At 43.5% G+C, this 67,338-nt stretch overlaps 4 protein-coding genes across 8 annotated transcripts; 2 read left to right on the top strand and 2 right to left on the bottom strand.

The window, feature by feature from the left end:
* Nucleotides 1-11,299: 11,299 nt before the first annotated feature.
* Nucleotides 11,300-28,817, top strand: DOK4 (docking protein 4). Of its 2 annotated transcripts, none has more exons than XM_036750352.1 (9): nt 11,300-11,721; nt 20,262-20,582; nt 24,628-24,735; nt 24,972-25,086; nt 25,579-25,698; nt 25,808-25,997; nt 26,341-26,479; nt 26,922-27,045; nt 27,238-28,817. In XM_036750352.1, exons 2-9 carry the CDS (start codon nt 20,517-20,519, stop codon nt 27,354-27,356), a joined length of 981 nt encoding a protein of 326 aa, XP_036606247.1. In that variant the 5' UTR covers nt 11,300-11,721; nt 20,262-20,516; the 3' UTR covers nt 27,357-28,817. The 2 variants fall into 2 exon arrangements, with proteins under 2 accessions (XP_036606247.1, XP_036606246.1); XM_036750351.1 differs by having other exon boundaries at nt 11,535-11,721; nt 26,341-26,491.
* On the bottom strand, nt 28,463-36,190 carry POLR2C (RNA polymerase II subunit C). Its single transcript, XM_036750353.1, has 9 exons — nt 36,024-36,190; nt 35,795-35,844; nt 33,360-33,428; nt 33,178-33,230; nt 31,832-31,960; nt 31,385-31,436; nt 31,022-31,190; nt 30,283-30,357; nt 28,463-29,686 (listed from the first exon to the last, which is right to left on the bottom strand). Exons 1-9 carry the CDS (start codon nt 36,107-36,109, stop codon nt 29,542-29,544), a joined length of 828 nt encoding a protein of 275 aa, XP_036606248.1. The 5' UTR covers nt 36,110-36,190; the 3' UTR covers nt 28,463-29,541.
* A 6,501-nt stretch (nt 36,191-42,691) lies between these two features.
* COQ9 (coenzyme Q9) lies at nt 42,692-54,902 on the bottom strand. The gene is made up of 9 exons (XM_036749279.1): nt 54,696-54,902; nt 48,534-48,702; nt 48,040-48,175; nt 47,456-47,598; nt 47,070-47,154; nt 45,766-45,870; nt 44,477-44,632; nt 43,860-43,913; nt 42,692-43,487 (listed from the first exon to the last, which is right to left on the bottom strand). Exons 1-9 carry the CDS (start codon nt 54,763-54,765, stop codon nt 43,452-43,454), a joined length of 954 nt encoding a protein of 317 aa, XP_036605174.1. The 5' UTR covers nt 54,766-54,902; the 3' UTR covers nt 42,692-43,451.
* CIAPIN1 (cytokine induced apoptosis inhibitor 1) lies at nt 54,901-67,105 on the top strand. 4 transcript variants are annotated; one of them, XM_036749281.1, is made up of 9 exons: nt 54,901-55,163; nt 60,813-60,994; nt 61,729-61,881; nt 62,144-62,220; nt 62,866-63,034; nt 63,814-63,887; nt 64,734-64,849; nt 65,195-65,276; nt 65,789-67,105. In XM_036749281.1, the coding sequence occupies exons 2-9, from the start codon at nt 60,838-60,840 to the stop codon at nt 65,897-65,899; spliced, it is 939 nt and encodes a 312-aa protein (XP_036605176.1). In that variant the 5' UTR covers nt 54,901-55,163; nt 60,813-60,837; the 3' UTR covers nt 65,900-67,105. The 4 variants fall into 4 exon arrangements, with proteins under 4 accessions (XP_036605176.1, XP_036605178.1, XP_036605175.1 ...); XM_036749283.1 differs by having other exon boundaries at nt 61,707-61,881; XM_036749280.1 differs by having other exon boundaries at nt 55,074-55,262.
* Nucleotides 67,106-67,338: the final 233 nt, after the last annotated feature.

Genomic DNA, 67,338 nt, shown 5'->3' with positions numbered 1-67,338 from the left:
CAGGAAGCAATGAAGCATAATGGAAAGAGCCCTGGATTTGTAATCAGAGGAATTGCATTCAAATCCTCCTTCTGGCCATTAACCACCTAATTTGGAATGACCTTGAACAAATAACTTCAATTTAACAAATACCTATTATGTACCTAGGTATGTCTGGTCATTGTTCTAGACACTAGGGATACAAAAACAAAAGAGGTCTCTATCCTCAGGGAACTTATATTATGCAGAAGAGAGAGGGATACAATGTGTATACAAATAACTGTGCCATAGTTACTCATTTAAGGTGGGAAACAAGGCTCCTCCATCAATAACAACTTATTAAGCACCTACTGTGTGCTAGGCATTATACTCACCCCTGGTAATACAAAGAAAGGCAAAAAAACAGTCCATGCTCTCAAAGGACCCACAATTTAGTGGGAGAAACAACATAGTGGGAGAAATAACTGTACAGACAGGTGTACAGGATGGACTGGAGCAATCTCAGAAAGAAGGCGTTAAGATTAAGGAGAACTGGGAAAGCCTTCTTCCAAAGCACTATCCACTGGGGGATGGGTAAATCTCTGAGGGAGGAGGTGGCACCTGAACTGAGCTTTGAAGAAAAAAACCACCGTGAAGATGACTGATGCTTTTGAGAGGCAGCGATGACAAGGGCATTCATTCCAGGTGCGGGCAGTGGCTCGTATAAGCCCACAGAAGCAGGGGATGCAGTGCTGAGGTCAGGATATAGCTGCTAGTCTAATTTGGCTAAATGGGCAGGTTCAAGAAGGGAAGCAGTATGAAATAAGACCGGAAAGGTAAGCAGGAGCCAGATGACAATGGACCTTTAATGCCAGGCTGAGGAGTCTGTAGTCAAATCTTTCAGCAACAAGTGAACTAGAAATATTTGAGTAGGGTGGAGACAGGCCTTGGCTTTTAGGAAGAGCATTTTGGCAGCTGAGTGGACTACAAATTGGAGAGGAAAGAATAGAAAACAAAGCTTTAGATTTTCTGAAGATCCTTTGAGCTCTAAATTCTATGATAATTTGATTAATCTTCCATAATATATCTAGGGATATGCTGGTAAATATTTAACAACCAACTTTCTAAAAAATACAACACAATTTTAAGTTTAATTTGCCTTGTTGACATTTTTTCTGTAATTTTCTTAAGTCTACAATCAACAAACCAATATATCAAGTCCTGATTTACAGTATTCATTCATTTTTTTTCCAGTATAAATGCTCAAATTGAAAATTGAACAACTCAAGAGCTGGCTCCCGCACACCCCTGACACCTTACCCCAAACAGAGTTATTTCTCAATGTCAGGCAGGAGGTCACAGGCCATAGAAGCATTGATTTAGAGCTAAAGGAAATCTTAAAAATTAGCTAGTCCAATGGCCTTTTTCCAGATGAGAAAACTGAGTCCCATAGAGGTTGAGTGACTTGCTGAAGGAATGTGTAGGATTTCAACCCAGATTCTCTGACTACAAATCCATTGATCCTTCCCCTACAAAACGCTTTTTCCAATTCTCTAACCGACAGCCCAACAAAATCATCAAAAATGTAAAAAATACATAACTACATACACACAATCACCAACAATGCTGGAAGTACAGGTTAGCCCATGGCTCTCTGGGCAAATGCTCTGTTATTCTGACTTTGAACCCTGGAGAAAAAGTAGCTATTTGGTTTTGCCTGAAGGAGCCAAGAACGATGAGGATTACTGAGAAATTTAATGAGAGTGGAAAAGTTTGGGGATTCCCAGCTCTCTCCTCTCTGAGGCATCTTCCCCAGGGAGATGAGTCTAAGGCCAAGGACAGCAGGAGCAGGTGGAGGTTGGAGGGAAAAATAAGGGAGACCCTTTGGGGATATCCCACAGCCATCAGATCCAGGGACCTGACCTCTCAGCCTCCGAAGCCTAGTCTGTCCTGCTTAAAGAAAAGCCTGTGAGGCGAAAGGTCAAAGGAAAAGAGTAGGAACAGGCTGAAATGTGAATTCCTTGCTGGTGGGTGAGGGGGCATTGGCCATTTTTGACTCCTAAGTGTTGGTCTGCCTCTCTTGGTCACTTGCATATCAGAGATGTTATCCTTGTGTTATATACAACACCCAGTGAGACAGGCTATGCTAGGTAGAAGTTAAGAGAGGAAAATGACACACAGGCATGGGCTATAAGCCAGTGAGAACGTAATCCCAGGGCCCTCATCCAAAGTGAGAAGAGAGTGAGCCAGAGACCCCTCTAAACTTTGCTTTTCTCCTTTCATATTCTTCCAAAATCAAAGAGTTTGTGTCATAGTCTAAAATGAAGGAGGGAAGGAAGGTAGAATATTTTGGGTAGTGTGGTGGAAAGGGCTGTGTGGCCATAGGAAAGAGATTTCTCTTCCCTGTGTCTCAGTTTCCTTCTTTATTTGAAAAAGAGGAATAACAATACATATAATACAGACATATGTGTACCTTGCCCCTGCCCCCTTACTTGGTGACTAGAGAAAGGTCCCTGTGATTTTACTCTGGCTGGTATTTTATTTTATTTTTCAATCAACAAGTATTTATTAAGAACTATTATGTGCCTGGTACAGTGCTAGGATCTGTTGGCAATTGTAGGAAGAGGGAAACAACTCCTATTCGAAATAAGTATAAGCACAGTTTTAAAATAAGACACACAATACATTAACAACTCTTACTAATCTGTGGGCTTCAGTTCCATCAGGCAACAACTCTGGGCAAATCCATGTGGCACCAGATTTTATCTCGTCTTGCTGTCAGGGCATTTCACTCATGATAGAATGTCCTCCCCTCCCTCCATGACTGTGGATGTGAATGAATGGGAAAGTAGGAAGTTATTATGTTTGAAAAGTCTCTGTCAGCTCTTTTCCCTTTTAAAAAACTATTAATCTACTGAGTGTGGAGAATGTTCTGAGGGACTAAGTCTGTTTCTAAGTCTGAATCTCCAGGGAGCTATAGTGTGAATGCTAGCTGTTACTTCATTCATAGCCTCAGTTTACCCAGCTATACCGGGTGTCCCAAAAGTCTTAGTGCATGTTAAGCTTTCTTTCTTGGGCATTGGCCAGCAATGCTGAGTTCCTGAGAAAAGGTCATTTCTAGCCCTAGTGGCTACCCTGTGAACTCATGAGGTCAAGGGCTTTTTGAGTTGGGGGCCAACTGCCCAGATGGAAGATATCTGCAACAGTAGCACTTCTTGGAAGAGAAGTAGCACCACTATTAAGAGGATGTAGCAGCTAAATGAACTAAGAAAGCCCGTGGGTGACTCTGGGGACATTGGTAAAATGATACATTTGACCCAGTGAAGAGATCATCACTCCTTCCTCAAGTTTTCTTAGAGCATTTTGGATCTCTCTCCCTTTATCCTTTCCACTTTGTATCAAATATGTAACAGGAAAGACCTTGTAGTATAACATTTGCTCTGGCTCTTTGCTGAGCAACATGTGCCTTGGTGAGATGATATAGAATCTCATGATTTGTCACCAGCGATGGGGGCTGTGTCAGAGGTGTTTGGCCATAATAGGGTCAGGAGGAGCTCTTCAGTGAGATGAAATGGAAGTGGAGGAAAGCTGGTTCTACCTCTTTTAAGACTAGTCTTTCTTTGACTTCCAGCAAGAGTGAATGGTAGTGGATTTCTTTTCCCTCCCTTCCCCACTGCTCTCCCTTGTGGAAATGAAGACTTCAAACACAGCAGTGAGAATAAGTACTTCCCTAAATGGAGTCCTTGGCCGCCTTCTTTCTGTTTTCTTTCTTGAACATTGGATGGCAATGCTGAATTCCTGAGAAATGGTCGTTTCTAGCCCTGGTGGCTACCCTGTGAGTTCATGAGGTCAAGGGATTTTTGAGTTGGGGGCCAACTGCCCAGAAGGAAGAGATATCTGCAACAGTAGCATTTCTTGGAAAAGAAGTAGCACCACTATCAGGAGGATACTGCAGCTAAAAGAACTAAGACAGTTCACAGGTGACTCCCAAGTTGGAGCCCTATGGGAGAGAAAGGATCCCTGATAGCCTAATGATAAGTGGATTAGCTCGAAAAGAAATAGAACTCAGATCAATCCCAAAGATGAGTGGCACTTCAAGAAAAGGATTAAGAACTCAGTGTTGTTGGCAATCAACTCCTCAGGTCCTGGTAAATCCCTTAAGATATGATCCAAGGTCCAGGGGACCCCCTTCTACAAAGAGCCTTGCCTGTAGGTTCATATGGACCAGGTTCATGGGAGGAGGGTAGGGAAAGAGTTTTGCTCTCAAAGGAGTAGGATAAGACTTCTTTGTCTCTAGTTCATTGTCCCCATCTCCAGATTCTACCCCCAAGGAAATCTCTTAGCTCATGTGTGGCTCATGTCCAGGGTCTACCCAATAAGTGGTTAATAGAACCACTTCTAGAAAAGGTACTCAGTATACAGTATGGATATCAGTTATAGGAGGGTATTTTATTTCTTCCATCACAGAAAATGCTTAAAAAACAAAGGACTCATAAGCACTCATTAAAAATTCAGAAACATAGAACAATAACCCATCATGCACATTATACTCCACTAAAAGGTAAAGAGATCTTTGTGAAACTGCTGAAGAGTTATTTAGGATACTTTACTTTCACCTCAGACCTCCATTGTCTAAGTAATTCACAGGGTTCAGAACTTCTGGACAGCCAGGGTATGGCACGAGTTTTCTGAGTCTTTTCTACCTTATTTTTCCCTCTAATTCTTTCAAGAGTAGTAACATCCTTCTGGGCATGCTTCTGTAACAACAATTCTACTTGCTGCTATGGTGGTTGTGTAAGGCCAACAACACACTAGCACACCTGCTAGCACAGGTTTTTTCATCTGCTTTTCTAAGGAAAGCAACTTTAAGGGCTTAACAATCTCACTTTAATCAAATGTACATATATCATTCACTTAATTCAGTGGGGAAAGGCAGCACCCCGAACTTCAGAGCGAATACAAACAGAAATTACAAACAGAGAAAATATAAACAGAGCAAAAAACACAAGCTTTGTCTGATCAAGACATTATATACATAGTTACCTAAAAGAGAAGCACCAACATCTGGGATTTCAAGGGGGGGGGGGCATGAGTGGGAGGCCTCTTAACAAGGGCTACCCAAAGTCTTGTCTGATCAAATTGGTCAAATCACACAAAACTCTTCCAGTGAGTGAGAGCTCTGAAGCAAAATGCTAACCTCCAGGTATATATACCCTTATTAGGGCCTGGAAGGTTTCACACCTAATCAGCAAAAGGGTGTGGGCTTGGGGCTTCTTACCTAGTTAGTAAAAGGGTGTGGGCCTGGGGCTTTGCCACTAGCAACACTTAATCAAAGGCACTTGGTTGCCTTAGCATTCCAAAAGAGAAAACAGTAAAAAAAAAAAAAAAAAAGTCCCACCTTAATTACCATAATAGCTTCTCTTCTAAGTCCTGGTACTGTTTCAGAAATCCTCTCTTACTGAGAAGCCTGCACCCAACTTCCATCTCTCAAACTCATGAGGTTGCTAGCAGGACTGGAAATTTCCATTTCTGAGTACTACTGGTTGCTGGCATATGCTGAGGGAAGAAAGCAGAAAGAAAACAAAGATGGCCAAGGATTCAGGCTCATTGCTACGTAGTTGCAGCCTCGATTTATGGTGGTAGGGAGGGAGAGAGGGAGGAAAAAGAAATTCCCTTTTCTTGCTAGAAGTTCAAAGGAGACAACATGCCAGAAAGTCCCTAAAGAGATGGGTAGAACTGGATTTCTTCAACTTCTCTTATTGACTGTTGAGTGGGTGACTTCTCTTGACTCTGTGGCCAAACATCTCTGGCACAGCCTCTGTCATTGGTGACCAATCAGGAACTGCTACTTCATTTCAACAAGACTCCCATCACTAGGTAATATTTGGGGGTTACCATTTTAAGTCTGAGTCCACTCTTCCTAAAGACCAAGATGGTAGAGGAGAATGGGTGCCCAACTTCAGGAGTTTTTTTGTACTTCAGATCTTGGTATTTCTCAGTAAATATTCCTTTGTAAAAATTAATATTAACTGGTTTTCAGTGATATTAAAGAGATAATTGATTGATTGCTATTGGGGATAGTAATCACAAGCTGAATGATATTGGGGAAATGGTAACTGGCAATTGATATTGAGAGGAACACATTGGTTGTGTACCCATGAACTATATAGTACTGGAGAGAGAACCCTTCAAACACCTAGAGTTACCTCCAGAATCCTGAGAGGGAGGGGAGAAGTAGCTTGGTTCTGGGGACCTGATCTGACAGTGATGGGGCCAGGGAAAGAAGGGAAGACTAGAAGTGAAAGTCCAGAGTATATACGTGCTACTCTCCTGCGTTTGGTACATGGTATATTCTTCACCTTCCTGTCATATTGTAAGGTCCTGGAGAGCAGGATGTTGGTCATTTTTTACCTTTGCATGTCTTTTTCACCTAGTGCAATGCCTTGGACTTCAATGAATATGCTAGAAAATCAATGATTAAGTCAGTGGTATGTGAACTCTGCAAAGCATTTCCCAGTCTCAGAATCACAGAATTTAGAGTTGGAAGGGATGTCAAGTGGCCACCCAATCCAACCCATGCCCTAAAAACACCCCTCTTGTAATATATATGATAACCTCTGCTTTAAGACTTCCGATGAGAGAAATCCCACTGCCTTCAGAAGCAATCCATTCTATACCCTAACTGCAAGGAAGTGTATGCTGACATCACAGTACCTCTTTAAAACTTTGACTCCTTATTCCTGGTTCTGTCCTTTGGGGCCAAATAAAAGAAGTCTCATTTCTCTTCTACATATCAGCTCTTTGAATATTTGAAGACAGTTATCACGGCTACTCGGAGTCTCCTCTAAGCTAAACGTACCTGTTCCTTCAAAGGTTGCTTTTTTTTTTTAAATAGTATTTTCCCCAGTTACACATAAAAATGATTTTTAACATTCATTTTAAAAAAATTTTGAGTTCTCAATTTTCTCTCTCCTTCCCTCACCTCGCCTCTCCCTGAGACAATAAGCAATATTTTGTAGGTTATACATGTTCAATCATGCAAAACATATTACCATATTAGTCATGTTGTGAAAGAAGACATAGACTCAAAGAGAAAAAAACCATGAAAAAATACAGAAAATTAAAAATAGCATGCTTCAATCTACATTCAGACTCCATCAGTTCTTTCTCTGGAGGTGGATAGCATTTTTCACCATAAGTCCTTTGGAATTGTCTTAGATCATTGTATTGCTGAGTTCCTAAGAAATGGTCATTCACAGTTGATCATTGTGCCATATTGCTCTTACAGTGTACAGTGTTCTTCTGGTTCTGCTCACTTCACTTTACATCAGTTCATATAAGCCTTTCCAGGTTTTTCTGAAATCTGCCTGCCCATCATTTCATATAGCACAATAATATTCCATTATAATCATATACCACAACTTGTTCATCCAGTCCCCAGTGGATGGGCATCCCGTCAATTTCCAGTTCTTTGTCAAAAGGTTCCTTATATGACAGACTCAAGGCCCTTCACAATCCTGATTGCCCTTTTTTTGGTTACTTTCTTGCTTATCAATATCTTTCTTAAACTATGGTACCCAGAACTGAACATAATACTCTACACATGATCTAAGACAGAGTGCACAAAGATTATCACCCACCAATAATTTAGATAAGTCCTATGGAATCATCCAGGGTGCAGGAGTGTTGACACTTGTCCAGGGTCACACAGTAAGTGTCAGAAGTGAGATCTGAACACAAGCTTTCCTTATTTCAAGTTCTGCAAGATATCTGCTATGCCAAGGGGCTTCCTTTTTAAGTGTTTATTGAATGGAATTACCGTGTCTAAAATGCTTTGAGTTCCCTGGAACAAAAACTTTGGCTAAACTTCTAAAGCTATTATTAGTTTTTACTACTAGTTAGTATTTGTTAATTGCTTATGCCAGGTTCTTACTTCAACCAATCAATCCACGTGAATTTATTAAGTGCCTACTATGTGGGAGACACTATACTTGGAGCTGCATATAAAAAGACAAAATAAAACAGTCCCTGTCCTTGAGGAGCTTACATTCTATGGGGGAGACACACTCCTTCCTCCCTTACACTTTTTCCTTCTCCAACCCTGCCCCTAATCGATGCATCTAAAACTCTTTCCTGCCCCTGGTTAGTTCAGGACTGTGCCATAGCATCCCACTCAGATCATTTGGGGAAGAGGTTGTTTACATCAATAGACACAAATATGCAAAGGAGCCATGGGACCCATTTACTGAGCAGTTTTCTCCATCCAATCAATTCCAAAGAAATCACTACCAGCCACCCCTTAATAATTGCATATTATTATCTGCACAGCAATTTCAACTTCTCAAAACACTTCTTTATCCATTATCTCTTTCCCTTCAAAGGTTGTATGGCTGATATGTTTCCAGATGAGAAAACTGAGATCTAGAGTGGAGCAGTGAAAAGGATGTAACTAGTTAGTGGTAGAAGCAGGTCGGTCTCAAAAGCTTTTTTTTTTTTTATCAGACCATACCATTTCTCCGGTGGATCTCTCAGTTGCCATAGGAATTGTCAAGACTGGGAGTAACACCAGATATCGTGTTCCCTTCTGTAAAATGGGATGGAACAATTTACCAGGCAGATGATGTCTGTCGTTCTGGATAAAAGGTTGCATGAAAATATAAGGAGACACCATCAGATTTAGTTCCCTCCCTGTGTATTGATTATGAAAGTACTGAGGTTCCATCAGCCATCCTTTTTTAGTGCCCAGATCCACCACCACCCATCACTCACTATTGCTGCAGGATTTCATTTCCCTTGCAATGAAATTAAGCTGTTTGCTGGTTAACGAAGCACAGCCGAAAGCCCCCAAACTATTCAGGAGAGAAAAACAAAACAGCATCCCCTGACCCAGAAAGAGCAATAAACCAACGAACCAAATTTAATAAAATTCAACCAAAATGACCTGCGGAGCAGAAAGGCTCCAGTGGGATGATTCTAGCCCAGGGGCAGTTTCCCTGGCTGAGTAGTACTCTGCTTTTTTCCAGTGAAGTGCCCCTCCCCCCAGTGGGACAGCAGCCTTCTTAACTAAAACAAGCTTGGATCCTTAAAGGATTTAATAAAGTACATACAGATGGGGAGCCAGGATGCCAGAGCTGGGCTGCTGTCAGGGTGGTGTGGTGTTGATGGCCTGGTTCTTTCTCCCCCAAATTCCCTCTGGGTACAGGCAGATCAGAGCTGAATGGTGGCTGAGGTCTTCAGCGTTGGTAATAAATAGCTTGAAAAGCTGAGCCAGGCCTGTTTTGGACCATGAATTGGAAGCCAATTAAGGATTGCCTGGATTTAACCTTTCTTTACAGACGATTGTGGGATAAGCTCCGAGGGAGGGGGGGAAGATAAGAAGGAAAGGAAGATCAGGAGTGGGGCTAGAAGACTGATTATTCATTCATAAATATTAGAGCCAGAATAGACCTTAGAGATCACCTAGTATAAACTCCACCTAATACATGATGGGGAAACCAGGGCTCAAGAGGTGAAATGATTTACAAAAGTCACACCCCTAATTAGAAATAGAAGTGAGAGTACAATGCTAAAGCACTAATCCAGTGCTTTAGAAATAAAAATGATTCCAAGTTGTGTGCCCCTTTTATCCAATATTTCTTATAGCCCATCTAATATGTGTCTAGCCCTGAGTGAAGCACTATGGAGATGATTCTCAAACTTTTTGGTCTCAGGACCCATTTACACTCTTAAAAATGATTAAGAATCACAAAGAACTTGGGTTTTTGTGCTCTCTTGTGTCTATTGAGATTTACTATATTAGACAGTACTGCTACTTAGTATTATTAGGAAAATAGTTTTGACTTTTAGGATCCCTTGAAAGGGTCTGGGGTGTCAAGACCCTACTTTGAGAACTTCTGTACTCAGGAATGGCAAAACTGAACCAGAAAAGGAGAGAGGAGATTTCCTTTCCCCTTAATTTTCCTGGAGCCACTTCAGATCTCTTTTTTTGCCTTTATTATTCTTCACCTTGTATCGTGCAAGTCGTATGTTCCTAGCAGATTGTAAGCTTCTTGAAAGTAGGGAATGTATGGCTTTTTTAATTGTCACACTCTCAGGGCCTAGCACAGTCCTGGTCAGAGTACAGTACATGATTACTGGATTGGTTAGGTAGCATTTTCCACAGAAGATGCTTTTTAAAAAAAATTTTTCTGAAAGCTCATTTTTTTTTTATTGTTGGTCAAAATGTGCTTTCTGGTTTGCTTAAACACTTTCCCAAAATAGACCAAATCTGTGGGAGCTCTGCTGATTGGTCATTGATGTCTGAAGAAGAGCAGGTGGGTTCAAGTTTAGATGGAAGATTATATGGGGAAAGTGAAAAGGCTGAGACCGAGTTCAGATCTGGGGCCTGTGTATGGGGCTTTCAAACTAACCGGGTGGATGAGAAGACAAAGTAACCTATTACAATCCAGCCCTTATCAAACTTGGCTGCCGGTTTCTGACTGGTTAGCTCTGTTAGGAAAGTCCAATGCTGAAAGACTAAAGTTCCTGGTTGGATCCCCTGGTGCTTATCCTGCCTCTTTCCTAGTGGGAATGACCATCACAAAATACTCTGTAACTTGGGGAAGGTTAAGGCTGCAGAAATCTAAGAGCTCCTCACTCAGTCGTGCAGATACGACAAGGTAGGTGAAAATGCCTAAAACTAAAGAAAGTTGGATTTTTGAAGTCCTTCAATGGAGTCCTAACAATATTTGAAAATTCGTATCGAATTTCACGTGGTTTGGGGGTTGTGCGTTGTATGGGTTGTGTCTATGATGGGCCATGCAAATCAGAACATATTTGAAATTCAAATAAACGAGGAATCTTCTCACCTCTGGGAACTGGATGGGTGAGAAGTTGGACCAAGAAAAGTGGCTTTTTTGTGGTGAATCTGAGCATTAGGGGCAGAGGTTACAATGTGAGAGGCTGAATTAGGCTGGCTGCTCTGAAGATCCTGGACTGGGGAGTGTTGACCGTGAAAGAATGAGGTCGAAGTACGTGTATATTCAGTGGCAATGAATGAAATGAGGGAAGTTTGAGGAGCAGTGAAACAATGGAGAGCGGCTGAGGGCTCGATTTGAGAAGTCGGCGTGAAAAACTAGGTGCTTAATTGAAGGTAGATGTGTATTGGGGTGTGGATTATTGGGAGCGCCTCGGAGGACGTTGGAGGAGGTGGGGAGGGAGTTGCCTGAAGAGGTGATGGAAGACCTGGGTGGGGGGTGAAGGTGATAGAGCAGCAAAGGGGCCAGGAGGCGGGCGTTTTGCTGGGGAGGGAGTGCACGGCTGAAATTTGCAGGGGAAGCTGAGGGAGCCGGGGGCGGACTGAGGAAACCGTTGGGTAAGGAGCAGGGGAGCAGAGTGGGAGGCTGGGGCGGCGGCAAGGCGGGGACCTGGGGGCGCTGAGGAGGCGATACGTAGGGGAATTGGGGAGGAGGAAGGAAGGAGCCAGCGCCAGCGGGGAAAGTGGCGGCCCGTCAGCTCGGAGGAATACGGCGTCCAGGCCGGGGCGGGCCGGTTCCTAGGGAGCCGCGGCGGCGGCGACGTCTGGGAAAGGAGGGAGCCGGGGCAGGCAGGGAGGCTGGGAGGCAGACGGGCTGACGGACAAGCGGCCGCCTCCCAGTCCCAGCCCGGCGCCGCCACCCCCGCCGCTGCCCAGATGGGCCCGCGGGCAGCGCCATGAAGCGGGCATGTGCCTGGACTGCGGCCCCAACGAGCCGGGGCGGGAGCCGGGGCGGGAGCAGCGCGGAGGTGAGTGGGGAAGGAAGGGGGGAGGGAGAGAGGGAGAACCCCTGGGACAGGGTGGAGAGCAGGGGGCACCCTGCCAGCTGCCGGCAGCGAGCCCCCTCCTCGGAGTCCGCTCTCTCCCCTGAGTCCCCTCCCTTGAACCTCCTCGAGAACCCTTTCCGATCCTTTCCTGGAGAATCCCTTTTTCCGGGTCGCCTCTCTGTGCCCTTCCTCTTCTGAGCCCCCTCCCTTGAGATGCCTCCACTGGATCTCCTCCCTGTGCGCCCCCGCCCCTGAACCCCCTCCTCTAAACCCCCTCTCTGTGTGCATCCTCTTCTGAGCCCCCTCCCTTGAGATGCCTCCACTGAATCTCCTCTCTGTGCACCCCTGCGCACCCCCTCCTCGGAGCCCCTTCTCGATCTCCCTATTTTGAACCCCCTCCCTTGAGACCACTCTCCTGAATCTTCTCTCTGTGCGTCCCCTCCCTCGAGCCTCGAGAATCCCCCTCCCTTGAGTCCCCTCTGTGTGAGCTTCCTCTCCTGAGCCCCTCCCTCTGCACCTCTCCCCGAGCCCTTTTCCCGAGAGTCCCCTCCCCTGAGCCCCATCTCTGTGCTCTCACCCTCCTAAGCCCACTCCCCTGAGTTCTCCATTGAACCTTCTCAAGAACTCCCTCTTCTGAATCCCCTCCCTATGCGCACTGTTCCCTGATCATCCGCACGAACCCCCACCCCTAAAACCTCTCCCCTGAATCTCCTCCCTGTGCGCCCTCTCCCCACTAGCCTCCTTCTCAGGCTCTCTACCCCCACCCTCCCAACGAACCCCAATCCCTTGACAACTCTCCCTTTGAGCTCCTCGCTTCGAGCTCTCTTGAGCCCCTTCCCATATGCCCCGTTTCTCCACACCTCCTCCCCCTAAGCCCTCTTCCCGGTTCTCCCTTCCTAGAGTGTCCCTCTCCTGAACCCCTTCTCTCCATTCCTTTCCCTAGTCCCATTCTTCCCTAGTGCCCCCTCCGTTCCTCTGGGGAGCTGTTGCTATGGCCCCCGCCTCCGACCTTGGCTCAAGTGGCCACCATCAGATTGTACCCTCTCTACAGGATTGGAACGCAGGCGACCCTGCCATCAAGCCCTCTTCCAACCCCCATTCCCTACGCACTTTGATGTTTCCTCTTATCTTTACCCTATTTATTGCCTCTCATACCCAAAGGGGCAGGAGTTTAACCTGACCGCTACTCTCAGCCCCGGTGCTATGACCACTTCAACCCTGCTTGGCTTGGGCCTTGGGGACCCCCACAATCCTTGGCAGCAATCCACTGCCTTTTACTTGCTGGACAGGAGTACAGCGGACCCCACTATTTCTCTCCTCTGCAGATTCGTTGTGGTATTGTGGGAGGAGTCAGAAGACCCGAGTTCAAATACTACCTCTGCTACTTGCCACTAATTTACTTTAGAAAATTCATGTAACCTTCCTGGGACTCAATTTCCTCCTCTGTAAAATAAGGTTAGACTAGTAGATGGTATCTGAGGCTCCTTCCAGGTCTAAATCCATGAATCACCCAAACTTAACTTTTTTTTTGCCGCTCCCCACTCCGGTCAGACCTCCTAGGAGCACTTGAACTAACTTGTTAGCTGCCTCCCCTCTTCCCTCCCTCCATTATAACTGTGTCTTCTCTTCTGGACTAAGGCTTTGAGGATGCTGCCATCTCTCCCATCCTCCAACCCCCACCCTTTACTTGCTATTTTCTTTGACCCTGACACCCCAATTAGTGCCCCACCCTAAAGGAGCAAGAGCTAACCTGCCAGCTCTAGGTTCTCCTGCTCCCAGCTCTTTGCTTGTTGGTCATCCCTAGCAGCTCCCTCCCCCCTCCCCATAAAGTAAGTTTATATCTTTGTGCTTCTTTTCTTTGCCCCAACACCCCAATTAACATTGTTCCCAATGGCTAACTTTTACTCCTGGACCCCCTCTTCCCAAAAAATAGCTCTAAAAGTGAAGGTGTTTTCTGACTCAGACTCTCCCTTCCAAATTTGTTTCCCCCTCCTCAAAGGAGCATCAATTAACTTGTCAGTTCCCCTGTAGTATGATTCCCTCCCTTTTTCCTCCTCAATTTTTCTCTATTTACCTTCTAACCCCTGATTTTTAGTGATTCCTGTTGTGAAGCAATCCCAGAAGACATTTGATGGGTCCAGGTCTACAGTCCCAGGCACTTGGGGGATCAGAGACCCAATCCTTTTCTGGATTTTTAGTATCCTTCCTCAGCCTTAAGTGAGGTGCTTGGAGATTACAGTTGCATAGGCTTTTTTGCAGAAATCCGGGTCATGACAGAAATATCAAATTTCTGTTCGAATTTGGGGGCCCTGAGGAATGATGACTTTTCCATGTGTTGGAAGGTTCATTTATAGACCTGTGCTTGATAGAATGTTCATCTGACAATGAGATTCGGGGTGTTTGGATCTAACAGACCCTGTAGAAAAATTCAGTGAACTGGCTGAATTCCCTGGTTCCAAAGTGGAGTGGGCTGGGAGAATCAGAGCCCTTTGAGCCCCTCAGACTGGGGCTCCTTGCAGTGATTAAGAAGAGTGAGGCTCCCTTCAGAGAGGGCGACAGGAATCATCAGGTCTGGGAGTAAAGACCAAAGGTTAAATTTAGCTCCCCCTTCAAAACAAACCCCGGCCATGGCCAACAGCACCCTCCCTCTTTCCTCAGCCCCTCCATATAATTTGTTTCTCTTTTCTTGCCTGAGAATGCAACACCAATGGGATCTTCTGGGGTTAAAAATCTTCCATACTGAGTCAAAGGCAGTATACATAGCCTACTCTATCCCCCTGCTGCTCCCAGCACTTTGTAAGAGCCTACCTTCCTCCTTCACCCTCACCCTCCATTGGCAGAAGATCTGGCCTCAAATCAGTTTTTCCTTTTGTAGTAGCTGGTCCCAGACTTTCTAGCCCCAGCAAACTGGATTGGGTATGACTTCACCGAAACAGACCCCAGGCTGAGGTGCGGCTGGGAGCAGGACAAGGCCCGGACTTTGCTTAGGCAGAGATCTTGCCAGGTGGAGGGCACCAGAGGTAGCTTTGAACCCATGATTACTGGGACTGAGTGGTATTTGAGTCACAAGTTTGCCAATTTTAGTGCAGGATGGAATTTATGGCCTGCCAGGAAATCTAAGAGCTCTACATAAGGCAATGAACTAGGTACAAATCCAGGTAACAAAACCAGGTACGCTTAGAGAGATGGGGGCAGAAAAGGGCTAAAGAGATTCGAGGCTCCAGTCTCTACTTAACATATATACAGCACTTTAAGTTTTGCAAAGCGCTTTGCTTTAAGATCTGCATTATCTTTGAGATGTGTGTTGTCATTTGATCCTCAGAACAACCCTGTGAGGTAGGTGCTATTATTATCCCCATTTTGCAGAAAAGGAAAAGGAGCTGGCAGAGGTTACCTGACTTGCCCAGGGTCAAAGGTCTAGTATCTGAGGCAGCATCTGAACTCAGGCCTTGTCTGACTCCAGGTTTAGTACACTACTAAGATACCCAATGGCCTGGCCAGGATCTCTGAAAGGCAAAGAAATATGTGAAGAAAATAAGTTAGGAAAGGGTAGAATTAGTGTCAGGGAACTATTAGGAGGAGGAAGGCTTGTCCAGCCCCAAAGCATTGCTGGCTTGTGCAGACTGGCAACCTGGGTGATTTGTGTTGATTGCTGTAGTTTCCTCATTCTCCAGATCCTTTCCGGGTTCTGCTCTCCTATTGATTGGCACTCCCATGGGCATTTGATCTTTGCCACCTTTGTTAAGTCTCCCATTATTTTAAGGTTGCGGCTCCCCAAAGGAGAGTATAGGTTGCTCAGACTTAGTTGCAGACCCTGATAAAAATCACACTCCCAGAGAGGACCAGACTAGCAGATAACCGGATAGGTGACTTAACTTTCCTGATGCTGGAGAAAATATGCTGATAAGATCTCTGGTCTGGGGTGGGGACCTGCTGGGGAGAGCTAGGTGGTGCTTTCCATAAAGTCCTGATAAGATCGGATCTGTCCAGCAGGTGGGGGTGGGGAGAGAGGCCTGGGTCTCAGCTTGCTTTGTTATTGGCTGCTAACATGCTGGGCTCCTGAGCCAGTGGCGTTTGTTCAGGAGACAAAGCTTCAGAGTTTCCAGGCAGAATCCAGGTGCAGGGGAAGGGGAGGGGGGGTGCCCTACTGGAGCTGAGCTTATGTGTGGCAGGTGGGGCTGAGAGGTCTCCTCCCACCCTCTTCAGGGTTGCTCAGCTTGGTAGCAGGTGAGTTCTTCCTACTCTCCCAGCTAGGGCACCTGCTCTTCCCTGGAGAATGAGAATTTTAGCTTCACAGTCCTTTGGTACATCAGCAGAGGGAAAGGGGAGGGGGCAGCTGTGACCCAATGCAGCAGGTGTCTTCATTTTTTGCTGCTTTTGGAGCTTCCTACTTTGACTTTCTAGTTGGGATCACCAGAGGTCCTGGGCTCTTCACTCTGGAGTTGGGTCCCTATGTGGCTTTGGATAAATTACTGAGCTGGTTTGATCACTGGTTACTTCCTGTGTGACATGGTGGCTCTGTACACATACATACCGAGCCATCTTGGTGTTCAAACTAGAAATCACAACTGCTTAGTTTGGATGGTGGTTAAAGGTGTTTTAAGACAAGATGTTACCACAAAATAAAAACAGGACATGGGAAGTATGAAGAATGAAAGTATGAAGAATGAAAAATTTGGTAATATCTAATATGTTTTCTCCAAAGTGTTTAAAGCACTTTGTAGTTGTGATCTATGCCATTTGTGGGGCACTGTGGTCCACTGGAAAGAATACTGGATCTAGAATAGTTCAGATCTTGGCTTTGCCACTTTCTACTTGTGTAGAGGCTTTGGGCCTCCATTTCCTCATCCCATTTCCTCATCTTTAAAATGAGGGGATTGAATTAGATGACCCCTTTCAGCTCTTCCAGCTCTAAATCTATGATCCTATGATCTCTGTACACCTATGAGAGGGCAGGGGGGATTCAATAAGTGTTTAATTGGTAAGTTGTCATTTAATAGATGGGGAAACCATGTTTAAGAAAGGAAAAGTGACCACTCAAGTTCACACAGCACATCAATGCTGGTTTTCCTCCTAGATTTCTGATGCTTGAGGATCTGAACCTTCTGCTTTTTTTGCATTATTCTCTACTGCATTAGTCTCTTGACCTGTTTCTTTCTCCTTTTTTATGCACATTTCAGGACTTCTCTTTTCCTTCCTTCATTTTGAGGTTTTTCCTAAGAATTTTCTTCTCACCACCCCTCTCTCTTTTCTTCCTGTTGTTGTTGGAATTTTTTCTTTCATTCTTTTGTTCAGTGATAATTGCCAGCTCCTCTATCTTCATTTCCTTCCCCTTCTGTTCTGTGTTTCCATCTTTATCTGTGCTCTCTTTCCTTTCCCTTCAGTCCTCAGGGTTCCAGATTCTCAGATTAATTCTCACTGGACCTGGATGGGGATGGGACAAGAATTATGTTGTACCCCAGGATAAAACTAGTACTGTATGTTCGCTTGTTATTGTAGGGTTTCTCCTGGAGTCAGGGCTGTTCACACTAGTTTATTATTGTAGAACTGCTTATAAGGGCCGGGCTGTGTATAGGGATGGTATAGGGTTGCTCCTGAGAGTTGGTCTGCTGACACTTATTTGATTTTCTGTGGAAATATCATTGATACATTTGTAGGAGGTAAAGGAGAAGAGGGAAGGAGAATGTCTGCATTAGGCTGGCAGAAGGAATTATGGTGGTCTTACAAACACCTAAGAGGGCAAATTGTAGTCTGGACAGGAGCTCTTAAAACACTCAGACCTACTGCCCAGCCAATCTTTTTTTTTTTAAAGGGATCAGTCTCTGTATTTAGGCTCTGAACAGAATGTTGTATGTTTGAAAAGCCCAACAAATATCTGATCTTGCTATTCCCTCAGTGGGTGGATAAGTTTCAGGACTTTGGTCTTTTTTGTCAGGTGGATACTGTCCTAATGTCTGGACCCACCATGATAAGAGTATTTCACAGGCATCTGCTTACTGCTCCTGTAAGAGTCAGAATATAGAAATGGTGGGGTGGAAATTGGGTTGAACCAACCCTCCCTACATAGGATAAAGCAGCCCTGACAGGGTCATAGCAAAGGAGGATATAGGATCTATACCTATAAAAGACCAGGAGGAAAGAAAGTGGCTTAGGTGTGGGTGATTCCCAAAAGATGGGAAATGCTAGGAGCAGTGAGAGGCTAAGAAGGTGGGTGGTGAAGGAAGGAACTGGGAAAAGGAAGGTGAAGGCCATGGGGGCCCTACAGAGAGAGAGGCCTGGATGGAAGGTGAAGGGGGAGAGACAGTCGCTTTCACTGGCTCTGCTCCTATTGTTTCAGTTTGCCCAATGGGGCCTCACCATCTGTTCCTTGTTAGAGACTTGACAGACAGGGCTCTGAGAGATTAATTAATGCCAAACTGCTGGCAGGTCTGGCTGTGGGGGCAGGCCCTAGGGACCCCATTCCTGGTAGCAACAACTCTTAGCTGACCCCCTAAGTGCCATTTAGTTACCACCAAGTGATCCCTGAGGTATATGGGACCTTGCTTTTGGCATCTTTCTGTTCCCCAGTGAGTTCTGGGAGCTGGAATATACCAGGCAATCTCTAAGGAGGGAGCAGGTCTATTATTGAGATTTCAGAACCAAGAGCTTAACCTGGGACATTCTACCCCGCTCTCAGGGTTTTACCCCTGATTCTTCTGCTAACTCATTGTGTGACCTTGGCTGGTCACTTTATAGTTTTCTCATGTATAAAATGAAGGGATTCTGAGATTCTCTCTGATCAGCTGTCTGGTTCTAAGACTTCATCTGTAGATTATGGCCCTGTTCCCTGGTTCTGATAATGCCCCTTTCACTTCCCCAAATCCTAGCCCTGACCTCTTCAGTAAGACTGGGAGCAGGGAACAGGTTGTTTGCCTCCAGGGAAACTGGAACAGAATCTTTTGGCCTACGGAGTAGGAAGTGGATCTTCATTCAGAGTCCCAGAGTACTGTGATATTAGGATAGAGAGAGAATTGTATAAACCTAGCCTCTGTGAGAGGATCCAGGTATTTAATATTTTATCCTCACTGTGGCCAGTGATGAGGCCCTTAATTGGGACTTTAGACCTCCAAGTATGGGTGGGAATAATGTAAGAGCCCCTAATAATTTGTTCCTAGGTCTGGGATCTCGTTCTTGTATGAATGACGATATTGGCTGGCTTCCTCTAGGTCCAGACCACTTTTTAGGCAGGCAGGTAGCACAGTGCATAGAATGCCGGACCTAGAGCCAGGAAGCCCTGAATTCAAATTTTACCTTAGACACTTACTAGCTGTGTGATCCTGGGCAAATCACAGCCTCAATCTGCCTTTGTTCTCTCTTGGTTTCTCGGTAAAATGTAGGGTTGTTTTGAGGGCCAAATGAGATTGCATTTGTAATGCACTTTGCAAACATTAAAGCCCTACATAAACGCTATTGCTTCTGTTGTTATTATGAGTCCCTCCTTTCTAGTCCCTAGACAGATCCATGGATGTTAGGAGTGTCCCCTTTCGGTTGGACTTTGCCCTTATCCAGGTGCCTCCTTCCCTTCTTCCCCATAACTGGTATACAGAAGGAGCTCCTGGCAGTTGTCCAGGGCTTGAGTTGAATAGTAGTAAGGTGTGGCTTGGGGTGGAGCATAGGCTGACACTATGCTATCCCCATTTTGAACGCTGGAGGGGTGTGTGTGTGTGTTGGGGGAGGGGATCGATTCACTCCAAATGGCTGAGGAAGAGGCAGGAAGGTATCTTTGGGGGCAGAAGGTACAAATGACATTTTACCTCAGCACCAGGAGCATGTTCTAAGTGTCACTACCCCCTCCCAATTCTCTACCTGTTCTTTTTGGGCGGGTAGAATGGGGAACGTCAAAGTCACACTTGCATTTTAGCTCTTTACCCAGGGAAGGCTCTATCTTTGTAGATTCAATGTCTAGGCCAAGACCTGAGAAATATGTCAAGTGAATCTGCAGGGAAACTTTGGGCAAGGGGCTCATCTTCTAGGATTGGGAGCAGGCTGACCTAGCTCTGTTCCAGTGATACCGACCTGGAAGGGCCCAGGCCAAAACATCCTCCTGAGAGATAGCTTCCAGAGGTTGAGGCAAAGGAATCGAGGAGTTTCACCAGAAAGACATCCTGACTCCTCTTCTAGCTAACACTTTTGCAGGGCTAATGGTTAACCGATTCTGACTCACCCAAGGCACCTCCTTTATAGTGCTTCTTTCTTTCCGGCTCCCTGCCTGCTTTCCACAGGTCCCCAACTCAGAGCTTCAGGAACTACCCCTCAAAGGAATGGGTTAAACATCAGCTGAGGAAACTGGGCTGTTCCATTTTCCTCTCTAGCATCTACCTCGGTTTTCCTGAATGGTTCAGTCATCATTATGGGAACAGGGGTGGGGAGAAAAGAAGAGGAGAGGGGAAGGGCTTGTGGGGAGGAGTGTGGGAAGGGAAAAAGAGAGAGGAAAGGGGAAAGATGTCACTATCTCTAATCTATCCAAATTTTTTATTTTCCAGCCAGCGCAAAGAAAGCTCACAGAAAGGGACTTGCTAGAACAATGCTAAGGCTGGTGAGGTGAGGAGGAGCCGGTGGGAAGCCTGAGGGAGCGGCTGAGAACAGGTGATTGGAGGAGCTGATCCCGAGGACCTAGGCAGGCATCGGGAAGAAGAGTCTGCCCCTGGCATCCTACGGACTTAACGAAGCCCATCCAAGCCTTGAGGGGAGGCACTTCAAATCCAGGCGTAGGGAGGGGCTGAGGAAGTACCAGCACCATGGCGACCAATTTTAATGACATTGTCAAGCAAGGCTATGTGAAGATGAAGAGCAGGAAACTCGGGGTGAGTGAGCCAGGGGCTGGAGTACTAACATGACCATGGGGAGGAACCTGTCTTTTAGAGGTACTAAAGAAATACAGGAATATGGAAACTAGGCTGCATTTGTTGCTGAAAGGGTCCCCGTCTTTTGGTTAGGGCTGGTTTCCGACTTTGTTCCTAGATCTTTCTCTGGTAGCCCTCCTTCCTGGAAGCTCTGCTATCAGCCCCAGCCTGGGGCTCAAATCTAGAGTTATTACTTAGTTGGTGAGTGGGAAGACTGGAGCAGGGGGCCAGCTCTCCCCCACTATTGTTAAAGTTGTCCCTGAGGCATTTGCCCTGGAAATCCAGGGCTGCAACTAAGCTATAAAACAGTCATCTAGAGGGATCTGGCAGAAATTGCTCTGGCCCTGGGGACTCTTTCTTTCTTTTAAGTACATTATCTCCCACAAATCTGATTGCTTGTGTGTATGTGTGTATTTTTAAAGCAAGAGAAGGGAGGTGGGGGAGGTGTGGAAAAGCAGATACTTTTGCTTATTGATTTGATTTAAATGTAAATGAGAATTCCATGAAATGAACCGTGTCCTCGGGGAGCAGGTCTCCTGTCTCTTGTTTAAATAGTCCTTTCATCCCTCCCCGCCCTGTGCTCAACAAGTCCTGGATAAATTTGGACAGACCAGCACCCTGTCTCACTGACTGGGATTCCTAAGCCAGGGTGAGAGAAAGATCATGGACTGACTTCATTATCTAGCCCCTTAGCTTAAGTCTCCCCTGTATACCCTACATATTTCAAGGGGAGTTTGTGTCCTAGGATAAGAGCAGTTGTGTTTCCAAAAACTCCAGTAGGGTTCAGGCCCTGGTCCCCCCACCCCTTTCTATATTACATGGGCAACTGGAGAAACCAGGGAGATTAAGCCTTATTTTGTTCATGAGAGGATTCTAGCTCTGTCAGGTTGTAGGTAGATATAGTATAATATAGTATATCCACTCTGGTAGAACAAGAAAACCTTCTCCCTGCTCAAGGTAGATCCCTCATGGGGGTAGATGCCCTCATCAGGTGAAGGGTTGACTTTTTGGTAGTTTTGTGGCATCCTGATGGCTCCTTGGGGCAGTATGCTAGAGTGCAAAGGATGCTTGGCAGAGGCAGGGAGAGCGCTGTTTTATTGCACTGGTTACTAGCCAACAGACAGCTGTATTTTGTGACTATAGGAGCTGGAATCAAGTTAGGATTTGATTTGATGTATAATGGGTCACATTTTAGATCTCTGGTTTATGAATGTGTGTAGAACAGACTGGGCCTTCAAATAGGACTAGGCTAGCGCTGCCTACCTTATATCCCGAGGGGGGAAGCATTTAACTCATTGACCTCCAGTATGACTACCTCTTCTCTCAAAGGGACTAAAGTCAAAAGCAGTGTCATCTTAGAGGCAGAGGTTGGACCTCAGATCTTAACATTTTCCTTCTCAGTCAGGAAGACCTTCAGTAAACCAGATTTTAAGGACCTAATGTGGCTAGGTTCTCAGGCTCACAAGTGAGCCTTTCCAAACATATCACCTGACCCACAAAAGGGCTTAGGAGTATGAGGAACCGGCAGTGGGCATAGCAGCCTGGGCTAAGAAGTCTACATGGTAGATAATGAGGAGCCTGGAATGGGGAGTCATTGGTAAGAGCTGGATGTAGCCAAAGGTTAGGGGTGGAGTGTACAAGGCCAAGAAGAGTCCAACTCTGAAGTTCTGTGATTCTCTGTGGTATTGGCTGAGCTGGTTTGCGCATATACCCCATCCCCACCCTCAAATGCTAGATATTCAATGAGAACCAACCCATTTTTCTTCATGAGCTTCAGTTTCTGTACATTGGCAGCCTAGGGTAGCTGATCCTATGGCTGAACATGGCTGTCATGGAGGCAGAACTAAAGTGGGGGCCCTCCCATTCTTGACTTCCTCCCAACAGCAGACTAGATCTCTGAGTTTTAGATACTGGACCCCAGAAGAGGGGGATGGTAATGAGAAAGGAAGAATCTTGAGTCCTTGATCTAGGTGCCTTGTTGAGTTATTTGATAACTGAACCTGCTTAGAACATAGAGGACAGAACCTAGATGCTAGGCAAATGAGGGATGTAAATGAATGATAGAGTATTAGGGCTAGACAGGAATCCCTTTGTTTTATAAAGGAACTGAGAGCCACATAAGTGATGTTTATATGTCACACACATTAGCTGCAGAGCCAGGTTTATTGTAACTGAAGTGTTCTGACTTCCAAGCTGGTGCTCTTTTCTACTATGACAGACTGCCCATCTGGGTCACTAATGCCAGCTTTGGCCTTTGGCACAGTTGGCTTTCTTCTTCTTGGAGGATGGACTAAGACAGGTAGCTCAAGGAATGGACTTCTGTTCTGGTGGTCCTTGAGACAGGAAATCAAAATGTGACAGGTGTGGACTTCTACTGTCGCCCTGGAGAATGGTCCTTCATGGACTGGGGGAACTTACTTCTTCTAGTGCTCACTTAGCTGAGCACAGGGCTGTAGTCTCCAGCTTGCCTGCCAGGAGCCCTGAAAAATGCCCCACCCTGGATCAAGCCCTGGCTGGGGAGTGGCACTGTGTGCCAGGACACAATGGCCACAGCAGGGAGAGCTGGGATAGAGTTTGGTGCCAGTCATAAGAGATTACATGGAGTCTTTTTCAGTTTGCCTACACCTGTATCTGCATAGCACTTAACTACCCCCAAGGGGAGAATTAGTGCCGTAGGATTTTCTAGGTGACTAAAGCTCCAGGTGAAAGGGGACCTTAGTAACCTCATATATAAGGAGAATAGGAGCAGTGAAGAGGGACAGAGGCAATTATACTTTTGGGGAGTTAATAGGAATTTTATTTCTAGGGCTCCCACTGATCCAGCCATAGCCATGTGTCTTTTGGCAGGTCATTTTCTCTCTTGTCCCTCAAATTCTCTTATCACATGAAGAGAAATCCTGTTTCTTCTCCCTGGCTCTCTGAACTGTTAGAAAGGTTAATCTCAATACTAGAGGCAGTTAGGACTTGAAGTAAAAGCTACACAGAGGCTGGCTTCATAGACTGGAAAGACACTGAACCAGAGTCCAAGAGATCTAGAAAAACACTTGGTCTCTCTGAGCCTCAGTTTCTCCATTTCCACACTGGGGCCCAAAATCCTTACTCAAATCCATTCCAAAGGGCTGCCAAGAGGCTTAAATGAGTTACAGGCGAAGGTCATTTAAAGTGTAAAGCACTGCATAGATGTGGGTGTCATTATCGGCATCAAGTATTAAGGTTTGCAGCCACCATATAAGGCCAAGGATGCAAAAAGAGGTGTCTGAATTCCTCCTGTCAATCTGGTGAGCTTGATAGACAAAGCCAATATAATCATAGATATATCAACTTTTTTTATAATCTTATGAAGGCAATTTTTTAAGGTTCCCTTGTGTCGCTACTCCTGGATTAAGGTACTAGGATTATAGTATTGCTTAACTTAGAACCATGATTGTGAAACATTTAACCTATGTTAGACTTGGTTGGTGTGTTGGTTTTATTGGGGTTTTTTTCCTCGTCCTTTTTTATTCTTTGTTATAAAAGATCGATTTCTGAGAGTTTTTTCTTAAGGGTTGGGGGTGGGTGGGTGGGGAGAAAGGATATATTGGGAAATGAAGGCAATATACAAACAGGAGGCATCAATAGAAGACTGGGCCCGAGACCACGTCCATGTTTTGAGGATACTTCGTAGCTCCCTTTGTTGGGGCCCGTTTGGATGTTGCTTATATCCTTGGCTCTCACTTTTGTCCTGCCTTTTGGGCTTAGAAGGGGTTGTGCTTCTTACTCATTCTTTATGTCAGGGACAAGGAAACCCATCTGTGTTTTGTGCCAGGTTTTGGTGCTTAGTTGAAGAGCCAGTTAATGTTTTTTCATTACTCAACTCAGGTTTTCTCTTCATCCACTGAGTTCCATCAAGTGCTGCCCTCTGTAGTTGGGTCTGAAAATAGCTAGGTCATTCCACAGGCTGCAGTGATGGGGTAGGCTAGATTAGGGCACTGTCCTGAGCCTGAACTCACAGTGATCTACCTGACAGATCTATCGAAGGTGTTGGCTGGTTTTCCGGAAGTCTTCCAGCAAAGGACCTCAGAGGCTGGAAAAGTATCCCGATGAGAAATCAGTGTGTCTTCGAGGTTGCCCCAAGGTGAGTCAGTCACTAACCTCCCTTATGTCATGGCTAAGATACTTACCTTTTATCTTTAATGTACTTCTTCTCAAAGTCTGGTTTTGTGGTTCTACCAGGAGCTCCACCTTGGGGCAGGCTAGACAATGGGGAAGTGTTCCTCCCTATCTAACTGGAACCTGGGACATTCTGGCCACCGTTTTGCCCTGGAAGGAAAGACAGACCCTGGGGCTTAGTCTCCTCTGGTTTCCATACAGGTGACTGAGATCAGCAATGTGAAATGTGTCACAAGGCTCCCGAAGGAGACAAAGCGGCAGGCTGTGGCCATTATCTTTACTGATGACTCAGCTCGAACTTTCACCTGTGACTCTGGTGAGTGACTGAGGTAGCAGAACTCAGCTGGGGACAGGAAGCGGAAGCCATGGAAAGGTCTGGAGCTACACAAGGTTAGCTTTAGTTGGGCCTAGAGTTGAGGATCTTGGAGAAGTCCTCAGAATATGGAATCCTGAAGAGGCTGTAGCCTTTTGCTCCTGACTACAGGGACTGGATTCCCGATGAGAAGAGTCAGGTGACCATCTTATAAAACTTGGGGCTTACTGTTGGTGGATGGGTGGGTGGGCATGGAGTGGCACCGTTATTCTATTATTGTAGTAACTGAAATAAGGAGTCCTCTCTTTTCCTCTAAGGGCAAACTGGACAGAGTAGAAAAAACTATTTGGTAGGACGGTGTTAAGGAAGAGCAGGTCCCTTCGAGAGATCTGAAGTGCCTTCTCCATGGTGGAATTCTTGGGTGGTAGGCTCCAGTGCACAGGGATAGGAAGTACAGATGGATATACTTGACAGGTGCTTAAATCTGTGTTTCAGAGCTGGAAGCTGAAGAGTGGTATAAGACATTGTCTGTGGAATGCTTAGGTGCCCGGCTCAATGACATCAGTCTGGGGGAGCCAGACCTCCTGGCCCCAGGAGTACAGTGTGAACAGACAGGTAAGGTATGGGGCCTGGGATACATGGGTTTGAGGGTCAAGGAAAGTCTCTGAGAGGTGACTTTTCCATACAGTTCCATTTTCTTTCTCCTTCCATTCCTCTTCACTAGATCGATTTAATGTCTTCCTGTTGCCCTGCCCCAACCTGGACGTCTATGGTGAATGCAAACTACAGATCACCCATGAGAATATCTACCTCTGGGACATGCACAACCCTCGTGTAAAGCTCATCTCATGGCCACTCTGCTCTTTGCGCCGCTATGGCCGGGATGCTACACGGTTCACATTTGAGGCTGGCAGGTAGGGCCTCCGATCTTCTAACCCCACCTACGGAACCAAGATCGTCCTCTTATCCCCTATCTACTTACCTCTTCGACCAGCATCCTGCCAAAAGCATTTTGGTTCCAGAACCAAGGAGATAACTTCAAGGGGCCGAGCTCTGCTGTATTTTTCAGTGGGCCTGTGGGTTAAAGATTTATGGTATGGGGGATGGGAGGGGGCAGCATTAATTTGGCTGTGAATAAACAGAAAGCAAGCCTGTGCCATAGGTGATGCATGTTAGCATGGCATGTGTACGTACATTATATGTGTGTACACTTCTGGTCCCCGCCACCCTTCCCATAGCTCTAGTGCTGTCCAACAGGATGTGTGATGCAGGTGAAGGGCTCTACACATTCCAGACACAAGAGGGGGAGCAGATCTACCAACGAGTACACAGTGCCACCCTGGCAATCGCTGAGCAGCACAAACGGGTTCTACTGGAGATGGAGAAGAACGTGAGGGTGAGGCCCAAGGTGGGAGGCTGGTGAAGCAGAAGGGCATTAAATTGACAGGCAAGGGAGGCCAGCATGCTCCCAAATCCTTTGGAACAGCTTTCTGTCCCACCGAGGCACAGCCTTCTACACTAGTATAATGGGAAAAGCATTAGGCTTGGAGTCAGAAGATGCGAGTCCAAGGTCTTCTTCTACCACTTACTAATATAATCTTAGACAAGTCCTAACCTTTCTAGGCCTTAGTTTCCTCACTTTTAAAATGAATGGGTTGAACTAAATAATCCCATAAGATCACTTCTGGCTCGTGGCAGTCTGTGCCTCTTCAAATCCTTCCCCATGTTGCTTGATCCTGTGCAGATGCCAGGTCAGATCCCCAGGCCATCTCTTTCATGTTTTGCCCTCCTAGCTCCATGAGGTTAGGTTAATGGCCTTCCTTTTCTCTCTGTCCCAGCTGCTAAACAAAGGTACTGAGCACTATTCCTATCCATGCACACCAACCACCATGCTGCCCCGGAGTGCCTACTGGCATCACATCACTGGGTCCCAGAACATTGCTGAGACTTCCAGCTTTGCTGGTAAGTGACTTCTCTTGCCTTGCCTGTCCTATCTGAAGCATTCATTAACAGGTTATCTTTGATTTTCCAAATTATTATTGGCAGTCGGCAATTATTTTTGCCCTCCCAGCAGGAGCCACTTTAGGCCCTTGTGACCTCAACTTAGGTGTCACAGAATGCCACCCTTAGTCCACCCTACCTTTCTGTCCACAGGTGAAGCATATGGGGCTGCTCAGGCAAGCTCGGAGACTGACCTTCTCAACAGATTTATCCTGCTGAAGCCAAAGGCTGGAACAGGAGAGAGCAAGGAGGCCAAAACTGCTTCCCAGTGATGCTAAAATAGTTCATGTCATCCCAAGGGAGGGACTGGCAGCACACTGAAGGCTTCTTCCTTCCTGGTCCCTCTCCTCTCACATTTCTCCCCAAGGGGGCAGATGACCCAGGACCCTACCCTATAGAAGGAGAGCCTGGAGAAAGCGAGTGGGATAGATGCCTTTTCCTCAGCTGAGGGACAGGCATGGCCCAAACAGAGGGCCCATTCACTTCACCAGAGCATGCATGAGGGGCTAGAGCAACCAAGGGACTGTATATGGTTATGATTTTAATATATATTGTTACATAATTCTATATTAACGGGATTTTCCCCCTTTATCTTTGCCCTCCCCACCCACAAATGCAATTTTAAGATCTGGTGACCAGTGGTTGGTGTCTTTGGAGCAGCTGCTCTCCTGTTGTCTGTGGAAAAGCCCCTCAGATCCCAGAACCTGGAAGGACTCTGGCATGAGGATTTGAACCCAAGCAAAAGCAGGCATCCAGTAGCCTAGCTGTCCATGAGCAGGCCCAGGCAGAGGCCAGGGAGAAGCAGCTAGCCCTAGAACTCCCATCCAGGGTCCTAGTAGAATGGCACAGAAGATGGCATCTTGGTTGTGCCAGCAGCAAGTTTTGTACTGTGACACATCTGGGGACATCTTTCTCTCTAAACTGCAATTTCTGCACAAACCCCTTCCTGCCTGTTGGGGCTGGAGGGGTCACTGATCATTATCTTACCCCTTGAGGAGGAGGCTATGGGAAAGGAGGGCTAGGACCCTGACTGGTTCTGACCCAGTATACTGCCCTAAAACCAGGTTTCGAAAGGAGGCTTCATGTCCTCCAAGTCAGATTATGACATCATAAGCAGGCAGGGTAGCATCTGTAAGGCCCGCCCCCACCCCAGCCCCAACACCTCCTTGGGGAGTACCTCTACCACTTGTCCTTTCCTTTCCCAGGACAGGAGGCTTCCCACTTGACATGGGGCCGATGCTGCTGAAATGCAATTAAAGCAATTGATTTTCTAGTGCTGGTATTTATTTGACTACCGTGCAGAAGGGCTATCTTTCTATTCACATGGAACCTTTTTTTTTTTTTTAAATGTTTGTGGTCCTGATTTGGGGAGTTGAGCTTCTTGTAAATATTTATTTCAGTTGAGGCAAAAGGCAGGCTAAAGGAGCAGACCCTCCCACCCAAATCCAGGAGCAAGGGAGGTAGCCACTGGCCCAACTTTCCTCCTTGGTTTCATTCAATTTCTCTTCTCTTTGAGGGAACAAGTCAGATTTTGCTTGTGAAGATGGGGGGTGGGGATGGGGGAGGATGCTCAGTCTAAAGGCCTTGGAATGGTCTGAGGGAGCAGAGCTACTTGGGTTGGGCCAGGGCAGAGTGATGCATGGAGGAAGTAGGACAGAAAATTATGTGCTGTTTATTGCCAAAAATGATTTTTTAAAAAAACCTGCTCATCAATAAAGGACCCTTACTATCTGGTTTGCTTTTCTGATTTGTCACCTAACTATCCCCGGATGTTGTATTTTCCTTGGAAGCCAGTGGTGTGGGGTCTCTCATCAAGAGAATATTGAAGAATGCTTGCTTTCTCTTCTCAACTAAGTGATCAAACTATAGTTAGAGGAGTTTAGGGTTGAAAAGGCAGTGGGCCTAACCTGGGGACTGGTAAGAAATTAATAGAACACTTCAAAGCAAGCCCAGGAGAAAACACTGTACTCAATACATGCTCAAACCCAGCCAGGTGAAGTACCACCAGAGAATAAGTAACTCACTGGAAGATTGGGTCTACAATCTGGGGAAGAGAATTTTCCCTGCCACTGCTAACAAGGTGCAACAGCAGAGATGTACTATTGGCCAAGTATAGCCTTAAGGTTGTTTATGACAAGGACTTAATAAAGATAGACCTACTCACCTCGTCCTCCAAAATCTTTGCTGATGCCCAGAGGGAAAAGGCTTTTTATTTTCTGTTCATACTAAGGGAACAGACCAATCCGAGTAGACCAGGATAAAATCTTGCCTCTCATCTCTCCTTCCCATGTTATCTTCCTAGGCTAATTACATCCTAAACTGGCAACAGGCTTAAAAGCTGTAATGTGCTAGCCAGGACTTTTAGCAGACTAAATTTTAGTCCACTTTCCAGTGGCAAGCAGAAGCTCAGGCTAAGTCCATCCATTTGAGTCCCATTTCTGATAGAAATGACTGCTGCTAGTTTATAGTCAGGACATCACTCTGGATCTCATGGGTTAGCTGGGTCTGGAGGTCGCTCAACTTCTTCTTCAAACCGGACAAAGCAGAGAGGACAATGGTTTCAGGGCGAAGAGAGCCACAGGACTCCACGTTGTAGTAGAACCTGGAATGGGGTCCAAAGGAAAGGCAGAGAATGTAAAGGCACCTTTGTCCTGTGACTTAAGTTCTTGAGTCTGGGGCTTACTCTACTTTCTATCACAAACTTAACCCTTACAGTCAGGATCAATCCTCTACACCTAAGAACATCAGGAAGAGAGAATCTCAAGATAGTTATTCCTAAAACTTTTTACATCACAGGGCATCTTCTGTTATACTTCAGTGTGGACTGAAAAACCTCAGAATAAATATATGCCATTTAAAATTTTTGAAAGGGAAAGGGTATCATAAAATCATTATCTTCTAAAACTTGCTTAAGAAAGTAACTCACTGGGGACATGAATTAAATGACCTGGGAAGATTAAGGGGCACAGTGCTCCCAAATCTGCAAGAATTCTGATAATTGATAAGTCAGCTGCAACTTCCTACAAGTTTAGTTGGGTCTGGGTCACAAGGTGTAAGCAAAATGGAAGAATTTTCTCCCCTAGTGCTTATTCCATGCAAAACTCTATATCCCTACCACCAAAACAGAAGCCACCAAAATGCAAGGTCACATAGAGTGGCCAGTATTGTTAGAAATAATCCCATGCTGACAGTTCTTACCTCTCTGGTTTGCCATTGGGATCGTAGGGAGCCTGGGCTTCATCCTCGTCAATCTCAGAATATTCACTCTTTGGCCTGGGATGATCAAAGAAAATGACAGCACAAAATTCATTTAAATGCTTTATAGGAAAACTAATAAGTAGGCAAAATACAGGGGCACATGGGTGTCCTTCGCATGGCAGATTAAATCCAAGTGTTTTAACATAGATTTTTTTCTTTGAGCCTAGCTAAGTTATGTTAACTTGCTGAATAAGTTTATTCTGTGTGGCACAGCAAATATACTTTATTTCCAAACTAATGTAGAATCAAGGAGATTAGTGGTTCCAAAAATTTTGTTCTCAGGACCCCTTTACAACATTATCGAGGACCCCAAAGAGCTTTTGAGTTATATTTATCAATATTTACTGCATTAGCAATTAAAATCTTACAGTGTTACAAAAATAGTTTTGACGTGACTTTACAGACCTCCTGAAAAGGTCTTAGGGACTCCCTGGGTCTCTGGATCATGTTTTGTGGGACTGCTGAAGTAGAAAAAAATATACATCCAGAGTATACACAGAATGGCTTGGGGTATGACAGAGGAGGCTAGAAGACCCTGAGTACGACAGGTCTATGGACCTTTACGGTTGTTACATCTGGCATCTAAATAAGAAGTGTACCAAGAAGGATCAGAGCAGATCAGAGTCCACGTTCCCTTTTCCTTGTAAGCACCTCACCTCTACCCAGAAGCAGAACATACCATTCTTCAGGCTTTGGGTAGACTGTATGCCTCAAAGCATTATCTGGGTCATACTCAAAGGCTACTCCAGCTGTAGGGTTCCATTTGGCATGCTCCTTGCCAATGCCCTTTTTGGCATAGGCTCGTAGTCTCAGCTCCTGGCCTTTCCGGAGTTTGACAATGAGGATGTCTAAGGAGAGTAAAAACCTAGGTCAAGAAAGGCAACTGGAGACAGTCTTCCAGACGTTGGATCAGACTTGTAGCCTAAGGAGCACAAAAACCTGAAAGCAAGTTTACCCTGAAAGCCGGCGATAAGAAGCTACGTTTGTTCTGTTTCTATTTACCCTAAGAACACGTATTTGAACTCTTACACAAGCCACTTACCATCCTGTTCCACATAGTCATTGGGGTCATTGTCTCTACTCCGGGATGTCACCTGAAAGGAACCCAAGGTGGAAATTAGCTGCTCTTCTCTTACTTTTGGCTTGTTAAGTGATTTAAAGTTTTAATTGGTGAAGTGCCGACTACAGAAAGTCAGCCCAAGAATGGCATGGCAGGAATAGTTAGAAGGATGCACCCATGTTAGTGACAGGGAGAACAATTCTAGTTTAAATTAACTGGCACTTTAAAGGGCTCTCCCTGTAGTAGGACCAACAATTGGTATCCACACAATTCCTCCTTAGCACTAACAAGGGTCCAAGATCAGCCAGGTGAAAAGGCAATGCTTGGAATTCCAATATTACAAGAAATGAAGAATTTATCACAACTTCTGAGTGGGAGCTTACATAGCGGAAGAAGCCTTTGTAAGGAAGGAGGTCACTAGACACTGACCGGAATAACTCGGGGGGTGTTAGAAATGAGATCCCGAGATGTGACATGGCGAGTCTGGTCTTCATTGCAACGGACATCAAGTGTAAACTCTACTGAGCACTCAGGACAAAATTCTTCACATGAACAGTCCTAGAGGAGGACAAAGAATAGAAATAAGTCTGAAGCAAAAGAGCTAAGTCTGGATTTTGCATCCTATATCCAACACTGATTCCCTTAAGTTTCTGGGAGGAGAAAGTGGTGACCTTGCACAGCCCTCCCTCACTCAAATCAAAGTCAACTGCGTGTCATGTCATCATTTCCCTGATGTCATGGTCCTCTTCGAAAACGAAGAACAAACACAACAACCCTAAGTTCCTAAATTCATAAAATAGTACAATCACAGAATCTCAGAAACATTGTTTTGTGTACCGGCTGATCTGATGTTATTCTTTTGGGCTGATAGGTAGTCTATGACTTAAAAATGATAGGTATTTAGGAACGGCAATTCTTTCCCCTCACCATTACCAAGTCCCATTCCTCCCACCCTCGAGTATAGGCACCATCATGGATACAGAAGAATCTCTGGTGATATCCTAAGACAGAACCACAAATATTTATTTTCCCATAAAAACAATATTGTAAATGGGAACTAGGTTCCATGGTACTATTTCATCTCTATCATGGGTTCAAAAGGCTTTTTTTTCCCCTAGGCTAGCCTGTATATCCAACCATCATTTATTACAACACTGTTTCTATGGAGAAGTTAATTCTATGCTCCAACCAAATGATTTGACACAACCTGTAAATAAACTACAGCCAGCCTATATAACAGGCAGTTGCTGAATGCAGAAAATCTAAATTGGAAAATTTCATTAAGGAGCCTAATCCTCCATATGCACATGCCACTCCCTTATGGGTAACTTAAAGTTCACATTCCGTTTAGCCTGACAATCAAGGTAATAGGATCCTCTAGAGAAGAAAAGTTTCTCAAACCAGAACTAGTAGAGTATTTTCTTTATATTAGCATAACTTGTCAATACCGTTTTCCCCTATACCTCAGTCCTTCATTTTGTCCCCTGCCCACTCGTTTATCATTAGATACAGATGTCTTCCCATATATCTAACCAATTTCACAAAGACAAACTGTCTCTTCCTAAAAGGATAAACAAGGCAAGCTGTTACTACTGTTCCCTTTTTCACAACAATTTGGGATTAAAGAACATGAGGTGATGGAGGGGAGATGGGGATAGTGGAATGAAAAAGCCTGAGAATTACTAAAATGTAAAACTGGACAAATGAATACAATCTAACAGCTTGAAAGAATGTTATCAAGGAAAATACTCTCCAGTAATCACAGTGAATCTTACCCTGGAGTTTTGCAACTTGTCTACAATGTCATCACTTGTAAGAGGGATTAATCCTGGAAAAAACAAAGCAGTGTTTCAAGTAGGTCAAAAACCCTTCAGAAGTCAGGCAGCTTGCTCTCATATATTTCTAAGACGCAAAATGGCAGCCCATCTCCCCTACTCCTCCTGAAGTTAACACCTACCAAGTCTGTGGGCAATGAACTCATCATGCAGCACTGAAGAGTTGGCATCGATTTGGACCCAGTCTATGGCTAAAGACCAAAAAAAAGGCAGAAATGCAGTTGAATCACAGAGTTCACACTGAAGAGAGAGGAAATCAACCAGGCTTTTGTACTGACCTTTTGGAGAGGAAGATCAAATCTTGCTCATCATATACCGATATGTACCATTACTGTCATTTGCAAGTCAGGGAGCATTGAAATGAACTGGAGGTGGCCTTTCTTTCAAAGCTTTCTAGAATCTGTTCCCATACTATGCACAGAGCACCATCCAGCCTTATTCAAATCTCTCATATATATTCCCTTTACTCTAGCTAGAGTGGTCTCTTCATTGAGACCTTCATAATCAATGGGTCTTCATTTTATTTTGTTCATATTAAAAGACCCTGCTCAAGTCCCATCTCCTGAAAACTCTGACCTACAATGACCTCCTTTATGCATCACACATTTTAGGGCTTTTTAAGTCAATCTGTCAACAAATATTTATTAAGTGCCTATTGCCAGACATTGTGTTAAATACTATGAGCTTAACTGTTAAATAAATATGTATCTTAAATGTTAAAAATTTAAAGGAAGAGGCTATCATTGTGGACTACAGTGAGTAAGGAATACTTGATGCAGGGGTTCAGGCTGATGTAGACCTTGAAAGAACAAGATTTGGTTGACAGGGAAGAGAGGTGAAGATTGTAGATTGTCTCATTGCAGATCACTAAGGCTGGAAAGGAACCTTAAAAATCATCTAGTTCAACTCCATTTCATTTTGTTTATTTTCCACTTAAAACGTAAATGAATGTTTCTAAATTCAAAGCAGGAAAGAAAAAGAGGCTATATGAATCTCTAATACGTACAGCTTGCTTTTTCCTTTTAAAAATATAATAAATTCAACATGTAACTTTCATAGTTATCCTCCTTGCTTGGGTTTCCTTTTGTTCTTTTCTGTGTATTTTTAAAAAAGTGTTTCAAAGACAACCTTTTTCTTTCCTTTTTGGCAACCAACTGCCATCTCTCCTCATTCTTTCAACTTTCTCATTCAAAGTGGAAAAAAAAAACCCAACTAAACCCCTTTTAACAAACACATATAAAATAAATGAATGAATGAATGAATAAATAAATAAAACACATTTAAAATGGGTTCCCTTTTTCTGAACGCTGAATCCATTGCCTTTCTGTCAAGTCAACTCCTGTATTTTTCAGATGAGGAAATTAAAGAGGTGAAGTGATTGGCCCAAGGTCTATTCACTAATTGCTTTACACACACACACACACACACACACACACACACACACACACACATACACATATATATACACACACATATATATAGTCTTTCTCCAGCTAGTTCATACTTGAGATATTGGCTGTGTTTTACACTTTTGGGGTGATGAGAAGATATACAACAGTGCCTAGTAAAAGCCTAATGTTCAATTAAGTGCTTAAATGTGGCTGATTACGAATAGTGTGCACAAATGAATAAAAACAGTCTGAGAGGCTCTGACCTTGATAAAGCTTTTTTTGATACTTCCAGTCAGATATGATGCCTCCCACTGCAATTTCTCACCCCTTTCTGTTTTGACAGCTCCTAACTACATTCCAATTTGTATTGGTTATTTCTGTAGTATCCTCATTTCCCTCTCCTAAGGCTCGTCCTGGTAACTTCAAAGGTTCCTAATAACAGGCTAACAATAGTTATGTTAGCTGACAGTTATACGGCAATTTTGGGCTTACAGAGCACTTTACATACATTATCTTATTTAATCTACCATATGCAGACAGCATCATGCTATATGATAAATCCTACAACCTACCCTGCTCTCGAGGAGCTTAAAACCAAAAAGGGGGTGGAGAAAACACAAAGGTGGTTGTTGTTTTACTCTAAGTAAGAGCATGAGGAAAAGGCCATAAGGATTTTGAGGGTGAGATCACTTTCAGCCGGCAAAGGGCAGAAAGAATCAGAAGATGTCACGGAGTAGGTAGTATCTGAGTTCTAAGATGGACCTTCAAGAAAGAGGGGACATCTACAAAGAAAAAGGGGGTGGGGGAGGAGTGCCTTTTAGGCAAGGAACAGCATGAACAAAGCAGGGAGAAGGGGGCAGGCTGAGAAGTATGAAGACAAGGAATAGTTCAATTAGTTAATAATGTAAGTGAAGTCCCCAACGCCCAGCTTCCACACCACCTCCAAATCCGTGTGACGCTGAGCAACTCATTTCACCCCCCTGTGCCTCAGTTTACCCAGCTGCAAAACAGGGGTAAAGAATGAAAACACCATCTAGGGTTATTACAGGGAAACGCGCTTTGCAACCCCTGAAACCTCAGGCAAACGTGAATAGCTCTTTATTATTAAAAGATCGAGGGGCCCAGGAGGGGCGCGCGTTACCATGGCAGCGAGGCCGCAGGCTTACCTATGATGGGCACCTCCGCGATGAAGACTCTGCGGATGGAATTGGCCACTCTGCGGGGAGGAGGCAACCAGAGGCTAATGAGAGAGGGTCCCCAAGCCCGCTCCTCCCTGGTCCCCGCCACCCCGGGGGCATCCCAGCCGAAGCCCCTTCCCCAGAGATCTCAAAGCGCGTAAGAAGCCCCCGCGCTCTCCCGGGACTCTCTGGGAGCCCCAAGCTGCCAGCTCCTTACGCCAGGTCTGTATTCTCGATGATGAACTTAACATTCTCGTCCGTGAGCTCGGTGATCCGCACCGTGGGCTGGTTGGCATAAGGCATCGCGACCGAAAACCACCCGCGGCCTCCGCGCTCGGCCCTCGGCTCTGTAATTCACCCAACCAACTGCGCGCCCGCACTGACGTCACCGGATGCCAGGAAGAGCGGCTCCGGGCCCTCCCTTCGCTCGCGCTCCCCTAGAGCCCACAGTGCCCCCTCGCCCTAGGAGGAGTAACTACAGAAGGCGCTGACAGGATACATGTGAAAGGTGAGAATCCAACCCAGACGCAGAATCTCAGAATGGTGGAAGGGCTTTTACGCATCCAGTCCCACTCCCTCGTTTCATAGATAGGGAAACTGAGTCTCAGAGAAGGCAAGTGTCCAAAATCACACAACTAGTAAGTAGCAGTCAGAATTTAAACCCCAGCGGTCTTCATATTATACCCCTTTTCTTTTATATAACTGGTGACCTCAACACTTCTCAAAGATTCCAGTTATCCCTATGGCAGACTACTCCCAGGTCTAAATATCCAGCCTTAGTCTCTCTGTTGAACTCCAGTCCCACAACATCAACTGGCCCATAAAATATTAAAACTGGAAAGGACCTTTGAAGTCAATAAGTTCAATTAAGCAATCAATAAACATTAAGTTAAACATTCCAAAATCAATGTCCTATAGGCTTCTCAAACTCAACAGGTCCAAAATAGACCTGTTGTTTTTCCCCTCCCAAAATCCACTCCTCTTCCAAACTTCTGAACTTCCCTAGTAGTAGTAGTACCACCACCACCACCACTACTACTCTTACTACTCGCCTTTAATTACTGAATGGGTGTTGCCTCAGAGAAACTGAGACCTGGGAAAGACCTTAGCTTAAAAAGGTCAAGGCCTCTCACTGCACCTGGAGCCATCCCCCACAGTCCTGACCTATGTTTTGCCACTGGACCCCGAATGACTCTGGAGGAGAGAGTGAGACTGATGATTTTGCACACCTCTGCCTCACTTAAATCCAGTTCACTTGCAAGTTAAGACATGCTGATATTATTGGTCCTCTTTGAGAATGATGAACAATAATAATCCTAAAGCATAAATATGACAAAATTTTTCCTGCTTAATAAAGTCCAGTGGCCCCCTATTACATCTAGGATCAAAATACAAACCCAGAGCACTAGGGCTTCTATGCTGTAGGATCTGGGGGGGCGTGGGGGTGGGGTCGAGCAGGACTCCCACTTCCTTAGGCTCCAGCTGTTATTATTTAAATCCTTTTAGAACCAGGCTTCAACGTACCTTTATAGGCTTATTACATATTACTCTTCTTTGTGCTTGCATTCAATGATCCAGTTAGGCTGGCCTTGGACTCCTTCATATTTAACCTTCCCACTTCTTTCTTTTTGCCTTTTAACAGGCTGTCCTCTAGGCCTGGAATGCCTAGAACTCACCACCTCTACTTCTTAGAATCTCTAGCTTCCTTCAAAGGTCAAATGCTACCTCCTTCACGAGGGCCTTAACCCTAACAAGCAGGTAGTAAGTGGCAGTCAGGATTTGAACCCAGGTCTTTTAAACTACAAATCCAACACTTTCCACAGCATCACGCTGCTCCCTCATATGTATATGTCTCCCCTGATAGATTATAAGCTCCTTGAGGACAAAAACTTTCATTTTTCACCTTTCTCTCTCTATTGCCGAGCACAGTGCCTGGCACAAATCAGTTGACTAGCATTTAAATACTTACCAGGCATCAGACACTATGCTAAGGTTAGAAAACAGCCCCTGCTCTCAGGGTTCACAGTCTGATTGGGGGGAAGGATAGCATGGGATAGAATGCAATCACTTGTACATGTGGTGGGGTTTGTCTTGGCAAGAAGGACCACTTCATGTGAAACAGGGGTGAAGGAGAAGGTACTGGCAGAAGGCATTTGAATGATGTGAAATAAGATGAGAAAGGGTTGCTCTTTGAGAATGGTCTCAATTTTTTCTGTGAATTGTGAGGCAAAATTCTCAAATGAGAGGGTGAGGGGAGGAGGTTTGAGGAAGGATAAAAATGCTTGGAAAAGTCACTGTGTTGAGTGGGCTAATGATGCAGGATACACTGGGGCTGTTCTCAGGGGGAAGGCATTAAGGACTGGGAAGGGCAAGAGACTAAGGCTGGATATTTAGACCCGGGAGCGATCTGCTCTTAGGGATAATTAGAATCTTTGAGAAGTGATGAGGTCACCAAAGTTATATAAAAACATGGTATAATGGCAAAACCATTTGGGTTTAAATTCTCACTGCTACTTACTAGCTGTGTGACTTTGAACACTTCCTTTCTCTGAGACTCAGTTTGCAAGAGCAAAAGGTAAGATTTAGGTGAACCTTCAAGGAAGCCAAAGAAGCTAGGAGGTGAAGGTGAGGGAGTGTGTAACAGGCATGGGGGACAGCCAGTAAAAACGCTCACAATCAGGAGACAGTGTCTTGTCTATAAAGAACAACGAGGAGACCCAGCGTCACTAGATTACAGTATACATGGAGGGGAATAAAATATAAAGTAGGAAAGGTAGGAAGGGTTCAAGCAGAGGATTTTATTTGATCCTGGAGGCAACTGGGAACCACCGGAGTTAATTAAATAGTAGAATCATATGACCAGACCTGTGTTTTAAGAAGGTCAGTATAATGGCTGAGGGGAGAATGGATTGAAGTGGGGAGAAACTTGAGGTAGGGAGGTCCTTCAATAGAGTATTGCAATAGTCCAGGTGTGAGGTGATGAGGACCTGCATGAGGTGGCTGTAGTGTTAGAGAGAAGGTATACAAAAGATGTTACCAAGACAGAAACAACAGGATTTGACAGCTGATTGGATATGGAAGGGTGAGAATGAGGAGTTGAAGATAACACCTAGGTTTTGAGCCTGGGTGACTGGATGGTTGTATCCTTGACTATAGGAAGGAAGTAAGAAAGAGAGTTTGGAGGTGGGAGAAAGAAGATAATAGTTGGATACTGGACATTTCAAGTTTAAGATGTCTATGGGACATCTAGTTTAAGATACCTAAAAGGCAGTTGAAGATATGACACTGGAAATTAGGAGAGAGGTTAGGGCTAGTAGACAACCATAATAGCTGATGAGATCACCAAGTAAAATAGTAAAGGAGAGTCCAGGAGAGAGCCCTGTGGAACACCGAGACAGTGGTTGTGACCTGGAAGATTTAGCAAAGCAGACTGAGGAGTGGTCAGTTGGGTATGAGGAGAGCCAGGAGAGAATGGTGTCATGAAAACCTGGAGAGAAAAGAGTATCAAGGAGAAGAGGGTGACTGACAGCGTCAGAGTCTGCAATCAAGAAGGATGAGGATGGAGAAAAGGCCGTTGGATTTGGCATTTAAGAGGGCACTGTAATTTTGGAGAGAGCAATTGTCAGTTGAATGATGAGGAAGCACATATTACAGATGGCCTTCTCAAGTTTAGACACAAAAACATAGGATGGTAGCTCGTGGGGATGGATGCAGCAAGTGAGGGTTTTGAGAATGAAGGAGATATGGGCATGTTTATAGGCAAAAGGAAGTAGTCAGTAGAAAGGGAGCAACCAAATATTAGTGAGAGTAGGGATGATAGAGGGGGCAATCTGCTGGGGAAGATAGGATAGAATGTGATCACTGGTGTTTGTGGTGGGGTTTGCCTTGGCAAGGAGGACCACTTCATGTGAAAAAGGGATGAAGGAGGAGATAGTAGCAAAATGCATTTGAATGTGAAATAAGGAAGAGAAGGGAGAGCCCTTTGAGAATGGTCTCAATTTTTTCAGTGATCTATTAAGCAAAGTTCTCAGATGAGTGGTTGAGGTTTGTGGAAGGATAAAAATGTTTGGAAAAGCCATTGTATTGAGTGAGAGTGAATGGTGGGTGGTATAAAAGGATTGCCTTGCTGCTGTAGGGGCTCAGTTGAGATTATGTAACATAAATTTGTAGTGGACCTAGTCAGAATGATTTCATGATTTTCTCCAGCCTTGTTCAGCAGCAGTGAATAGGAGCAAAGGCAATGGATGGTGGGAGTAATTCGAGGATGAGGCTTAGTAGAGTAAATGGATGAGAGGGTAAGGGTGCGAGGGATTTGAGAGGGCAAGGACAAGAGAGTATAGCAGGTGCAGGGGTCATGACCTGGGAAAGAATTAAAGGATAGACGGACTGGAGGTGACTGTGAGGACAAAGAACATTGGGTTTGGAGTTGCAAGGCAGAGATAGAATGACAAATTATAATCAGATCAAGGAGTTTTATTTAGAATTCTTGAACATGGATATGGAACACTTGTAAGTGATGGCAAGACCAAGGTATGACCATCTCTGTATGTAGCTGAGAGCAGGGGAGTTGGGTGCTTAATTAATGCTTCTTCATTGATACTTACCTGGCAGAATTCTCTTTAAATGACCCTCAAGTTGTTGTCCAGCCTCTTCTGTAAAATCATTGGTGATGAGGGATGTGTAATCTTTAATGGCAGCCTGTTTAACTTCTAAACAGCTCTAATTCTCATGTACTTATAGTTTCCCCCTAGTTCTCTCTAGGATTCACTTGCCCAGATCCCTGACCAGCTAGCTACAGCTCAATTCAAATGTTACCTCATGTTTGAAGCCTTCCCTGATTCTTCCAGTCTTGGCAGTCCTTTGGGGGGCACTAATTTGTACTTTTATTGAATTCAATCTTCATTATTTTGTTTTATAATTATGTATATGAATCTTACTGCCCTACTGGGCTGTGATCTCTATGTGGGAAGGGACCATACCTTCCCACTTACCTTCTCAACTGGTTATCTTTTTCAGGGTGCTCTGAACATAGGTGATTAATAAGTATTTGAATTAGGAGCTATGAAATAGCTGGGGCCCCACTGGCAGCTACAGTACCAACCATTTACTTGATCCTCTGGTCAATCCCTTAAGGTCACTGGGAGCTCTAAAATGTCCCATAGGCAGCCAGAACTAATGCTTTTCCCATAAGTTTCTTTTTCACAAACCTGATTTTATTTTTTCAACCAACAAACATTTGCTGTCATTTATGCTATGTGCAAGACTCTGGGCTAGGCCTAGGCCCATTCTGTTGGGGATATATAAAGATACACACAACATAGTCTTAATCTGCTTTTAAAACTTTAGGGATGGGGAAGAGGCTGCTGTCAATAACAAAAAGACCAGAAGAGCATCAGAGATTTAGAGCTCAAAGGGACCTTAGGAATCATTATCTAGTCCAACTCCTTCATTTTACAGATGTCAAAACTGAGGCCAAATGAGGTAAAGGTATTTGCCCATAGATACAGAGATAGTAAACATAGTAAGTAGGATTGGGACCCAGGTCCTTCTGACTCCAGATTCAACACTATACACAATGCCATGCTGAGAGGCTGAAGAAAGAGGGAGAATTTGGTTTCACACATAGGATTATTGAGCTTTTAGTGTTGGAAGAGACCTCAGAGATCATCTATTCTAACCCCTGCATTTTACAGACAAAACAGGCCCAGCGTAGAGAAGTGACTTGTCTAACATCACAGTTTGAGTCTGAGTTGTCTTAAGGCACACAGGTAGAGTTGTCCAGCTGGCAGTTGAAAATATGAATCTGGAGTTAACGATTTAGGAGTTATTCTCATAACCAACAGTTGGAACTGTGGGAGTGGATGAGTTTGCTGACAGAGAGTACTGAGACAAAAAAGAACTCTGGTGAATGTCCACAAGTAGAGGATAGGAAGAAGAAGAGATAATGGAAAAGAAGAAAGATAAGTTAGTAGGGAGAGGGGAACCAGGATAGTGACTGCTATGGGAGGAGCTATGGTGGGAATTTCAAGGTGTAACTGAAACTGCCTATCACCAGGGTCATATACTCCAAAAATCAAAGTGGATGAGCACTGAAAAAGGCCACTAGTGATTATCATTAATAAGAGGGACTTCCTATGGTTACAATGTGTTTTATATGAATTATCTCATTTGAGCCTCACTAATGCCATACAGAAGACAAGGAAATTATTGTCTCCAGTTCAGAGATGAGGAACAGCCAACAAGTGGAAAAGCTGGGGTTAAAATTCACATCTTCTCACTCTGAGTCCAGTCCTCTTCCCACTATATGCTGTTGTCTCTTCTCTGAATACTTCTTTCTGACCTTAAAGAACATTGTTTCAGTGGTGAAACAAAAGTTAATGAGAAGCAAGGAAGGACAGTCAGTGAATATACTCATTCAAGAAGTTTGGTGGTGAAAAGTGATAAACAAAATGGCTGGAGTGAATAGCATAAGTAAAAGTTTAGATTTTTTATTTTTAAATTTAGGGAAATGCATGCATGTTTGTAGGCAGAAGGAAAGGAGTCAGTGGAGGAGCAATCAGGGGTACAAGTGTGGGAGGCAGATGTCAATGGACAGAACAAAGTCCTATAAGCTATGGGAAGAAATAGAATCAAGAGCAAAGTAGAAGAGGGAAGTCACCTCTTAGTCCTACCCTTCTGCATTTCTTCTTCTTCTTCTTTTTTTTTGGTTTTTGGCAGGGCAATTGGGGTTAAGTGACTTGCCCAAGGTCACACAGCTAGTACGTGTCAAGTGTCTGAGGCCAGATTTGAACTCAGGTCCTCCTGACTCCAGGGCTGGTGCTCTACTCACTGCGCCACCTAGCTGCCCCCCCCTTCTGCACTTCTAACAACACACTAACAAATGGAGTCATTCCAAACAAACACTTTTATTATCTTCTTTACAGAATCTAAATTCACTTAACAATTCTTTAACAGATTAGGTATTAGGCTCCCTAAGGAACAGGGCCTACGACCAATACAACATACAGAAGGGCACAACTATCTGGCAAACACCTGAATCAAAGATGATGCTCACCCTCTCCATAGGCCCCTAGAAGGACCTTAGCCAGAAAAGCAGAGATTTCAGTGTGGGACCACCTCAAAAAAAATTATGTGTAATACACATGAACTATGCTGCCCTTTCACACAGCTCAACTGGGATGGATGGCAATTTAACAGTCCTCAGAGCAGAACCATGGTGGAGTTCAGTTATCAAATTATAGCCTTAAGAAGTTCTTAGGAGAGGGTTAAAACATGATCAATATATTCCTGGGGCCCATAGTGTGATGGGATGGTGACAGTAAGACACTCAGTGGGCATCCTTGTCTGGCTAGTTGGGTGAGGTTTTTATTGTCCAACAACACAGTTGCTACACAGAGGTGTGAGGCTGCTGAAGACAAGAGGTCTGATGTGGCATTAAGAATTGAAGAACTGACCCAGTTTCTGGTCAGGAATAGTCAGCAAAACCACCAGCACATAGATGGTTCATTGCACAGGATAATGTTTGGGACAAACTCTCATTTGTTCTGAATAACACCTTACATTGGTACAGCACTTTATGTTTTTCAAAAAGCTGTCAATACACTTTCATTTTCTTCTGGGCACTCAGGCTCACTCTCCTTCCTCCTCATCGACGCTGGTTTAGGCCTGTCAAATTCTTGAGCTAATGAAGACAAATCAAAGCAGATGGAAGCAAAGGTCAGAGCCTGGTCCTGATTATAAATCAGGTAGTGGCCAGTGGGAACAATAGAAGCTGGAGGGCAGGCAGTGATGTGATTTGATACTGAATGACATAATGTATGAAAAGCACTGTGTATACTTTAAAGTTTCACATAAATGCTAGTTATTATACAATACACCATTGACTCCAGGCTCTGATATTTTCCCCAGTACCACAGGAAGACTGAAGAGGTGGGCTAACTGCAACTAGGGGGCACATGAGGCCTTTTTTTAACTTTTCACTTCAAGAATTAAAAGAACTTGAATTACACAGCATGTAAGGTTTTAGGCTAATGCAAACTCCAATGATACTCACAGTCACGGCTGCTCCCATCATTCCCTGCACAAGGGCTTCCCCCGTAGATTTGACCTAGGAAAAGCAGAATGAAAGCTCTCAAGTGCTCTAACACATAATTAAAGATAAAGCAGATATTAAAAAAACAAGCATGTTTAGCCCAGGTGAAGGAGTCTGTGCACTAGAACAGTGGTCTCAAACGCAAATAGAAATGACTCTCTGTGGGCTGAATAACTTAGAAAACCACAAATTAACAATATCTATGTTTTACTGTATATTTATTTTGTTAAGTGTTTCCCAATTACACGCTAATTTGGCTTGGGTCAAACTAGGGAGTGTTGTGGGCCTAGTTTTTGATATCTCTATATTGAAAGATGGTTTAACTGCCTATGCAGAGGTCGAATGATTCACTGGAGCAATGCTAGCATATAGCTACTAATGTACAGTGGTGGGGCACAAAAGGTTAGATTCTTTAAGTCTCTATGTATGTGTCACCCCTTCTGAGCATGAGGGAAGGGAATATTTTAGGAGAGTTGCAGGTGACATGTTTTTATTCACCACATTTTAGAACGTCACTGATGGGAGGATTATGGTAGAATAGCTCCCATGATGTTCCAACAAAGTTAATTTAGGATAACCTGTTTGGCTGTGTGTCCCATGCTCATGGCATCATTGATCCTGTTTTCAAGGAAGCGCCAAGTGTCTTCAAAGTCAGGAGATGAGTCCTGCATCATCACTAGCTCTGTAGTGTTATAGATGCCAGCCAACACTGCCCGACGTGTATACCAGTTCAACTGCATCAGAAGCAAGCCAAGAAAACAAATCAGAGCTGGTGCGGACCCTGGGAGAGAACAAGCTCGGGCCAAAGCCAGATGTGACATAAGGGAAGATCTTCCTTTGCCCCGTTGCTTCCCTTCCCTTTGGCCTACGTAGTGATTCTCCAGAGTTAGGAAAAGCCCTCAGCAACTTGTAACTGGGAAAGGAAGGAGCCTGTCCTGGTAAACCCCTCTTTAAAGCACCACCTCAGCTGCTTAGTGTTTTATTCCTTTAATTTCTTTGCTTTCCAATTTCATTTTCCTACCATCTCAGTCGGTGGTGTATTCCCACATGAAGGAAGTTTATTAAAGCAGTTTATTACAACTGTGGTGGGAGTCTTTCTCCACTTCCCCTACCCAGATTCCACAAAATACCATCACTTATTAATTGTTTTTATGAAGGTATATGTTACTTCTTTTATTTCCTGCCCAAAAGATGATGCTTTTTAACAAGGCAGATTCTTTGTTGGTGGCTGCTTTAAATGAATTTATTGATCTCTCAGCGGAGGAAGAAGCGTGCTGGGGGAAGGGAATTTCTTTTTAAAGAGATGGGTGTCTCAGTAGCATTCTATTTTGAAAGTGGTGTTAATGAAATCAGCCTGAGTTAAAAAAAAAAAAAACAAACAAAAAACCAAAACAACAAGAGATTTTGCTGCAGGATTTAAATCTTGAGAGGTTGCTGGGAAATGGTTATAAAAAAAGCAGTTCTAAATAAAAACAATCTCTTGTGCTTTGAGTCATTACTGTAGGTAAGAAAAAATGCTTTAACAACTTTTGGTTTTGTGGTCAGGACACTGAACTTTAAACAAAATGTTAAAGCCTATAGTTAGCTCTATGATAGCTGTCATCAAAGAACATGCCACTGCCTTTCTTTATAGTTTCAATTTGTCTTTTTCTCTGAGATGATGATACTGCAGGCCCCATGAAAGAAGCTTATAATTAGAGAACTTTCATAAAGTTCTATAAGGAATTTTCATTTTAAGTTTTGGAGTTAACTGGGACCTAAATCAGAATATCAGATTCCTGTGTTGTAAAACCCCTAAATCTCTTGGTGACTATAGCGAATCACCTCACAATTGTTCTAGGCATAAGGACTTGTAGGAGGTACTTACATCAGTGGACTGGTCTCCCGCATAGTGCCACATGTCATCTACCATACTGGTGAGGAGGTTTAGGCTGGCTGGGATATTATGAGGGAGCACAAGGATGCTGAGGGCCTAAAAAAGAAACAATACAGAAACAAATACAGCATAATCCCATAATGGGACTGATTGACATGTATAGTTAATAGGAAACAGTTTACTTTTTAGTTTCAGCTCTCACACACAAAAACAAAAAAAACAACGAAAGAACTAAGACTTTTCTTCATTGGCTGATAGTCCAAGTCTAGCCAAGTAGCACAAAGTCTTGACAGTCCACATATCTGAACCTTGCTTGCCCAAGTTGTTCATCAATTTCCTTGATCACCTAGAGATACTTCCCTTGGCAACAAGCAAGGAAAACCAGTGCTTGACTCAGAGTGCAGTATCTGGAATCAGCCTTGGCAGCAGTGTAACTTTATTCAGGTGATTGACGGCATCCCATCTTTCCCTTTTCAACGCAGACACTCTAGTTCAGGCCTTCATAAACTTTCACCAAACAGTCTGTAATAGCCTCCTAACTGGCCTTCCCACCTTCAGAAATCTTCTGCACAATAATGCCAGATTAATCTTCCTCAAATTATAGCTCTAATTATATCCCATCTCTGCTAAAAAATCTTCACTGGCTTGGCATCATCTATAAGGCCAAAGCCTAAACTTAAATTCCTTACAGGATGGCACTCAATACCATCCATAATATGGCCTCAATCTATCTTTTTATTATTAGCTCCCACAATTCCTCTATTTTCATGCCCTATACTTACGCAAAACTAAATTACCAAAACATGCCAAATGTTTTTACTTCCATGTCCTTGCTGATGCTTTTCCTCAACCCAGAGACTTCTCTTAGGCCCAGAGAACATGAGGTGGCTTTTAGAAAGTACCCTATGTTAGGCATGCAGCACTAAAACCACTTGCTTTCTACAATTCCCTTCATGGACTCCTACCACCTTAGAAGAGTGAGACTTGCTTAGGCTGGTAGGATCCAGCCTATCCTGTGAGCCAGGACCCAAGGGCATTCATATTGCCAGACTGTTCCCATTTCCCTTCCCCATGCTCCAAAAAAAGGGGATAAATGGCCTGGATTAACAGTCACTCTAAATTATTTAATAGAGATGGGTTTAAGTCCTGGCCTATCACACTTACTGTGTATTTCTAGGCTTTTCCTTTGCTGTGAAAATTAATGAGTTAACTTTGGTACAGTACTCAGGGCTGAGTATTATTAATGTTATTACTGTCATTAATAATGGTATGAGGACTACATAGGAACTTTGTACCCGGGGCCAATGTTCAATGTATGGGATCAGCATTCTCAGTCTGGTTTCCACTGCATCCCTCAGGAACTGGTCTGTCTTCCTCTTCCTGGAAGAGGGAAAAGAAAACAGCTTGTCTATGTGTCAGAGTAGGTGGCTAGGAGCATCCTCAGTCCTAAGGTAGGAAATGGCTCTTTCTGGCTCATAACTCTGACCTGGCCAAAGCTATCTGTACTTCTGCCATCAGAACAGCTGGTCAGTGGGGATTTTTTGCCTAAAAGAGCTGGACTGCAGGGTGTTATTTTTTCTCCTTGTTCTGCTGAAAGCCTTGTACTTAGGGACAGGCTGAGATCTAGGCCCTGGCAAATGTGTCCCTATACTCCTCAGTGCTAATGCTACAGGATACTCACTCTGCCTGGCCCAACTGCACGAGCTTTTGTTCCTCCTCCATCACACGACAGAGTTTTGCATTGCACTGTGTCACAAAATGCAGGATCAGTTCACTGCCATCATTTCCAAACATGCCAGCTGCTGCACCAGAGAGACCCAGGGACTGTGAAAGAGGAAAGAGAGAGACTGACGGAATCTCTAAGATGATAACTCACACTTTGGCAGCGTTTTGAAGTTTACAAAACTTTGCTCACAACAGTCCTGAGCTAGGTAGTGGAAGTGTTATTCATATTACACAGAGGAAACTCACAGACATTTAGAATCTTTCCCACGGTCATATGGCTAATAACTGTTAGAACCAAAATCCGAACTCAGGACTCATGTCTCTAGGTTCAGTGCTCGTTACACTATACCACGATAAGGAAAGACAGACAAGGACTTCAGGGTATATGTGGGAGAAAAGAAGGAAATGGGAAGAAAGGGAATACTATATTCTGTCTATTCCCTTTTTGGGGAAAGAGATCTAAGATTCTTCAAAATGCTCAGCAGTTTCGCTCTCTACTAACTTTTCAGTCATCTACAGATTCCCTATATACATATATACCTGAGCTCCTTCTGCAATAGCTTCTGGGGTCCACCCATGAGCAGGCACAAACTCCAAAGCTGCAGTCAGGATCCGATGCTGCAGCTGCTCCTCGCTTTCATGGTCCTCATCCTCCTCACCACCCTGATCTGTGTACCTGAAGCCCAATTCAGGAGAACAAGCTGAGTCCCAGGACTGTGTCCCAAAAGCTGTATTTTCTTATAGGGTTGAGAAAAACATCAATCTTATTTTCCTTTGTACCAGTGTCACAGCTTTTTCAATGACAATAGGATTAAAAAGATCTCCGTTCTCTTCTCCCACTACTGTTACTAAAAGCAAGAGCATCTAGTATATAGCAAAGTTGTTACTCAATAAACAAAAGGATATGCTTGACCCAGATGTGTCCCTTGGCCACTGCACAGAAAAAATACAACTTTTTTCAGTAGTTGCATCAATAAAAAATACTAGCACTCTGGGAGAATAGAAATCAGATGACTGGGCAGCTTGGTGCTTACCGGGGGGGTGAGCGTGAGGACTCTGGATTGGGCTCTTCTGTTCCCTGTGACTCCGAGTGCTGCTGAGAGGAAGAGGGTGGGGGCTGGTACTTTTGTTCATCTGAAGATTTCATTGCCAAAACTGAAGCATGGAAGGCACGTAGCATTGGGGAGGGCTGACACCTGGTCACTGAAATAGGAGGTAGAATGGTCACTCACAGACATATTCACAAGCAGTACAGGAGTTCACACGGTATAAAGCAAGATTAATGGGATACAGTGACACATTTTAGGGGTTTGAGATGAAGACCTCAGGCAACGAATAGCCTTGACAGCATGGCACAGGAGGATACCGAACTGAGAAGAACCAAGTTCTAGTTTTGGCCGTGCCACTTCATGGCTGTGTGACTGTAGGTGTCACTTAACATTTCTGAGCCCAGTTTCTTTGCCTGTCAAATGGGGATCATCATCCCTGGCCCACCTATCTTTTGTGTTGTAAAGAACAAATGACATGACATACGTGAAAGTACTTGATAAAACAGTTAAGCTTTATACAGACGAAAAGTATTATTATTATTATTATTATCATTATGAAAAGAGTGAACTAGGTTCCAGACCCTATTCTACTTCTGCGCATTTTGAGATGATGGGAAAATCATTAATTCCTCTATGTTTATTTCATAATCTGCAAAATGGGGATGTTAATGCGTGCCCTACATCACAGGGTGGAAAATCAAACAAGATCATGTGTCTATGTACACTGAAGAAAAAAAATGCTCTATGACAAACTGTTCTTAATTTTATTTAAGATATTTAATTCATAGGAACACAGAATGTTAAGTCTGAAGGGACTGTAGTTTATTTAGTATAAAACCTTAATTTTTGTGAGATAAAGAAACTGAGGTCCACAGAAATAAAATTATTTGACCAAGGTCACGCAACCAGTAAGTGGCACAGCCCAGATATGAATCCAGTTCCTTGGATTCCAAGTTCAGGGTTTGTCTTATTATACTATATTTCCATATCTGCTTCAATAAAATACAGAATCAAGAGTAATTTCAGGGCAGCTGGGTGGCACCGTGGATACAGTGCTGGGACTGATATCAGGAAAATTCATCTTCCTGAACTAAAATCTCTCCTCAGATACTTACTAGCTGTGTGACCCTGGGCACATCACTTAACCCTGTTTGTCTCAGTTTTCTCATCTATAAGATGAGCTGGAGAAGAAAATGTCAAACCACTCCAGTATCTTTCCCAAGAATATCCCAAATAAGGTCACAAAGAATCAGACACGACTGAACAACAACAAAGAGTAACTTAAGAATTCAGGTTTAAAATTTGAATAAAGAACAGTTAAAACTTTAATAAGATATATTTATCAAAATAAATATTCTAACGGATAGGTAATAGTTACAAGTCTTTGATAGGATTACTTGTTCAGCCAATCTTTAGTTAACTTTTGCAACAGATTCTGAGTATAAGAAACACCATTCAAGATTATGGGATATTGCTACAACTGAGTAGTGAACAGACTTCCTTTCCAGAAAATTATAGATTTTCTGTCCTAATGTTCTGTTTGAATTGACAAAAGAGAATCTGACATTAAAGATAATGTATTTCATTCATTCAACATTAATAATCTGCTATGTGCGGGCTAGGCATTATGGGGCATATAAGAAAAGGAGAAATCATGTGTCCTGCCCCAAAAGGCTGTATTTTTGATAGTATTCTTCTGATGATGATTTTGAGCTGATTATAAGCCTGCTGTTGCCCATATTCTAACTTTTCCAGATTCTAGCCTGCCTCAATATCAAAACAGTGATTAAAAAAAAGAACAAAACCAGAAACCTTATGGCAAAAAAAGGATCTAAATCATAAAATTATTAGAATTAGATTTAATGCTAAGTGAAAATATATATATATTTTAAAATATTAAATAGAGGGTTAAGAATAATTATTCCCAGATGAATAAAATTTAAGATCCTTCTTGAGCCCTCTATCAAAATACCACATACCCTGAAGATTAAATAAACCAGGGTATAAGATGAAAAAGAGAAAGGGGCAATGGTAACAGAAATGAGTCCACAAAGGGCTAGAATATTGATGTTTAAAAAGGGGGGGAGCAAAAATAGAGGAAATTATGCCTGATTTTAAGTTATAAGGCATGGACTAAATTTTAGAGCTGCCATTTATTAGCTGTGTGTAGCTGATAGAACACTGGGCCTGGAGTCAGGAAGGCCCAATCCTGTTTGCCTCAATTTTCTCATCTATAAAATGAGCTCAAAAAGGAAACGGCAAACCACTCCTGTATCTTTGCCAAGAAAACCCTAAATGGGGGTCACTATGAGTTGGACATAATTGAAACAACTGTTAACGGACAAGTTACTTTCTTGAGCTGGGCTATGGAATCATATCTGTAAAAATGGTAAGCAACCTAGTCTGGTGAAAAGAGCCATGGATTTAGGGCCAGGGCATCTGGATTTGAATTCTGTATCTTTCAATATTTGTGTGGCTTTGGATAAGGTTATTTGACCTTAATATTTCTGGGCTTCATTTTCCTAATCTGAAAAATGATGGGGTTAGACTAGGCAATCTTTAAGGTCCCTTCCAGCTTTAGTTCCTATGAAGTCTATGGATAATAACATTTGTACTTAACAGGGTTGGTTGTGAGACTCAAATGAAACTGCATTTGAAAGCACTTTACAAACCTTAGAGCATTATTTAAGTGTCAGCTATAACTTTTCCTCTGCAAAAATCCTATTTGGATGCCTTTTTCATAGCATGAAGGTGACACTGGGTTCTTAACGGCTCTATGCTCTACCATCTTGGAAAGGCTTTGTGTAGTTCCAATAACTGTGTCTTTTTTGAGGAACCTCAGTGGAGAGATTTATTACCAACAGGATGACCAGTTGGTGTCGAATTCTATGGCCGTGACAAACAAGGAAATAAAAATGTAAAATTATCCTCAGTTCTATACACTCCCTTCCATTTTTGCTGTGACAGCCAACTGGTCAACACATGACCTATTTAAACAAGCTGTTGATGCCATCATGGAAGGCCATCCCCAGAGTCAGGAGACCCCTAGGTTCAAGTCCTACCTCTGACACATACTAGCTGTATGACTGTGAGTAATTTACTTAACCTGTCAGTGCCCCAGACAAATTTCTCAAATGATTATGTTACGGATGATTTGCCAGCCTACACAGTGAAGGTAAGTGTTTCACAGGGAATTTCCTAAACCAATGAAATCACAGGTCTAAATTTAAAAAACAAATAAAAAATGATACCCTCCCCGCCATGGGAAATTAATAAAAGAACAGAGATGAATAGATATTGCCATTTTCTAAAGAAATTTAACTCTTCTAAAACCATCACTACTAGAAGGGGGCTAGAAGAACCTAGAGACTGTCTCTGCCTCCTTGCCAGGTAGAGATAGATATAAGCCAAAGATAATATCATTTTATAATAAAAAGTTATTTGTAAAACCTTCCAGAGAAGGATAGAAGATTATGACTGTTATTGCCTTATAAAGCATGAAGAATCAATGGAAGGAAATAATGAGTTTATAGAAAGCTTGTTGAGAGAGACCTAGTTAAGTCAGAGCATCCCAGGGGCTTTAAAGGATAAAACTGGAAGGATGATGAGCAAATGAAAAATAGAAAGTATCTCTCAAGGCTTTTATGACACATTATTTTCTCTACCAATAACAATACAGCAACCACATTTGGACATAAAGTCCCAGATGTGCTTTATGAAGTAGAAATGGTATTTAGGAAAACAAGAATGGGAAGAGCAACTACACCAGGCTAATTATACACTAAAGAGAATGGCACGAGGCAACACAATTTCAGAGATTATGAAGATATGGGAAAGAGAAAATATGAAACATCTGGAAAAAACAGCGGTGATTTATCATGATCTAAAAAAGGGTGATTGAGAAAACATAACTACCAACCCATACTCCTAGATTCTTAACTATACAAAATCTTTACGAAAAAACCTACATATATACTGAGAGTATCTTTGAAGGTATGAGAAAGGCTTTTGCAAAAGATATTTTACAGAAGCCTACAGATTTAATCACAAAAATAAAAGGTGCAGAGAACTTAACAACTTGCTTACTGTTTATTGACTACAAAAAGACATGTGATTTGGTAGGGCAAAATATTTACGAACTGCCATAGACTGAAGTAGAACCAAGAAAATACACACAGTGACCACAGTGCAAAGGGGAAGAACAAGGAAATGAAATTGAATGTTCATGACCACGTTTGTTTATCTCTCCCATTACCCCGTGAAGAGTCCCTTCATTGTGGAGGTGAGGACTACGGGTGCGGAATGCTGTAAATATTATATAGATATCTTGGTTATTTTTGCTGAACTGTTCTTTTTTCCTTTTAAAACCTTTGTTACAAAGGAAGCCTTGATGGGGGTGGGGAGAAAGGTGCATATTTGGAAATGAATGGGATATAAAAACAAAAGGCATCAGTAAGAAAGCTGCTCTTTCACAAATACCTCAAAATCATATAGCATTCCTTGAAAGATGTAAGTATGTGACAACCCTCTGATTGTTAAGTGAGGGATAAAACTGGGAGGAATATGCTCACCAAAGTCATGAAGGATATCCAGTAGTCTAAGAGGATGATTACCTATAGAGGGGTTCTCCATAGTCTCCTATTTGTAGATGACTTTATGCTAACTGCATCAAGTTTCAGAACACCGTAGAACATTTTAAATGAGATCCAGGGTCATGTAAAAAGTGTTCAAACTACACAGAAAAAAACCAAGTGGATGAAGAATGTCTTTTGGCTGATTTATGATAAGTTATATGGCCAGCACATAGACCTCTCTCATCGATATAAAGATTCTGGAAAGGAAATTTTGTTGTTCAGTCATTTCCAACTCCTAGAGACCCTCATTTGGGGTTTTCTTGGCAAAGATACTGGAGTGGCCTGCCATTTCCTTCTCCAGTTCATTTTACAAATGAGGAAACTGAGGCAAACAGGGTTGAGTGATCTGCTCAGGGTCACCCGGCTAGTGTCTGAGGCCAGATTTGAATCCAAGAAGATGAGTTTTCCTGACTCTAGGACCAGCACTCTACCCACTGTGCCACCTAGCTGCCCTGGAAAGACAATGGATGGGACCAAAAGTGAACAGTGGGAAGTAGTTTTAAAATCCTAAGCTTCTACTTGGAAAAAAAAAAGGCTGTATTTTTTTATTTTTATTTTTTCGCAATTGGGGTTAAGTGGCTTGCCCAAGGTCACACTGCTAGTAAGTGTGTCAAGTGTCTGAGACTGCATTTGAGCTCAGGTCCTCCTCCTGATGCCAGGGCTGGGGCTCTACTCACTTCGCCAACTAGCTGCCCCAAAAGGCTGTATTTTTGATAAGAATGTTCTTCTGATGAGATTCAATGTATTTTAAGTCTTAGAAGAATTAAAATTCCAGAGAAAAGGCAATAGGGATATGTGGGGGGTGTAAAGAGCCTGGAGCATATTACCAACAAAGAACTAGACACCAGATGCTCTTTATCAGGTTGTCACTGAGGATGGAAGAAGGCGAGGTGATCAAGTGGTGGGAAATTAAAATGTCAGGTAACAAAGGGGCAGCCCACAGGCTCCAAGACATAGTACCTTTGCAAGGTCAAGGGAGCCAGGGAGAGGCCTTCGGTGGAGAACGCGGGGGGCTGCTGCATCTTTGAAAACAGAGGAAGCTATGCACACTGGACACCCCAGCCAGAGCCGGGCTGGATCAATCAGGGGCCAGGGTTAAGATTCTAGTTAGGTCAGGGTTTAGGCCAGATCTGGAACCGGGGGTCAGAAGGATGGGTTAGGGTGATGGGGACCACATCTTGGTCTCAGTCCGGAGAAAGATTCGGGTCAAAGGTGAAGTCCGCGTTTGAGACACAGCATAAGTCAGGGTTGGGGGTCAAGGTCCAGTGTCGGCCCGTTAGTCAAGCCCGAGGAGTCCAGGCTCGGACCCGTTGGAAGATGGCCAAGAAGCAAGGCAAAGGTCCCCCCCGGGGATCCAGCCTGGCCCAGACCCTAGAATGCCCTTCACCTCACCTTGCCAGCAGCCCAGAACCTGGTTCCCCTTGGCCACATTCACTCGAGTCCCCTCCTGTCCCCACTCCCGCCTCCCTCCCAGGCCCCGGGGGTCCCGGCCCCGCCTGGCCGCCCCCCTCACCGGGCCGGCACTGCAGCCGCAGGAACCTCCATCCTCCCCGACGGAGGAACCCAGCCACCGCCGCCGCCATCTTGGAAGTGGGCAGCGGCCCACTAGGAGTCTCCACGTGACAGCCCCCGACGCGTGTGTGTGCGTGCGTGCGTGCGCGCGAGGGGGTGGGGCGGGGCGGAGAGTGGAGGACGCCCGAGGGCGGTGAGATCCCGCCCCTCCTCCGGCGTCGAAGCGCGAGTGCGCACGCGGGTTCCATTTCCCTTCCCCACCCCTCCCCTCCTCTTGTATCCCCTCTCCTCCCCTCCCCTCCCCTCCCTTTCTTCCCCGCCCTGTCTCTCCTTCCCCCGCCCCATCTTTGAGTCTCCTCTGAGTCCCCGCGAAGCCAGTCACTCTTCTTCTCGCGAGAGTCCGGACGGTGTTGAGCCGGCTGCTGAAGAGTGGTGCCGGTGGTGGCTACCGAGTGTGCGGGCGCCTTGGGTGAGCGTTGGCTGTGCCTCTGTCCGGTTACTCCGCTTCCTCTCATCCAGTTGCGTTTACCACACTTTGGGACCCCAGTTCCTTCTTGGAAGAACTCTGGTATCTCCTATCGTTTCCCCTCCCCCTGCCGGTGTCTTCATCCTCGCTTCACTCTCTCCTCCCGTCTTTCCTTCTCCTTTCTCTTTCCCCTCCTCCCTCCTCTCTTTCTCTCCCCCTCCCCTTTTTCATTTCCCTCCTCCCTTCTCAGCTCCTTCCCCAGCCTGCTCCCCTGCACGTCCCCGCTCTCTCTCCCCCCGTCCCTCTCTCCCATCCTTCTTTTTCTCTTCCTCCTCCTCTTCCCCCGGCTTCCTCTCGTCCTCTCCCCTCTTTCCCTCACCCTTACCCTCCCTGCTTCTTCTTCCCTTGACCTGCCCTCCTCCTCCCCCTTCTTCTCCCTTCCCTGGTTTCTAATCTTGCATGACCTTAAAGAAGTCATTTGACCTCCCTGCACGTCAGTGGCTTTACCTGTAAAGGAGGAGGTTGCATTCTTGCATCCTCCGAGGCCCGTCCCGGCCCCACGAGTGTATGAATCAGGCCCCGCGCCCAGGCAGCTCAGGTTGAGCTGGGCTGGGGGAAGCACATCCCTCACTTTGTCTGGAGTAAGAGCATTCCAGCCTGTACAAAGGCTGGGAGGTGGGATTATTCTGTATGGGGGAACCGTAAGTAGGCCAGTTTGGCTGGGTTAGCTAGTTGAGGAGACAAGTGACGTGCTATCAGGAAAGATAGGTTGTAAAAGGAGTTTCTCTTTCCCAGGCTCTTACATCATACTGTGTCTGTGTCCTAATAGAACACAACTTTACACACCTAGTATTAAATCTGAGTACTGTAAGGTTAAACGTGGAGGTTGGTCAGAGCCGAGTCCCATATTTTTCACGGGTTAGGGATAAAGACAATCTGCTGAGCATCTTTTGAGGACCAACAGCTTACTCCCTTCACCACCTACGAAAGGTGAGGTGATGTAGTTTAAATTGTGGACCCATCTGCTCAGAACTTGACTTTCTAGTGATGTTTGTTTATTCGTAAGAGTAATTTCCTCTAGGAAAACTAGAACCTCTTCCCTTCTGTCCCCCACATCTCTGTGAAACAATTATTCTATGCTTATTGGTTATGTGGTCCCAAGAGTTGTATGGTATTTTTGTGGATGGAAGCCATAACAAATCTTCCCATTGTCAGACCAGAAAAAAATAGCAACCTGAGAGAATAGTATTCCTGAATTATTCATCTCTCTTCAAGATCAGGCATCATTATAGTCAGTACTGATCTTTGAAGTTAGAGAGCTCAAATTCTGTCCTCACTGTCACATGAGAAGACCAGATGGAAACTATACCACATGGATATTATTACTGAAACTTTTTACTCAGGTCATCAGGCTAGTCCTGAATTCACCTAATTACCTCTGGAAGAAGACGTTTTGATCTTCATTCTGAGTTTTCTCTTTCCCTCTTGATCTTCTTTCTCTACTTATTTCTGTCATGTCCCATTTTTAAAAATCTCTTCCGAAGCGTAACTGCCATGATCTTCAGGATTTTTTGTCAACCTGTTTTACAGAATTAGGCGTTAGGTTGAAATTGAAAGCCTTAAACTTTTACCTTTGTTTCTTGATCTCCTCACATATATATATATATACACACACACACACTGGGAGCACATGGCTTGGGATGACATCAGCAGCCTTGTAGAAGTTATTTAGATAGAGTCAGTCAGAGTTGGAGAGGTGTCTTAACATCACATCCAAGGTCAGTAACATGACTGTGACTTTGAATTTCTCCTTCACCTCTTGTAATTACTAAGCTAGCTCGAGTCAAAACTCCTAAGAGTCCTTAGTTACTCTATTTTTCCCGCTATTGTGGGAGTGGGTTTTTTTGTGCTTTTTGGACTGATTGACCAAACTCAAAACATTTTGATTGAAAATATCATGTTTTCATATTTGAACTTTTAAACATTTCCTGTAGTGTCTCCTCTGTTACCAAGAAAGCTGAGCCTGTGCCCTTCTTTTCTAGGGTTGATATTTAACAAGCATTTTATTGCCATCCTCTTGCTATTAGATATTAATTTGGGAGGTAGGAACACAAAGCATTTTTAATATCTTCTAAATTAGTGACCTGTTCCCATTGGAACGCTGAGAAATTGTAAAGTGCAGATCTAATACTCTCTGATCTTAGCAGTGGAAAAGGAAGCTTCAAAGCCAGCTCCATTCTCCTCCTTAGGGAGGCCTCCCACGGGGCAAAGCTGGATATTAAGAACAAAGATTTTATGTGCCTGTTTGAAGTAGAGGCAAGTAAACTGAACTGAGAAAGGAGGATGAGCAATCGCACTCTTAGAATTTTCTGCTTCTGTGATGCCGTGCTGAAAAAGGCCTGACATTTTGTTTCTACCTAAAAATTAAGGTGCAGTATGTATAAAACCGAATTGAGCAAACTTCCTAGATCTCCTAGTTTCTGTTATGAAAATTGTATTAGAATGTAGTCACTAAAAAATACTGTGTATGTTATCAGTCAACGGGCAGTTTTTTAACTAGGAGAAAAAAAGTCTGTTTCCTGTTTTACTGAACAGCGTTTTCTATTGTCCCTGAAAGCAGTGAAGCATTTCTAGTATCCCTGAAGAAATCAGTACTTATTCTAGCAATTTAGTACTTTACCCTTAATGTTCTTTCCATCTCCATGTAGCAATCTAGGGCTTCTAAGCTTTTGATTGGCCTTTATGTATAAAACAATGATCCTGAACCTTATTAACAGCCAGATTCCTTTGTTAGTAATCTGTGTTTATTCTTGGTCAGGAACATTTTGGCTTAAAATTACAGTTCTTGAATGTGCTCTTTTAGGAATTAAAATTTAGATTAATGGCTATTTGGCCAAGAATATCCTTTTGTCACATATACTTTAGTGAATTGGGAGTGTCAAAAATGTGGGTACACAAGTATTTTTGAGGGGGTGGGGGGAAGTTCTTATTATATTAGTAATACCTCCCATTCATCTAATGCTTTGCAAAAGCCTCACAACCCTGTGAGATAGTAGTGTATGTACTGTTATCCCCATTTGTAGGTGAAGAAACAGGCTTGGAGAAGTTTAGTGACTAGGGATCATAGAGTCACAAATTTAGAGCAGAAGAAACCTGAGAGACTATTATATCCAACCTCAAGAGAAGTAAAGTGACTTGCCCAGGATCACATAGCTAGAAAGTGGCAGAATTTGAACTCAGGTATAACTGACTCCAAGTCTAGTGCACTAACCATTACATCAAGCTGATTCACAGAGCTAGCAAATGGTAGGAACCCAGGTAGCTTTTCAACCATGTTGTTTCTAACCCACCCTCAGGAGAGTAGATGAATTTGAGGTGTATTTATTTCCAGTAGTGGTCATTTTGTGTTGATCTAATCCATACACTCATTTTATCCACTCCACCCCCAACCCAGAGGTTCTTAACCTGGGATCTGTGAAGTTGGCTTTTTGTTTTTAATATTTTGATAAGTATATTTGAATATAATTGGTTTCTTTTATAATCTTAAGTGTTGTGCATTTAAAGGGGTCCATAGGCTTCACTAGACTGCTAAAGGGGTCCATGACCCTTGTGACCAATAACATCTGTAGGTAGGAAACTAGCTAGGGTTAGTAGTACATTCATAAAGAGAGGCAGTGTTGCTCAATGAAAAGAGCTATGTAGACCTGGTATCAGAAGACCTGGCTTCAAGCCCTGTGTTGGCTACATATTAGCTATCTAATGGGAAACTTCTTAGCCTCTTTAAGCTTTTTTTCCCTCACTTGTACAGTTTTCTTCAGAGGATTGTTGTGACAAATTCTTTTAACTTGTGAAATATGCTACAAATGAATCGCCATTGTTTATAATAATACCTGGCCCTTTTGTAGGTCAAACCCATCACCTGTCCTTGTACCTTGACTCTTCTCTCCTCATTCCCAAGCAAGTCATCACTTTCCTATTTTGAATAGATTAGTAATTCACTTACCTGTCCATTTGACCAAGATTATGAACTCTTTTCAGTCTGTTAGTATTTACTATTTATACAGCTCCTACTATGTGCTTAGTATGTACAGTCCTAGGTGATAGTGGGAGATATAAAGAATTTGATATGGCCAGCAACCTGGTTGACCGGGAGAAAAGATAAGTTATCACATAAGGAGATTTTAGGTTATTATTAATTCCTGAGCTATATTCCAAAGAATAGCTAAAAAAGTCACAATCATTACTTATTTTCTGATGATGACAGTGATGAGATACCTTCAGCTGAAGTGAATTTTTCAAATATATTTTCATTGTCAGTCTGCCATTCCAGGTGTTTATTATTCAGAAGAGAAAAGACTAATGGCTACCTTCTTTCCAGAAGGCCCAGAAACTTTAGGGGGTTTTGAGTGTTTTGAGAGATTATAGAGGAAAGAATGTTTTCTTCTTCATGCGTCCTTGACCAGGATCATAGGATCATAGTTCTAGAACTCAATGGAAGAAAGGAATCGAGGAATCAAACATTTATTAAGCATTTATTTTGTGCCAGGCACTGTGGTAATCTCTCAGTATACAAATACAAAGAAAAGACAGTTCCTGGCCTCAAGGAGTTTACTTGGCCTGAGCCCCCTTCACAAAATAAAGGCTCCAGGAAGAACTCATCAAGAGAAGAGGAGCTAGCCTTGCAAAAGGTTGAGGGTGAGCAGGCAGCAAATGTGGTAGCATGTTCTAGGCTGAGGAAGGCCCAGGTGCTGAGAGCTTTTTAATGAGATGGTAATAGAGGCATAATTTTGAAGTCCATAAAGTCAGGAACAGGGCCAAGATGACCTGAGAGTTTATGTAGTCTTAATTTCCTTGTTTTACAGATGAGGAAACTGAGGCCCAAAGAGTTTGATTTACCCAGGATCATACAGATAGAACTTTCTATCTCTGCTTCTTATTTTTAGGCCCTGGCTTTCAGAAGTTTGGTGGCATTAATATTTGAAAAAGAAAGAGAACACTGGATAAGCTAGGTGAATGTCCCCAACCGCATTCTTTTTTTTAATGCATTTTCTCTACTATACTTACGCAAAATCTCAAGGGACAGTAGAAGCTTGACTTTCATACAACATAACTTTTTGAACCCTACAAAATTAGGTAAAACTGATTTTTTGGTATTTATTTTGGTGAAAGGGAAAATACTATTTTACTAAGCATTTGACCTTAAAAAATTTAATTTATGGTCAAAGGAAGTCTGCCAGTTTCTCTTCCTTGCTGAGTCACTGATGACATCTACTCAATAAACAATAACATTTTTGTTTTATGATCTATGCTTTGGCTAGGTTATGAGCTGCTCCAAAAGGGAACTAATCTTCTGCCTTTAGCTCCTCGTATCAATATAATTGTATTTTTTTGACTTCATCTTCTCAGAAGGCTAGGGATTTTCCTAGAGAAGTTAATGCTTAGTTTAGGAATTTGGGATTGTGGAAATTTGAAATAATAAGGTTATTTATTTAGGCCTTCTCATCAGCAATATATTTTTCTAATGTCAGTATCCGTGGGTGACTGGTCTAGACTGTGCCAAAATTCTAATTGTGTTTATTACATTTCTTGGGTTAAACTGAGTTCAGGCCCTTTGTACCTCTGCCCAGCATTGAGTCATCCTTTGGCCATTAGTTTTCAGATTGGTGACATTGCAGCAATGGCAGAGTATGGAATCTCAACGGGGCAGCGTGTGGCGGTCATCTGGGATAGGTCATCTCCAGTGGAGGCTCTGAAAAGTCTGGTGGATAAACTACAGGAACTGGCTGGTGATGAGAGCCATGTTTCTGTGGAAAACATCAACCAACTATTACAATGTAAGAACTTGTCCCTGGCTCTTTACAGGGGCAGGAGGGTGTGGATGCATGGATGAGCTTTCTTGACCCCATTTGAGGTTTTCTTGGCAAAGATACTAGAGTAGTTTGCCATTTCCTTCCCCAGGAGGAAACTGAGGTAAACAGTTAAGTGACTTGCCCAGGTCACACAGCTAGTAAGTGGCTGGACTAGATTTGAACTCTGGAAGATGAGTCTTACTGACTTCAGGCTCAGCACTCTGTTCACTCTATCTAGTGATCCAATGGGCTGTACTTCTTTCTGCTCTTACTGACAAAAAACTGGTGTGCTGTCTGGCAGTCCTGTTCTTTTTCTGTTGAAATATGATGGCCAGAAGAGTGTGTTCGCTCGTAAAAGTACCTCTTTATCTTATAACTGTCTCTATGAGAGAAGAGGAAAAAAAGCTCATTTAACTATACCATTTCTAATTTACACCTGTACCTGTTCACATAGGTGGATCTAGTTGCATTGATGAGAATAATAGCAGGGGGGAACATGTCTGGAAGGAAGAATAGGATAATAGCTGCAGAGAGTAATAGTGTAGTAGCAACTGTAATGGCCATTGAACCACCATTAAACTGGGGAAGAGATAAATATCCCTCCTCTCATCTGAGGCCCGTGGCATTTCTAAGACTCCCGGCAGGCCGAAGAGGGTGCTGCTGTCGTGGCTCGGGCATTCTGAGTGATGCCTGTTAGGATCTTCATTTTGTCTTCTCAGCTGCTCACAAAGAATCCAGCTTCGATGTTGTTCTGTCGGGTCTGGTTCCAGGAAGTACAACACTGCATAACGCTGAGATTTTGGCAGAAATTGCTAGGATCCTTCGACCGGGTGGGCAAGTCCTTCTGAAAGAGCCAGTGGAGACAACCTCAGGTAAAGAAACTGTTGCTGTTCCTTTAATCTTCACTTGAAGCACTAAGCCAGGGTTTACAAAATGAGCTAAAGGTGTCTGCTTTTACTTTTGAGATGGTGTGGAACTGTGGGTCTTGAGATGAGTTCTGAAGGCCCTTTGAAAATTTAAACACCATCAGACAAACATGAAGTGCTATTGTAGTTTTTGTCCCACTTGACATAGGATATGGTTTTTAACGTCCTCCTATGAATCTGTTGTGATTGTTCTTTCCCTTTTTGATAGTTCAGGAAAGCAAAGTGAAGACAGTGGCTAAGCTGTGCTCAACCCTGACGCTCTCTGGACTTGTGGAAGTGAAGGAGGTACGTTTACAAGTGAGCTGCAACTCATGCTCCTGACACATGGTATAGAAGGAATCCATGTCTCTGAACTCACCCTTATGCCTCCATATTGTTTCTTCCCCGGTAACAAAAAGTCCCTGATGTGTGTCACCAGCATGTCTAGTCTTTAAAAGTGACGTTTCTATATTCCTTTTTGTTAGATTTCTCTTTGGGATTATGTGATTAACACTGTACCATTAAAAAATGGTTGCAGCCCTGACCTTGGTTTCTGACTAGGTCACTGATTTCCTCTATGATAGAGGTCTTTGAGGTTTTTTTTTGTTGTTGTTGAGGTTTTTTGTGCCTGCCTTTTTTCCACCTTTAAAATGTGATGCTGTTTTCTGCCTACATGGGAAGAAGAAATACTAAGAAAAGAGGTAGTATTTGCAAAGCACTCTAAATTTTGTGAAGATGGGCATTAACAGAGAGAAAAGTTGAATTCTAGTCATGACCCTGATCAGAGAGAAATTAAAAATAAACAGGTACTCTCTGTAGAGATTACATGGTTAATATCTATATTCTGTTCTTTGGACCTTAGGTATACTAACAGATTATACTATAACATTATGGCATGAGTGAATATTGTTTTCAACACAGACTAAACTTTTTTTGTGCCTTGAATTTCAGTTGCAGAGGGAGTCCTTAACCCCAGAAGAGGTACAGTCAGTACAAGAGCACCTAGGTTACCAAAGTGACAGCTTGGTCTCTGTTCAAGTCACAGGCAAAAAACCAAACTTTGAAGTAGGCTCTTCTACTCAGCTTAAGCTTTCTTTTCCCAAGAAGTCTGCTGTGTCAGGTAAGGGTAACCCCACTATTATACCAGTCTAGCACATTTGAATTCTATACTGGACCAAGTTAATTTTCCTGGTATGGGGTTTCCCTTAAGATTATGTCACTTGTAAGATTGTATTAATTTGCCCAGTTGTGCCCAGAAAATGTTTCCTTATCTTGCCTTCTGCCGTCATTACTATTCTTGTGATCTTAACAAAGAAAACTGGCTAAATTGAAGTATGCAGGTAAGTTTTCAGATACTTGATGCTGTCTTCACATACCATTAATTCTGACTTTCCCAAGATCCTGTAGTAATCCTCTGGAAACCTTTGTGTTCAAGGTCACAGAATGTGCAAGAGCACTGTAAACAAACAACCTGTGCTGTTTGAAGGATTTGGTCATGCAGTTGTGCTTGGCCTGATTTGGGGATGTACATTTGCCTGAACTGACCTATTTGAAAATCTGCCAAAGAATGAACTTGTTTCACTCAGCAACTCCTGATCCATATTGTTCATTCTGTGGCCTGCCCCAAGGCAGCATCCTCTGATAGATTCTGAATCAAAAACCCTGAGATCTGTTTCCAGCTCTGCCATTAACTTATCATACATGCTTTATCTTGGGGGCTTTTTGGTCCATGCTTTTTGATTTGTAAAAAGGGGATGAAGCTTCTCTTACTAACATCGAATAGTATGATGCCAAGTTAGTTGGTGTTTATAGTCATTGTACCTCTATGAAAAAAGAACTTTTTAGTGTCACAGCCTGTATTTGGCTTCTCTTGATATTTCTTTTGTTGGCTCATTTTAGAGAAACCTGCCATGGACCCTAATGCTGCCAAGCTGTGGACACTCTCAGCCAGCGACATGAATGATGATGGCATGGTGAGTCGGGCCCAATGCTGAAGCACGTGGTAGTTTGATATACCTCCAGCAAACTTTTCAGGGCCTCTGTGCTGGGTGTGAACAGTCATATATTAGAACCATGCCTGCTAATCGTGTTTATCATGCTTTGGGGTAGAATTTCAGCAGTAAAGTTACCATCATTTTCACTTAGTTTCTACTCTCTGCCTGTTATTTGGTATAATAGACCCAAAAGAAAACGAGTGTATTCACACATAGGCTTTTTGTCACTTTAAAAAAAATCTTTTGGACTCATTTTTTCAAAGACAAAATATCTGAATTGTGGGAAAAAGTTACTTTTTGTCCCTCCATCCTCATTGAATGCCTACTTTGTGATGAAACAAAACAGCTGACATTATCTACATCTGGCTGTGTATATGACATTCCACACTTAGAGAAATTCTTAAGGCTTAAATCTTCTCTGGCCATTTGATTTTACTCATCCCTTTCTCATCATTCACTTGATTCCCACCCCATCCACAAGATGGAATTATACCATATGGTCCATGGTATGTGCTAGGCTTTATAAAGCACTCTGTGTTATTTTTGAGAAGTTCATGATTAGCCACTTTGTGACATCCTTCTGGGTACCCTTCCCCTGTTTATCAGCTGGTGGATATCAGGAGGTACCTAATAATTTTAACGTTAAACTGAATTAATATAACTAGGAAGGTAAACTTACTGCCCCCACCCCATACTTTAAATTATATGCGAATACATTAAGTATAAATAATTTTTATATTATCTTCCCTCCTTTAGTATGACTATATGAGAGCTTCTTAACTGGGGTAGCTTCTTAGTCATTAGACTAATCTGAATACCTTCCAGGATCTCATTGATTCTGATGAACTCTTGGATCCAGAGGATTTGAAGAAGCCAGATCCAGCTTCCCTACGGGCTGCTTCATGTGGAGAAGGGACAAAAAGGAAGGCCTGTAAAAATTGGTGAGTGTTAGGGAATGTGAGGGAAGGTTCATTACTTTCTCTCAAGGAGTGTCTAATAAAGTAGAAAAGAACTTGCCTCTTAGAGTGCTCTCCATGTGATATGGGAGGGAAACAACATGTTGGACTTTAAGTCCACCTTATTGGTTCCATGTGTTAATGTCTTACCCCTGTGGTATTTGCCTAGAAGGTCGTGGAGAAAGTAGTTCCGTTGGGACTAGCTCTAGGTAAAGAATGGCTGAAAGGCGGATGAAAAGAGAGGGTCCTTCTACTCACCATAAAATGGTAGAAGCCATTTTTCAGGATTTGTGGGTTTCTAGTTCTTACAGTATCTTATCTCTTATGTAGCACGTGTGGCCTAGCAGAAGAACTGGAGCAGGAGAAACTGAAGGAACAGAAGAGATCCCAACCCAAGTCAGCTTGTGGAAATGTAAATATTTTGGTAGATTTTCAAAATTCACAGAGTACCCAGGTTATATTTAGGCTTCATCCTAAAATTGCACATATACTATTTCTACCTCTAAATAACTTATGATCCAAATGATCACAAGCAAGACAAAGTGAAGCAGACCTATATTGGAGAAGAGAAGTCCCCTATCTCTTGAGGGTATTAGCATTCTCAGACTTTTTGCTGTTTTATGGTAGGAATTTCTCCTGCCTCTACCTTTCTTCTTAACTTTGAATCTGCCTTGACTTTCTAAAAACTTATCAGGTCCTGAACTCATTGGCTGCTGTGGCATTGGATATTCCTGACTTATAACAGGAAACTCTGAAGTTTTAGTATTTGTAGCCCTACTGAGCATGAAATCTTAGCCAGCTGTGTTACTTCAGGACCACTGGGTGGGGAGGAAGCAACAATATTAGGAGTTACTTCCTCTTGGTCTTTGAGTTTGTATTTTTTGGTTAGTAGACACCTTCAACTCCTTCTTTTTCTCTTAACAGTGTTATTTGGGTGATGCCTTCCGCTGTGCGAGCTGCCCCTACCTTGGGATGCCAGCCTTTAAACCTGGGGAGAAAATCCTCTTGAGTGAAAAAAATCTTCATGATGTCTAGAAGGCAAAATCACTGGGACTTGTGAAGGTTATTCCATTCCAAAAACTGACTCCAGATTCATTTCAGCAACCCTTCAAATCCTACCTTGTCTCATGCCTCGCTGGTTCTGCCTACATTCCATGTTGGGGTGGGGTTGGCTTGGTAGACACACAGAAATTTGGGTATATATGCTGCTATGAACCAAAGGACTGAGATATAATCAGCCAGATTAATTTGCATTGGGCTATCTGATTCTTCAGTGGAACTTGAACTGAAGGTATAGCAAATTTCCATCTAATTAATGCTAGCAGAAAGAAGATGTACGCACTGGAGAAGTTACCTTCTTCGTGTTAGTATTTGCTAACCTGATCACACTGTATTTGGGACCTGAGACCAACTTCCCTGTCAGCTTGGATCATATCACCCTAGAATATAGTTATCCTTTAGTGTTAAACTTCTGTGATACATTGCCAGACCACAGATCTGCCTTCTAAATTTATTGATAACTAACTATTTGTTCTGTGAGCAAGCACATTTGTTCAGTTTGTAGTTCTTGGAAAAGATAGCCAAGTGTTGTAAGAACTCCTTACAGTAACTAGCTTTCAATCCAAATGGATTTCTGAAACCTTTTGAACCATTTATTTTTGAATCAAGCTTCACTGTTTCAGACCATTGTGTTATTGTGATCTGGCCATTAGTGAATTAGCATTGGAGCTGTGTCCTTTTTACATAATTGTGAATTTGTAGGTGTTAGAATAACGAACTCTTATATACCAGCTCCAGGAGAGAGAGAAAGAGAGAGAGTGAGTGAGTGTGTGTGTGTGTGTGTGTGTAAGTAAATGTAAGAACTGACCCTGCAGTAACCAAGAAAACACATTCACCTAAGTGAGGGACCTAAGCTCACATCTATCTTTAGATAGCACATACACATTATCATATCTGGTGGCATATGAGGGAGTCAGTGTCATAAATAAGTAACCCTCAATTATGGAATGGAGTGGCCTTTATTCATCTACTCATCTACCCAGAACTGTTCTGTGTGGGGTCTGGAGATCAGGACTCAAACCAACTATAATTTACTTGGTGCAAGATTCATTTTCGTCTGTCTTGCTATTGACCTATAAGGACTAGGATCCAATTTTGCCAAATGTTGACAAATGTGTGGATTTAGAGGAACTGGAATTTCAGCTGTGTGACTGATAAATAAAGTGTTTTAAATGATCTTCATTTTTGAAATGTGTACTGATTCTCTTGCATGCATTCCAGTGTTCTGGTCCTGGCAAATAGTACTACATTATGCTCTAAGGAAATGATAGTTCAAATTAGTCTCACTGGCCTTAGCATCAGCAGATAGTTGTGGAGCAGAATACTGCATATATAACTTCATTGTCTTCCAGGGTTTGAATTCCTTTCAATAAGGTTGAGAGCAGAATGTTTGCCATTCCATTTATGCCGAGGAG

The sequence above is a fragment of the Trichosurus vulpecula genome, chromosome 3, assembly GCF_011100635.1.
Source record: "Trichosurus vulpecula isolate mTriVul1 chromosome 3, mTriVul1.pri, whole genome shotgun sequence".
Lineage (NCBI taxonomy): Eukaryota > Metazoa > Chordata > Mammalia > Diprotodontia > Phalangeridae > Trichosurus > Trichosurus vulpecula.
This window is presented reverse-complemented; position numbering and strand designations above follow the sequence as displayed.

Bases quoted from the DNA above. Each gene is read 5' to 3' on its own strand.
- DOK4 (XM_036750351.1), top strand. From the start codon at position 20,517: ATGGCGACCAATTTTAATGACATTGTCAAGCAAGGCTATGTGAAGATG. The intron at 25,699-25,807 runs GTAAGGTATGGG...CCTCTTCACTAG, and splicing joins AGTACAGTGTGAACAGACAG to ATCGATTTAATGTCTTCCTG. The intron at 27,046-27,237 runs GTAAGTGACTTC...TTCTGTCCACAG, and splicing joins TGAGACTTCCAGCTTTGCTG to GTGAAGCATATGGGGCTGCT.
- POLR2C (XM_036750353.1), bottom strand. From the start codon at position 36,109: ATGCCTTATGCCAACCAGCCCACGGTGCGGATCACCGAGCTCACGGAC. The intron at 35,845-36,023 runs GTAAGGAGCTGG...TCCTCCCCGCAG, and splicing joins ATCGAGAATACAGACCTGGC to AGTGGCCAATTCCATCCGCA. The intron at 33,231-33,359 runs GTAGGTGTTAAC...TGTTTTTTCCAG, and splicing joins GTTCATTGCCCACAGACTTG to GATTAATCCCTCTTACAAGT.
- COQ9 (XM_036749279.1), bottom strand. From the start codon at position 54,765: ATGGCGGCGGCGGTGGCTGGGTTCCTCCGTCGGGGAGGATGGAGGTTC. The intron at 48,703-54,695 runs GTGAGGGGGGCG...CTCCTATTTCAG, and splicing joins GCGGCTGCAGTGCCGGCCCG to TGACCAGGTGTCAGCCCTCC. The intron at 44,633-45,765 runs GTAAGTACCTCC...CTTCTGATGCAG, and splicing joins CGGGAGACCAGTCCACTGAT to TTGAACTGGTATACACGTCG.
- CIAPIN1 (XM_036749281.1), top strand. From the start codon at position 60,838: ATGGCAGAGTATGGAATCTCAACGGGGCAGCGTGTGGCGGTCATCTGG. The intron at 60,995-61,728 runs GTAAGAACTTGT...TTGTCTTCTCAG, and splicing joins CATCAACCAACTATTACAAT to CTGCTCACAAAGAATCCAGC. The intron at 64,850-65,194 runs GTGAGTGTTAGG...TCTCTTATGTAG, and splicing joins AGGAAGGCCTGTAAAAATTG to CACGTGTGGCCTAGCAGAAG.